Source organism: Pseudophryne corroboree, chromosome 8 (genome assembly GCF_028390025.1).
Source record: "Pseudophryne corroboree isolate aPseCor3 chromosome 8, aPseCor3.hap2, whole genome shotgun sequence".
Lineage (NCBI taxonomy): Eukaryota > Metazoa > Chordata > Amphibia > Anura > Myobatrachidae > Pseudophryne > Pseudophryne corroboree.
The window spans coordinates 160,472,025-160,532,972 of NC_086451.1; the positions used below are offsets into that span (position 1 = coordinate 160,472,025).

At 42.4% G+C, this 60,948-nt stretch overlaps 8 non-coding genes across 8 annotated transcripts; 5 read left to right on the forward strand and 3 right to left on the reverse strand.

The window, feature by feature from the left end:
* The first annotated feature begins 29,722 nt into the window (after positions 1–29,722).
* On the forward strand, positions 29,723–29,886 carry LOC134950472 (U1 spliceosomal RNA). The gene has a single exon (XR_010183386.1). It is a non-coding gene; the product is annotated as a U1 spliceosomal RNA (small nuclear RNA).
* Positions 29,887–30,038: 152 nt separating this feature from the next.
* LOC134952657 (U1 spliceosomal RNA) lies at positions 30,039–30,201 on the forward strand. The gene has a single exon (XR_010185134.1). It is a non-coding gene; the product is annotated as a U1 spliceosomal RNA (small nuclear RNA).
* A 673-nt stretch (positions 30,202–30,874) lies between these two features.
* Positions 30,875–31,038, forward strand: LOC134951850 (U1 spliceosomal RNA). The gene has a single exon (XR_010184513.1). It is a non-coding gene; the product is annotated as a U1 spliceosomal RNA (small nuclear RNA).
* A 152-nt stretch (positions 31,039–31,190) lies between these two features.
* LOC134953391 (U1 spliceosomal RNA) lies at positions 31,191–31,353 on the forward strand. The gene has a single exon (XR_010185555.1). It is a non-coding gene; the product is annotated as a U1 spliceosomal RNA (small nuclear RNA).
* Positions 31,354–44,537: 13,184 nt separating this feature from the next.
* On the reverse strand, positions 44,538–44,611 carry TRNAS-ACU (transfer RNA serine (anticodon ACU)). The gene has a single exon. It is a non-coding gene; the product is annotated as a tRNA-Ser (tRNA).
* Positions 44,612–45,706: 1,095 nt separating this feature from the next.
* Positions 45,707–45,780, reverse strand: TRNAS-ACU (transfer RNA serine (anticodon ACU)). Its single transcript has one exon. It is a non-coding gene; the product is annotated as a tRNA-Ser (tRNA).
* A 2,231-nt stretch (positions 45,781–48,011) lies between these two features.
* TRNAS-ACU (transfer RNA serine (anticodon ACU)) lies at positions 48,012–48,085 on the reverse strand. The gene has a single exon. It is a non-coding gene; the product is annotated as a tRNA-Ser (tRNA).
* An 11,507-nt stretch (positions 48,086–59,592) lies between these two features.
* On the forward strand, positions 59,593–59,759 carry LOC134951167 (U1 spliceosomal RNA). Its single transcript, XR_010183957.1, has one exon. It is a non-coding gene; the product is annotated as a U1 spliceosomal RNA (small nuclear RNA).
* The last annotated feature ends 1,189 nt before the right edge of the window (positions 59,760–60,948 follow it).

A 60,948-nucleotide genomic window follows, 5' to 3' on the forward strand; every position in this document is an offset into this window, starting at 1 on the left:
AGTGTGATCAAGAGGACGAATCGGCAACAATATCGGCGCTCTCTCTAGCAGCCACCATAGCAGAGACAACAGTAGGCACGGCTCCACCCACGAGATTAGTAACAAAAGCCCCTAGCGGAGGGATAGGTGAGGTCGTATCTACAGGTAAGTACGGCACCATACACTATGCTGAAACCATTTCACCACAGGCTGTAGAACCTACACAGAATGATGTTAGTAGACTTAATCCTGTTAGGGTAATAGCAGTGCCAAATGGGAAAACTGACACGACAGGAATCACACCTGTTAGGAACATTGCCATGTACAGCCCATTTTCCCGAATGGAATTAAGAACCATAGTGTCAGAATTCCCTGACCCTAGGAAAGACTTAGTTGCTAGCCAGAAATACATCAGAGACCTAGGAAACACTTTAGAGCCCAATAACAAAGACTGGCAGATATTGCTGAGGGCATGTTTACCCTCCAATGTCGACGCAGCTCAATTTTTAGCTGACTGTGGATTGGATCAGGATGTACCTCTTACAGATGTGTACAACAAAGATAACGTAAAAAGAATAAGTTTACAGTTAAAGGAGTATTTTCCAGCGGTAGTTAAATGGAACAAGATTTTCTCCATTAAACAGAAAGAGTCAGAAACTGCTGCAGAATATTTTCACAGGGCATTACTAGAAATGGCAAAATACACAGGTATAGAGGACATTAAAACAAACATAAACCATCGAGAAGTAGCAGTATCTGTACTAATGGATGGTTTAAAAGAGACATTAAAGACAAGGGTACAGACCACGCAACCATGTTGGCGAGGTCTGTCGGTGGCTACTTTGAGAGAGGCTGCTATTGATCACGACCGGAATATCACCCGACACAGGGAGTCACAAGGTGATAAGTTAATGGCCGTAAGTATACAGGCCCTGACCACAAGGCAGCCTTTGTATAAATCACCAAACCCTGTGGGTAAGTCAAATGTGGTAACTTGTTTTTCTTGTCATAGACAGGGACACATGGCACGAGACTGTAGAGTGAAAAATTCACAAAACTCATATCAACCCCCTAGACAACGACACGACACACGACATTGGGAGCAGGGTCCGCAGAAACGGAGTTATGAGCCACATGCAGGGGAAACAAAAAGATACCCCCCGAACAGAGACTGGCAAGCCTCTGGCAGTTCCCATTTAACCCCTTCACAAGTAGTTGCTGCCAGCGGGATTCAGGGAGGTCACCATACCCAATAGGGGTGTGGCCATACCTGTAATCTGCAGCCAGTAAAATTGATTGCAAGTCTTGGGAGTGAACCCGAAATTGCAATAAATGTAGCTGGTAAATCATTAAACTTTCTTGTAGATACGGGGGCGGCCAAATCAGTGATAAATTCGACAGTGGGCATGAGAACCACTGGTAAGACAATTCCAGCCATGGGAGTAACGGGAGTAGTCCAGCACTACCCTGTTAGCAAACCAGCCGAGATAACAGTAGGGCCTTTACATACCAAGCATTCCTTTTTGCTGGCTGCATCGGCACCGACTAATCTCCTGGGAAGAGACTTATTGTGTAAAATGGGGTGCGTCATTTATTGTACTCCTGAAGGTGTATTCTTGGACATACCTGAGAATCACGCTCAGGAAGTGCAAGACATGTTAGACTCCCCATCAAAATTAATGTCACATACCATTATGACAAATAGGACTCCATCCCAAGCAGAAGAAATGACATCCCAGATACCAGAGTCACTGTGGACTAAAGACGGACAAGACACTGGATTGATGGCAAACGTAGCTCCAGTAGTTGTGCAAGTAAAAGATGGTAGGATAGCTCCAAAAATCCCACAGTACCCTCTGAAGCCAGAGGTGGAGTTAGGAGTTTACCCAGTAATAGAGCGCTTGCTACAACAGGGCATACTGGTAAGAACATCCAGCACTGCCAATAGTCCCATCTTCCCTGTTAAAAAGAGTGGGGGGAGGGGTTACAGGCTAGTGCAGGATCTAAGGGGGATTAACAAAATAGTTGAGAGTCAGTTCCCCGTAGTGCCAAATCCAGCTGTCATCCTTATGCAAATCCCTCCCACTGCAAATTTTTTCACTGTTATTGACCTCTGCTCCGCTTTCTTTTCGGTACCTCTGCACCCTGACAGCCAATATTTGTTTGCATTTACATACAGAGGAGTCCAATACACATGGACTCGATTACCACCAGGTTATATAGACAGTCCAAGTATATTTTCCCAGGCTTTGCATGATTGTTTACAGTCTTTCCAACCAGAGAGTGGATCAGTATTAATACAGTACGTGGATGATCTACTACTGTGTTCTGATTCATTGGAAGCATCCCTGAAGGATACGAAACAGCTCCTGTTTCATCTTTCAGACACTGGACACAAGGTTTCCAAAGACAAGTTGCAATTATGCCAAACTAAGGTAAAATATTTGGGACACTGTCTAACACAAGGACTGAGACACCTGACCGCTGATAGAATTCAAGCAATTAGAGACATGACTCTGCCACAAACCCAGCAACAGATCAGAACGTTTTTAGGAATGTGTGGGTATTGCCGTAACTGGATCCCAGGATTTTCCATTCTAGCATTACCTTTGCAGGAGATGGTTTCCTCAAACAAGCCTGATCGGATTTCGCACACAGACGAGTCCGAGATGGCATTTGAGAGACTTAAACAGTGCCTAACGCAGGCACCAGCATTAGGTATGCCAGACTATGGGAAACCCTTTGAGCTGTACGGAACAGAAAGTGCTGGTTGCGCGGCAGGCGTCCTAACCCAAAAACACGGTGATGCCAGCAGGCCAGTAGCATACTATAGCGCTCAACTAGATACGGTAGCGCGATCCCTCCCCACATGCTTGCGAAGCGTTGCTGCGATAGCATTGCTAGTAACGAAAAGCGAAGATGTAGTGCTAGGTCACAACCTCACAATTCATACACCACATGCAGTGTCAGCCTTGCTAAATTCTGCCCAAACCAGACACGTCTCATCAGCGCGGTTTACAAGATGGGAATTGGCACTAATGGCCCCCGTAAACATCACCATAAGGAGATGCAGTGCATTAAATCCTGCAACATATCTCCCAGGTGTGCCTGGACAGGCACAAAGGGTGGAGGATGAGAGTGGTGGGGAAGGAGGATTTAATACAAAGGATGACACACATGATTGTATGGAATATTTAACCCAAAATTTTACCGCAAGGCCTGACATCAGTGACAACCCACTGGAAGATGTAGATCTAACTTTCTACACGGACGGTAGTTGTCACAGACAGTCAGACTCGGGAGACTTGTGTACTGGATACGCAGTCGTAGATGACCAAGGCACCATAGAAGCGGAACCGCTAGGCCCACCTCACTCAGCCCAGGTTGCTGAACTGGTCGCCCTAACCAGAGCATGTGAATTGGCTAAGGGCAAATCAGCCAATATCTACACCGACTCTAGATACGCATTCGGGGTAGTCCATGATTTCGGAGCCCTATGGCGCCTCAGAAATTTCATGACGGCAGCAGGTACACCGGTAGCGCATGCAGCTCACATCAAAAGGCTTCTAACAGCGATACAGGAACCCGACAGAGTGGCTGTTATCAAGTGTAAAGCACACACATATAGCCAGGACCCAGTATCACTTGGTAACAGCCGAGCAGACGAAGCTGCTAAGTTAGCAGCTGGTACCCCCAGACAGACAGACACCACACAACTGATGGTATTTAATACCATCAACACACAGAAGCTGTGTGAAATGCAAAATTTGTGTTCCACACAGGAAAAGGCAGTCTGGAAGGCAAAGGGATATGGCCAGGAGTCCTCAGGACTCTGGACGGATGGACAAGGTAAACCAGTGGCCCCCAGAGCATATCTCCCATGTTTAGCTGAGGCAGCTCACGGGCTGACTCATCTGGGCAAGGAAGGAATGTGCAAGTTGGTAAGAGCATATTGGTGCGCCCCAGGATTTTCATCTCATGCAAGTAAGAGAGCAATGTCATGCCTTACATGCTTGAGAAAGAATATCGGAAAGGCAATACCAACAGAACCATCTCATATCCCACCTACAGGCGGTCCTTTTCAGGTAATACAGATTGACTTTATTCAATTACCCCCTTGTCGAAATTTGAAATATGTACTTGTTTGTATAGATGTGTTCTCAAATTGGGTCGAAGCATTTCCTGCGGCCACAAATACCGCTATGTTCACTGCTAAGAAAATTGTGCAGGAATTTGTATGTAGATATGGTATCCCTAGAATAATTGAAAGTGATAGGGGTACCCATTTTACAGGTGATGTCTTTCAAGGAATGTGTAAGTTGATGGGAATTGATAGCAAGCTGCACACTCCATACCGTCCACAGGCGAGTGCGAAGGTGGAAAGAGTGAACAGCACTATTAAAAATAAACTGAGCAAAGTCATGGCAGAAACAGGATTGACATGGCCAGAAGCTTTACCCATTGTACTATACAGCATCAGAACCACTCCCAGGTCCCCTCTTAATCTGTCTCCCTTTGAAATCTTGTTTGGCCGACAACCGCATGTTATGATTAACCCTCAGGATGATTTGAAGTGTAACAATGAAGTGACTGTAAAGTACCTGGTTAATATGAGTAAACAGCTAAGGAATCAAAATGACAATCTGAAGCTAGTGATTCCTGATTTACCAGATAGTAATTGTCATGACATTGGACCTGGGGATTATGTAATGATACGGAATTTTCTACGCTCAGGTTGCCTTATTGACAGATGGGAAGGACCATACCAAGTCTTATTGACTAGCACTACAGCATTGAAAGTTGCCGAGAGAGAGACTTGGGTTCATTCGTCCCATTGTAAGAAGGTTGCTGATCCAGAGAGGTCCCGTGATAAGGAACAGACGGTAGAGGAAGTTGTATCACTGGAGTGTCTGTTCCAGGAGGACTGAGGCGGCACCTGAGCATCGAGAATCACAAGATCAAAAGCAGTTGTCGATTCCCTGTTCCCTTTTATTGTTTTCCTCCACTTCCCATCCCCTCTCCCTCAAATTATTTTTCCCCCTTCTCATTCTTCTTCGTTTCCTCCTATAAGATGGACTTGCCCCAAGAGACTGTGATCCGGATTTTCCTGTTAACCATGATGTTGACCAGAGCAGTCTGTTCCGGCGAGAGTACCATGGAGGTCGAGAGAGGTTCTGGAATGGGTTCTGATGGCAGAGATGGAGGCGTAGTTTCCCAAGAACAACATAATCAACAAGCAAAGGCGAGTATCAGAAAACGATCCGATAGCATTGACCATAGAAGGAATTGTGAAGGATTGTTAGCTGAAGAAAACTGTATCTGTAGGCTCTGTGACAACGTAGTTGAGGATGGGTGCATCAAGAAATGCCAATCCAGTTTTAATATCCACATGGACCGGCATCCCTTGAGTGACTATCACTCCTTAGTGGGTAGTGTGTTAAATCAAACAGATTGTTGGGTATGCTCTCAAGTACCTCAAGGTCATAGCAAATCAGGACTAGTACCATTTCCTTTAACGATAGGGGAGGTACTTGAGCTAAGTGGTGGGAGGCCGGTGGACAGGAGGTTTAATATCTCCAGTCCTCCTAGTTTGAAGCTCCACCAATATCATGTGGATAGATCCCTAATATGTTTTAACATTTCCAATCCCCGAAAGCCGGGAAATTGGGAAGTGTCATGGAGTAACCAAACCATGACCTTTTCATATAGAGCAGATAGAATGCCGACAAATACAGAGCTTATACGCCACATAGCCAGTAGAGGAAAATCTTTCCGATATAGGTATACCCTAGGAAATAGGATTACGAGAGTTGGAGAGGTATCACCAGGATACTGTGCACATATCGTACAAGCTGATACGTGTACTAGACAGATGGGAGAATTAGGGTTAGGAGATTTCACATGGAAGATGTGTAATATGGTTATGTCCTACTCCGTCCCATATGTTCTCCCCGATGATGCATATTTCATATGCGGGAGGAAGGCGTATAAGTGGCTTGCCCCAAACTCTGAAGGATTGTGTTATATTGGAAAAGTACTGCCTGAAGTAATGACTGTATCACATGCCAAAATGAAAGATATTCACCGTGTTGCCCAAGCTCCTTATACTCATACTCATTACGAGCACGTAGTTAAACGGCACCTGATAGAAAGAACAGAGCATCCGGCCTCTGACATGATCCATGAATCCACCGGGATTCAGTTTCTAATCGCGTTAGATATCACTCGCACCGCTAGAGGAGTGCTGAACTATAGATACATCTCTGCGCTTGCAAATTTGTTAGACAATATCACAGAAATGTATGATGACACGTTTAGGTATACTGGAAGAGAACTTCAAGCTTATAAAACAGAACTAGTTCAGCATAGAATGGTTCTTAATTATCTCACAGCAGTAACAGGTAGATATTGTGTCACACTGGCAACGCAGTACGGCGTGAAATGCTGCACATATATAACGAATAGTACCGAGGACCCGGTCGAGGTCATAGACCAAAAGATGGACGATATTCTCCAATTGAAGTGGGAATTTCGCAGGAGACACAATCTCACCCTTGCTGCTGTGAGTAATGAGCTGACTAGTTGGGTGTCATGGTTGAACCCGCGAAATTGGTTCTCTGGTTTAGGAGAATGGGCTCAAGGAGTCATAATGGATGTTGGGAAGTTTCTTCTATGTATCTTAGGTGTTGTCATAACGATTGGCTTGATATTTAGATGCGGTCAGGCTTTAATGAAGTGCAAACGTAGTACCAGGGTAATGAGTCTAAGGAGTGAGGAAATTGTAATTCCAATGGATTTGATTTATGACCCAACTGTAGAAACAATGATGTGATGAAAATGCGATTTCTACGGTCCGTTTCTTTCACCTGTTTTTTTCCGGTTTCTCCAAGGTAACAAGACCGACGTTTGACGAGGAATTTGATGATCCTGTATACAGACAACGGATGGATTAAAGAAGAAGTTTTGACAACCTTATACACAGAGATTTGATGAACTATGCCATAGACCCCCAGTTTCCCTAGAAATTTTAAAATTACGCTAGCCCAACACTTTAGTAAGTCTATGGACATTGACAAAGCTTTTTGCCCACACGCCTTTTGGCAAAAGCACAAAGAAGACTGCATTCAACAGACACCGAACAAGACTTCAACCGACAAATGTTCATTAACCTGACATAGAATACCACTGCATTTTACCATAAGTGTTCTTTATCTTCATCTCTACAACCTTCAGGTAATTACACACATAGTCGATAGGGAATACAGGCACAGATATCAGCAATCACATATTCCCCCATTCATGTATCATCAACTAAAATGTGCTCCCCATTTTGTTACAACCACAGCCGAAGAGAGCTCGGTAAAGTTTGACAGCCTATCCACAGACCCGTACCACGGGATAAGAAGGAATTCCAATGTATACTTCGCAATACCTCGAAGCTTGATTTAAAACACGTATGGCACGATGATACATGACCCCCAAACACGGATTCATACACACATGCTTCTGCTATCTCACTAGGTCATACCCTTTTCCTACCTTCTCCTCTCCTCCCCTACCCAACCATGGAAATGTATTTACACTTGACATATATTTTTCTCTTTTTGAAATGTTTTAGGAAGTGGCAGTTATTGTTGACTGCCAAAGGGTGGACTGTCAAAGTCAGAAAAATATCACGATGCACACTGCCATATTTGCACCTCATATGTGTCCCTGCTGCGCATGCGTGCGCTCTCCCGTGCGTGCGCATACTCGCTGTTGCGGGCACCCGCAGGCGCACGGTGTGCGCATTTACGGTAGAGATTGTATGCGTCTAGCGGGCGACTCGTTCATAACATATTTTAACTATATAATGTATTTTGTAGATTATGGTCCCTTTGATAGATTCTGAAAGTTTGGTTAATGTAGCATGTTCATGGACAGAGAAATCCCTCTTTGTTTGATACGAAGGGTCAGACAGGAGTAATACAGTGGTGTTTAGTATCCATCGGAAGAGTATTTAATTAGCAATATTCCGGTGTTGGTTTGAAACAGATTAATCGCTCGTGCGAATAGTTATGGACATAAGAAGTTTATGTCCATTTACTATTATTTGCACTTACTTATCCATGCGGCGGGAAACCTAGTTTCCCACCCACCTGAGCAGTTGGAAATCGTCACAGCCCACCTGTATGAATCAACCTATGACCTTTTGTTATAATGCGAAGAGGAATTCCTGTGTCCAATGAACAATGAGATTGTAGGGACCATTGAATTGTATTGTGTGTGGGGCATAAATAGACAAGCCGATCACATCCAGCTCACTCTTCAACGGTTCTCATTGCTGATAATCGGGAGCTGGATGTCCAGAGGCGCATGCGATCGTTCCCCTTTGTGCGTAAGTTTTCTCCGCAATCATATTGTCTTTCTTGTTATTGTGAGCCATATCTCTCTCTCTCTCTCTTCTCCTCTTTCTCTCGTATTCTCTTAAACGTAATAGTATTGTATTGTATTTCCTGTGTAGTTACCTGGTTAGTTAGTCTGTGTTATATTGTAGTGTATGACTTGTACTGTATTATTCTTTTTGCAAGTATAAACATTCATATAAGGCGTTAGACCCTAAGCCCGGTAGTTGTGTATTTATTATAGTGTTAAGTATTCACAGAGCGTCGGTGACGCTCAAACAGCTTTTAAGTTAATAAGGTTACACTGTGTTGCATCTACACCCTATCTCTACACTAAGGTTTTACTGCATATTACATTGTTTATGGTTTAGAGATAAAGGTTTAACATTGTGAGCGTCTGCGCCGCTGGTGATCTCCTCGTGGTCCCGAGCGTCCGCTACGCTATAGCGAACCATTACGTTAGTCAGCAGCCAATAGCGTGCCTGCCTGTGATCTCTTGGCCGTGAGCGAACGTGACGCTTGAGCGTCTCGACCTCGGCTAAGCGATTGCTACGCAACGTGCGTACCCTTACGGTACTCCATACGTCAATAGCGTACAGTGTTCTTAGGCCTCTTAAAGGGTTTTAAATAAGATAAATATTTAGCTTTATCAAGGTTGAGGGAAAGTGGAAGTAGGAGAGGAGACTGTAAGGCAATCCGAGCAGAAGAATTGCAGAAATGCAGGTGAGAAAAGCAGTGTAGGCTCAAGGGGTGTAGATTTAGTATGAAATGAGTCAAAAGCGTAGATAAAGTGGGGGCAGAAAAGTATTTGGAGTGTAAGAAATGAAAGGATTGTGAGAGGTTTAAGAAGCAATGGTAATTATGTTAGATGTTTTAAGTGTTTGCAGGTAAAATTGCATTGGTGCAGCTGTGCTTAAAAAACAAAATTACAATAATACAGATACAGGCATTTGTAGGTGAAATGGATGGTTTATGAAATGTCCAAGTAAGGTAGTTCTGTGCTATGTAATCAGATGCAACAATCAGGAGGTGAGTGATCTGAGGAGTAAGTGACTCACATTTGTTATTAGTTCTTCAGTTTTCTTTGTTTTGTTAGATTGGTGTGTTTCTGTTTTCCTTCTTTTTCACTTCGATTGAACGCTGATTGAACACTGCTGTTATGTGTCAATTTTATCACGCTTTGATAAAAATGTACGCTTAGATCAATAAATGCACAGCCAAATGGCTTTGCACAGCCTACACCATTGGACTTAAGTAGAAGACTATTACAAGTGAAACCAATAATTGAAATCTGTAACCACACCCCACCCCCTCAAATGCCAGGCAATAAATTACCTTAAAAACAACAACCAGGCATTCCACAAAGATTAAACTGAGTCTATATCATTCAAAACTTTAAAAAAGTACTTCAAAATCACATACTATGCAATAATGTTTCAATTTGCATTACCCAGCAGAATTAGCTTTGCATATATAGATATAGTGCAGCAGAATATATTGGTGGTTGTAGTCAATTGTAATTACCTGTAGGTGACAAGAAGAGAAGAAACGTCAATTCACAATCGATATCAGCTGAAGATAAATTAATGCTGATTGAACACTGCTGTTATGTGTCAATTTTATCACGCTTTGATAAAAATGCAAGCTTAGATCAATAAATGCACAGCCAAACGGCTTTGCACAGCCTACACCATTGGACTTAAGTAGAAGACTATTACAAGTGAAACCAATAATTGAAATCTGTAACCACACCCCACCCCCTCAAATGCCAGGCAATAAATTACCGTAAAAACAACAACCAGGCATTCCACAAAGATTAAACTGGGTCTATAACATTCAAAACTTTAAAAAAGTACTTCAAAATCACATACTATGCAATAATGGCCCTCATTCCGAGTTGATCGGTCGCAAGGCGAATTTAGCAGAGTTACACACGCTAAGCCGCCGCCTACTGGGAGTGTATCTTAGCTTCTTAAAATTGCGACCGATGTATTCGCAATATTGCGATTACTAACTACTTAGCAGTTTCAGAGTAGCTCCAGACTTACTCTGCCTGTGCGATCAGTTCAGTGCTTGTCGTTCCTGGTTGACGTCACAAACACACCCAGCGTTCGCCCAGGCACTCCCACCGTTTCCCCGGCCACTCCTGCGTTTTTTCCGGAAACGGTAGCGTTTTCAGCCACACGCCCCTGAAACGCCGTGTTTCCGCCCAGTAACACCCATTTCCAGTCAATCACATTACGATCGCCGGAGCGAAGAAAAAGCCGTGAGTAAAAATACTATCTTCATAGTAAAGTTACTTGGCGCAGTCGCAGTGCGAACATTGCGCTTGCGTACTAAGCGGATTTTCACTGCGATGCGATGAAAAATACCGAGCGAACAACTCGGAATGAGGGCCAATGTTTCAATTTGCATAACCCAGCAGAATTAGCTTTGCATATATAGATATAGTGCAGCATAATATATTGGTGGTTGTAGTCAATTGTAATTACCTGTAGGTGACAAGAAGAGAAGAAACGTCAATTCACAATCAATATCAGCTGAAGATAAATTAACGCTGATTGAACGCTGCTGTTATGTGTCAATTTTATCACGCTTTGATAAAAATGCACGCTTAGATCAATAAATGCACAGCCAAACGGCTTTGCACAGCCTACACCATTGGACTTAAGTAGAAGACTATTACAAGTGAAACCAATAATTGAAATCTGTAACCACACCCCACCCCCTCAAATGCCAGGCAATAAATTACCTTAAAAACAACAACCAGGCATTCCACAAAGATTAAACTGGGTCTATATCATTCAAAACTTTAAAAAAGTACTTCAAAATCACATACTATGCAATAATGTTTCAATTTGCATTACCCAGCAGAATTAGCTTTGCATATATAGATATAGTGCAGCAGAATATATTGGTGGTTGTAGTCAATTGTAATTACTCAGCAGAATTAGCTTTGCATATATAGATATAGTGCAGCAGAATATATTGGTGGTTGTAGTCAATTGTAATTACCCAGCAGAATTAGCTTTGCAAATATAGATATAGTGCAGCAGAATATATTGGTGGTTGTAGTCAGTTGTAATTACCCAGCAGAATTAGCTTTGCATATATATAGTGCAGCAGAATATATTGGTGGTTGTAGTCAATTGTAATTACCCAGCAGCAGCTCTACTGCACTCAACATCACCAGTGCTCACAATATATATAATGCTATATACTATGCCATAGTGGTGCTTACTATATAACACCTCCTACTGCGTTCCCCCTGGCAATGAGCATGACACCCAGAGAGTGAAACCCCTGGCAATGAGCATGACACCCAGCACGTGAAACTCTTGGCATTGAGCAGTTTTTGTAAAAGTAATTAGAAGCTTTACTGTAGGGCATAGTGTATCACAGATATTGTGGTGAGTGACATAATATGTTCCAAAGGGCATTAATGTGTGGGGCTTAACATGGTGGAAATTACTGTACTTTTTTCCCTGTGGTGGCCGAGGTCTGTTGGTGCAGGGTCAAGAACTGGGGTGTAAGGTAGTCTTTGCCTGCAAGGCTACGCCTATTTTATGGAGACCATACCCATTTTTGCGAGGTCACGCCCCCCCATCCCGTCCGGAGCGCTCACGCAAATATAGTTTTTTTTATATATATATATATATATATATATGGGGGAGGGGCACAATTTTTAATGCCAATGGTGGCGGGGGGCACGCATTTGAAGCCAAATTGTTTAGAAACACCCCTGCAAGAAAATATCTGCAAATCCAATGTTACCATAAGTGTGGCATATACCTGCGCTTGCTCGCGGGGTGAGAACATCTCCCTAATTGAATTCAGCGATATGAATAGAGGATGTGCAGCAGCCACAGAAAGGGTTAATCTCTGCAGCTTGTCACTAAATTACATTGTTGCAATTTTAGCTGGGAGCTGCAATAATTACTCTAATACATAACACAGCCAACACTTCTATATTCACACAATATACTGCATGGTGAATATAGAAGTGGTGCTTACTAAACAGCACCTCCTACTGCATTCCACATCACCGCTGGTCACACTCATATCAGGCCCATAATGCTGTATACTATGCCATAGTGGTGCTTACTATATAACACCAGGTGCTGTGCAGTGGTCAAAACACACTAACTGGTCCCATGCTGTTGTTGAACTAAAGGCCTATACACACGATGAGATTCGGTCTATGCTAATAGGTTTAAAAAGGTTACATAAAAGCTACTTTATGTATTTATTCATTAAAGTTTTTAAGTTGTATTTTACAACCATACAATGATATGATATATAATGTATCGTATAATCATTACATAATGTTGATGGCATTGAATTGTCTCTGCCTTGACTAGTGGCAGCAGCTTCAGCACTAGGTGGAAGTGGATCTTGATCTTTCCCTATTTTACCCTCCACCTTTTTGTTCTCCATTTTTTAATGTGTGGAATTATATGCCAGTAATATATCTGGAATTAGACGGTGGTAATGTCTGGAATTAGATACCACTAGATAGATACCAGATATCACTGCATACCCTCCAACATTTTACACACAAAAATCGGTACAAATTAGAAAAAGGGGCGTGGTCACGGGTAAAGGGGGCGTGGCCACGCCCCTTTTCCTATACTTTCAATGGAAGTTTGGAGAGCCAAAAATAGGTACAGACCATGAAAAAAAGGTACTGTACCTATTAAAAAGGTACAGTTGGAGGGTATGTCACTGTGACTGGAATGATGACATATGCACAGTGACAGGACACTACCACAGCACCCTACAGCAGCCATATGCGGCACAAGACACTGGAGTATTAGTAATGTACTGTAGTATACTGAGCACCACAAGACAATGAGCAGTGATACGGAGCACTGATGAGATTACTAGAACTGACACTGAGCAGCCAGATGCAGCACTGGACTATTAGTAATGTTCTGTAGTATACTGAGCACCACAATGCAGCACAAAACAATGAGCAGTGATACTGAGCACTGATGAGGATACTAGAACTGACACTGAGCAGCAAGATGCAGCACTGGACTATTAGTAATGTACTCTAGTATACTGAGCACCACAATGCAGCACAAGACAATGAGCAGTGATACTGAGCACTGATGAGGATACTACTGAGAACTGACACTGAGCAGGAGAGACACACTACAATTTCATCTTGCGCCTCTTTTTTATTTATCTTTGCATCATGTGCTGTTTGGGGCTATTTTTTTAAGTGCCATCCTGTCTGACACTGCAGTGCCACTCCTAGATGGGCCAGGTGTTTGTGCTGCCCACTTGGGTCGCTTAGCTTAGTCATCCAGGGACCTTGGTGCAAATTTTAGGACTAAAAATAATATTGGGAGGTGTGAGGTGTTCAGAATAGACTGGAAAGGAGTAGAAATTATGGTTATTGAGCTTAATACTATAGGATCAAAATTACCCCCAAATTCTATGATTTTAGCTGTTTGAGGTTTTAAAAAAAAATCACCCGAATCCAAAACCCGAAAGGGTGGTTTTGCCAAAACGCGTCCGTATCCAAAACACAACTGCGGATCCGAAACCAAAACCAAAACATGAAACACGAAAAATGCCCGCTGCACATCTCTAGTTAGAGGTGAAGCATGTAGCCTTGTAGACTATGCACAGCTATATCTAGAAAAATATACGATCTAATCTTTAACCAACCAATGCAAGAAAGTATTTAATGTGAAAATACGAAACACTAGACTAATTGGAGGTGCGCCCTAAAGCAAATTACAATGTTAGGATTAGGGGGTTCGGAAAGACCTCTAGTGTATACACTACTATATACATTTTAAGATAGGAAGGTACAAATTACATATTCACATTGCATCTATGGGCTGGATTCAAATGTCCCTTTCCTCCCTCAATCGTGCCCGTCAGCAGCTATTCTAATGTTGCTGCTAACGGGTGCGACATGTTTATTTCAGCTCGCTACCCCCAGGGGAAACAAGCTGAAATGTGTGCAAAGAGACCCATTTGGGCAACCAAACGGTGTCTTTTCACGATCGCGCCCATTACTTTATTCAGGTTTAGGTGCTTTGTGCACCTAAACCAGAGTGTAATGGGCGCAATAATTGAGGGCATTTGAATTTCCCTTATATGTGTGTGTGTGATATACACACAGACACACATACTGTATTTCTTTATATAATGGAGACCTCAGTTTCTATTCATTCATGTCCTGCCCCCTACTCTGTCAGACCCCTTCCCATCTACTTTTCTGACCCCAAACGCCACTCATTCTTGTTGAGTGCTGGTGGGCCCATTCAGAATTTTGCTATGGGGCCCACAAAGGTCTAGTTACGCCACTGGGCAGGGTTATAGAGGAGGCGGTGCAAGGCATCCTGGGAACAGTCAAAGCTTTAGCCTGTTGGTGCCTTGGATCAACATCCAACTCTACACCCCGATGTTAGTGTAGTGCCTTTTGGGGTTAAAGGTTTTACAGAAAGTTACAGGTTTTTTTAATTTAGTAAAATATGCCCCATTTTAAAGATAGGGCATTTAAATTTGTTGCACCTGTGCAGTACATAGCAGCCTGCAGGGCATGTACAGTGGCTTCATTTGGGTGCACATACATTGCCGGCTCCTGGTCGCAAACTGAAATTATTGTGTGTAAGTGGAATTAGCGGTGTTTATGTCATACAGGGGGGTGGGGGAGGTTTGTGGTTGGCGGGGGGCACGCTGTGCGATTATTATCCTGCATCTATACATACATGCGCTAACACCTGGACATACACTGATGTACCCACACCTAATATCCATACATACACGCCCTGACACCTGGACATACACCAACATTCCCACACCTGCATCTATACATACACATGCTGACACCTGGACATACACCAACATACAAGCACCTGCATCTATATATACACGCGCTGACAAATGGACATACACCGACGTACCCACACTTGCATCTATACATACATGCACTGACATCTGGACATACAAGCACCTGCATCTATACATACACGCGCTGACACCTGAACCTACACTGACGTTCCCACACCTGCATCTATACATACACATTCTGACACCTGGACATACACAGACGTACCCACACCTGCATCTATACATACACGCGTTGACACCTGGACGTACACTGACGTACACACACCTACATCTATATATGCATGGATGCAAATGTGGGTACGTCTGTATACGTCCAGTTGTTAGCATGTGTATGTATAGATGTTAGGTGTGGGTACATCAGTGTATGTCCAGGTGTCAGCACATGTATGTATAGATTCACATGTGGGTATGTTGGTGTACGTTTAGGGGTCAGCGTGTTTATGTATAGATGTTGGTGTGTGTATGTCAGTGTACGTACAGATATAGGTGTGTGTATGTATGCATGTATGTATGTATGTATGTATATGTATAGAGGAAGGTGTGATACATACATATAACACATACATGATAGATACATACATATATCACACACACGATAGATAGATAGATAGATAGATAGATAGATAGATAGAACACATACATACGAGATAGATACATACATACATGATAGATACATATATACACACACATACGATAGATAGATAGATAGATAGATAGATAGATAGATAGATAGATAGATATCACAAACATATATGATTCATACATATATCACACACACATACATGATACATACATGAGAAAGACCTGGGATGGTGATGAGGCCCGGGCCCCCTGCTGATGTTGCGTTGAGGAAGGCAGTGTTCCAGGGCGGATGCCAGTCGGGGAGAGCGCCGCGCAGCCCGGGAAAAATACTGCTGAGGAGCTACATCTGGAAGAGCCCCAGGGAGGGAGAGTGTCACATGCCCCTTCCTGCGCGGCACACTCTGCAGGCCTGCACATGGGAAGGGAGGTCTCTGGCCACACATACTCACCCTGCTGCTGAAGCCCCGCTGCTGTCCTCATCAGCGCTCTCCAGCGGGGAGCGGGGCCAGGATGAACCTCAACCTGTGAGAACTATCTTCATGATCAAGAGATCTCATATGCAAGATAAGTATGTGTTGGGAAAGGGCTGGGGAGGGCGGCTGCTCGGGCACACCCTCGTCAAGTTAAGGAGATTTAACTGAGGAAGCACAAGGGAACTCTCGTCTGAGGACAACAACTGCAGGGAGACCACATCTTTTCAGATGAACATGGGAGGGCGGAAGGCTGCCTAATACTGACGCACCCTCAGACATTAAACCATATGCAACAACTATTGCAAGCATTCCTGGGGGAAGGTCTGCAGCAGACGGATTTGCATTCGGTGATGTCATCCAAGCAGTGGGCCAAAGTTGGCTGGAACCCTCATCTGTATATGAAAAGAGAAAAGGGGCATGCAGGGCATGGCGGTCTTTTGCGGCGCTTGGATAACCCCAAGTTTGCATTAAACACCCCCACCCTCCTTCGGTGTGGGGCTCATGTTGGCCATGCCCAAGCCCCTGAAGCATTCAAGCTGATTTCTTGCAGCAGCTGGGCACTGTAACAGCTTCAGAGCTGCTCTATAAGACAAGTAAAAGGGTGTGGGCCCTGCAGCACCACCGGTAGTTTGCATACACACATATATAGGACAGCATCTCTTATATGCCCCAGGGTCAATAAAATAGTATCCTTGTCTAGGCTATCCATCCCCTCAGATAAGGCATTTGTCCATGCCGCTACAGCACTACACACCCAGGTCGACGCAATTGCCGGTCTGAGTAAGGTACCTAAATGTGTATAAATGGACTTCAGGGTAATCTCCTGTTTGCGGTCAGCACACTCTTTGAGGGTAGCCGTATCCTGGGACGGGAGGGCTACCTTCTTGGATAAGCGTGTTAATGCTTTGTCCACCCTAGGGGAGGATTCCCATCGTAACCTATCCGTTGATGGGAAAGGATACGCCATAAGAATCCTTTTGGAAATCTGCAGTCTTTTATCTGGAGATTTCCAAGCTTTTTCACATAACTCGTTCAGCTCGTGTGAGGGGGGAAAGGTTACCTCAGGCTTCTTTCCCTTGTACATATGTACCCTCTTGTCAGCGACAGGGGGTTACTCTGTGATGTGCAAAACATCTTTTATTGCCATAATCATAAATCGAATGGATTTTGCCAATTTTGGCTGTAACTTTGCATCATCGTAATCGACACTGGAGTCAGAATCCGTGTCGGTATCTGTGTTAACAAACTGGGATAGTGGGCGCTTATGAGACCCTGACAGTCCCTGCAACATAGGATCAGGCATGGGTTGAGACCCTGACTGTCCCAAAGCTTCTGCCTTGTCTAATCTTTTGTGCAATGAGTTTACACTAGCATTTAAAACATTCCACATATCCATCCAATCAGCTGTCGGCGGAGACACCACATTCATTTGCTCCCGCTCCTCTCTAATATAGCCTTCTTCCTCAGACATGTCGACACACGTGTACCGACACACCACACACACAGGGAATGCTTTTTCTGAAGACAGTTTCCCCACAAGGCCCTTTGGAGAGACAGAGAGGGAGTATGCCAGCACACACCCCAGCGCTATATAACCCAGGAATAAAACAGTAACTTAATGTTTGCCCAGTAGTGCTGCTGTATGTAATTTGCGAATTATGTGCCCCCCCCCCCCTCTTTTCAACCCTCTCGTCTAACGTGGTATAAGCAGGGTAGAGTCCGGGGAGCTTCCTCTCAGCGGTGCTGTGGAGAAAAAATGGCGCTGGTGAGTGCTGAGGGAGAAGCCCCGCCCCCTAGGAGGCGGGCTTCTGTCCCGCTTAAACTGTAAAATTGGTGGGGGCTCATACATATATACAGTGCCCAGCTGTATATATGTTATATTTTTGCGAAAGAGGTTTATATTGCTGCCCAGGGCGCCCCCCCTGCGCCCTGCACCCTTACAGTGACCGGAGTATGTGAGGTGTATGGGAGCAAAGGCACACAGCTGCAGTGCTGTGCGTTACCTCAGTGAAGATTATGAAGTCTTCTGCCGCCTCTGAAGTCTTCTTTTCTTCTCATACTCACCCGGCTTCTATCTTCCGGCTCTGCGAGGGGGACGGAGGCGCGGCTCTGGGACGGACGGCGAGGGTGAGATCCTGCGTACCAATCCCTCTGGAGCTAATGGTGTCCAGTAGCCTAAGAAGCAGGACCTTGCAACTCAGAGAGTAGGGCTGCTTCTCTCCCCTCAGTCCCTCGATGAGGGAGTCTGTTGCCAGCAGTGCTCCCTGAAAATTAAAAACCTAACAAAATACTTTCTGTCAGAAAGCTCAGGAGAGCTCCTGAAAAGCACCCAGTCTCCACTGGGCACAGTATCAAACTGAGGTCTGGAGGAGGGGCATAGAGGGAGGAGCCAGTGCACACCCAGAACTAAAGTCTTTCTTAAAGTGCCCATGTCTCCTGCGGAGCCCGTCTATCCCCATGGTCCTTACGGAGTCCCCAGCATCCTCTAGGACTTTAGAGAAAATAGGATTTTAATACCTACTGGTAAATCCTTTTCTCTTAGTCCGTAGAGGATGCTGGGCACCCGTCCCAGTGCGTACTGTGTCTGCAGTTATTAAATGGCCCTTAACTCCAGAACATTTATGTGGAGACAACTTTCCTGACTTGACCATCTTCCTTGGATGTTTTCCCCCTGTGTGACTGCTCCCCAGCCTCGGAGGGTTGCATCCGTGGTCCCTAGGATCCCGTCCTGGATCCCAAACCATCGCCCCTCTAGGTGGTGAGAACTGTGCAGCCACCAATGGAGTGAGATTCTGGTCTTGGAAGACAGGATTATCCTCCGGTGCATGTGTAGGTGGGATCCGGACCACTTGTCCAACAGGTCCCACTGGAACACTCTGGCATGGAGCCTGCCAAACTGAATGGCCTCGTAGGCCGCAACCATCTTCCCCAGCAACCGAATGCATTGATGGATTAACACTCTTGCTGGTTTCAGAATTTGTTTGACCAGACTCTGGATCTCCAGAGCCATTCCACTAGAAGAAAACCTCTTCTGTGTCCAGTATCACTCCCAAAAACAACAACTGCGTCATTAGGATATCGGATTTTTCTGTATTTTGGAATAATTGCATACCATAACGAGATATTATGGTGATGGGACCTAAATCTAAGCACAGAATGCATTTATGTTTCATATATACCATATACACACAGCCTGAAGGTCATTTTAGCCAATATTTTTTATAACTTTGTGCATTAAACAAAGTGTGTGTACATTCACAGAATTCATTTATGTGTCATATACACCTTATACACACAGTCTGAAGTTCATTTAATACAATATTTTTAATAACTTTGAGTATTAAACAAAGTTTGTGTACACTGAGCCATCAAAAAACAAAGGTTTCACTATCTCAGTCTCACTCAAAAAAGTCTGTATTTCGGAATATTCCGTATTTCGGAATATTTGGATATGGGATACTCAACCTGTATTACTTTTTTCTGCTACTGGTTCTTTACCTATGCAAACAAGCATCTGACTTGCCTTTCCTATTGCTTTGTTACATTGCTCACCTGAAATAGTAATACTTAGATAGCTTTCCTCTTGCCATTATAATGCCCTTAATATTATAGTTAGCCTTTGTATTTTTGAGACGTGTATGATTTTGCATTTTTTGGCATTAAATGTTGCCATGTTCTTGACCATTCCTCTAGTCCAGGGGCGGAACTGCCAGAGACAACGGAGTCAGTTGCCGCCGGGCTCCAGCCCTAAAGGGGCTTCCTCCATTGCCCTCCGGCTGTTACGTGCCCTTCCTACTAAATAGACAAAGGCGCTACCAGCAGGGTCTCGCAGTTTGTACATTCCATGCCGTAACACCCTTCTTTCCACCTTTTTAAAGACCCAGCCCAGCAGCCTCGCCGCTGCCACCACCGCTAGCTGCAGCACTGCCAGCGGTGGGGTGCCCCTGCTTCTTCTCACACCACAGATAGCTGGGCAGCACTGCAACTGCCTGCCTGATTGCTCCGCCCCCTTCCGGCTCCCAAGCACCTCTGCTGCCCAGTGATCCAGGAGCCTGCTGCTAGGAAGAAGTGGCCGAGCTTCAGCAAGCGAGTCTGGACACTGGCGGAGGAAGCCATGATAACCAGATAATGGGGAGTGGAGAGCCAGTTCCAAGGTAATACTTTATACAGCTGGTTGAGATCCTGGTCGGTGGATATGGATTCCAAGAAAACCCTGGAGGTGCTTCCTTTCAAGGGAGACACTCTCTTTGGAGAAGACCTCAATAAGATTGTAGCTGATCTGGCTACCGCTAAAACAGCTTGCCTACCTAGTATGACTTCTACCACGCAGAAGGCTAAAAGTACTTTCCCTTGGCCCTTTCATCCTCAAGGTAAAGCGTACCCAAGGTCAGGCATACCCAAAGCAAGCTCATGCTTCCAGACCTGCCAAGCCCAGACTGAAGCAAGCCTGGGCTGCCCATCAGCCTGCTTCCAAAACGGACAAGCCTGCCGCATGACGGTGCAGGCCTCCCTCTGGGGGATCCCAGGGTGGGGGGCCCGACTTCTAGGTTTGGCATAATTCTAAGCTAGAGAATTCTGTTTGGAGCTCACCTTGTACTTTGTGAAGAAATAATCAGCATTGTGGCTGAGCAGATACATGTAGTGTGTGGCTGCAAACTGCATGGATCTGCTGCGTTGTAATGCTGATACTTTTTTTTTCAAAGTACCAATAGCTTCATATAATGTTCACAATTTTTATGCAGGATCAAATAGCTCAATAGGTAGGGTGTTTGATTAGAATTCAACAGGTTATAGGTTTGAATCCTGGGTATGGTAGTTTGAGATGTGTTATTTAATAAAGTATGTTGTTCTGACTGCCGGCATCCTATCACCTGGGATATCATACTAAATAAATGGAGTTGATCAATTTTTTTTTATTTTTTTTTTAAACTAGGGACAATTTCCAGATACTTTTCTTTATAACTGAGATTGCCCCCTGGAACTTCACATCAGTTGACAACTATGCATGAGTGGGCAGTGCTTGCTCTGGATCTGCCCACCCATTTATGTGCCGTCATAAAAGAAAGCACAACTGACAGTTATCCTGGGCGTACACTACACAATTATCTGTCAGGCTATCTATCCAGTCTGGATGGATGGAATGAAAATCTGGTAATGTATAGGAGCAAATGTCAATTAACCATTTGCTCCCAAACACTAGAAAAGTGGTCAAAAATGGTCATTACACAAATTGGTTAAACCCAAAATTTAACCAATTTGTTTAGGGGACCATTTTTGTCCATTTTCTAGTGTTTGAGAGTAAATCGTTGATGGTCATTTGCTCACATAGATAACCGGATTTCTATTCCAACCAGCCAGTGTTGGAGATATGGTCTGCCAGATTACATAATGCATACCAGAGCCATAACTAGACTTTTTGGTGCCCTGTGACAGATAATTATATGCCCCCCCCCTCCCCATTTTTGCAATATAGACAAAAGGCGCATGCCTTGTGGGGAAGGGGCATAACAAGATTGGTCTCAGAGAAAGCACATGAGATATGAAGATATATCTAGTATACTTGACACTCAATGGTTTGTGGTAGTGATGAGCGAGGTTCGGTTTTACTCGGTTTTACTAGTTTGTGGTATTGCCGGGGTGCCCTCCTTAAATGCATATACAGTCACACATGGCGTGTTTGTGCAAATGGCATATTAGCATTAGCAGTCAGCACTAACTGGTGACATGCCATTTGTACAAGTAAGCCATGTGTGACTAGTATATAAACATACTTTATTAAATAACACCTCAAACTATCATACCCAGGATTCAAACCTATAACCTGTTGAATTCTAATCAAATACCCTACCCATTGAGCTACTTGATCCTGCATCTATTCTAACCTCCAAAAACAGATTCAGTTGCATTTTCCAGCGTGTTTTGTTTGCGCCTTTGCAAATGTCTTACATCGACAAACTTATTTAGTACAATTTTGCAAATAGGGTTACATTGTCGCAACATTGTGTTCCCTAATTGCTTGATTTTTTTAAATGCAACAATTGATAAAGACACCTGATAATTGCTCTGTGGAGTCTTATTTTGTGTCTACTTCTTATCTACATTTAATTCCCTACCTCTAATCAAGGCATTTTTAAATGCTGGGGGCTGCCAGGACGTGAGGCCTACCTAGACTTTAGATCTGAATTTGAATGTACTTGTGAACTAACTTAATTTCCTACTTCTAAATTCATTCCTAAATTCACTACTTATATTAATCCTGTAGTTGGGCATTTTGAGCCTTCAATTGTGGGCATTGTTTTGTGTCCAGACCAGCAGCTGGTGGTGTGCATTTTGCTGGAAAGGCATCGAAGACCTCCGATATGCTGCATCTCCTGATGTGTGTCTCCCTCAAGTGGCTGTCAGCAAATGCATGCTAGACACCCCATTCCAAGCTGATTGTGACATCACGGAACATGCATCATAGAACAGGCATGCTAGAATATGGGTCTTCAACCTGCGACCCTCCAGCTGCTGTGGAACTACATATACCAGCATGCCCTGCCTCAGTTTTAGCATACCTTTATAGCAAAACTGTGGCAGGGCATGCTGGGATGTGTAGTTTCACAGCAGCTGGAGGGCCACAGGATGAAGACCCATGTGCTAGAGCCAAGCCGCAGGTACATTGAATGCTAGCAAGCTGAATGTTTAAATCCTTTTTGTTCCGCAGCATTCCAATGCGGAAGATTCCATGGAACCAGAGATTATTCCATTGAGAAGGACATGCTGCCTGGATGACTGCACTGTGCAAATTAAGTCACGGAGCCAGTTGGCTTGTGGGTGGCTCTGGTGACTGGGTGGTTGGGTGGGCGGTGTGTCGGAGGTGGAGCACATGCAAATGAATGTGTATCATCCAGCTAGTGAGAGTGAAAACTCATGCAGGAGTGTGCCTGCTTGTCAGTGGGTTATGCACCTTGCCAGACGTCAAATCTACATGGAGCAGCTGGAGGGGACAAGAGCAGGTTTGCAAAATATAGATAGAAGAGCATATATGCTGGCGCATTCTCCATGATTGTGTCAGCTTATGTTTTGGTGCACTGCACTTTCCTCCATTAAGTTTTAGCTATTTTGGTTAAACGCAAGTGTAGTTGCTTCTCGCCCTTTTGGCTGTGATCTTGTATCGTGGTTAAAGAGTCTGCTGGAGGGATTGTTTTCTTCATTGGCGAGAGACTGAAGATATTCCAGGATGGAAGGCTTGGGAACACTATCCGTTTTTAAGTTGTGGAAGAGTTGAAAGACCGGATTGGACTACATTCTATAGTAAAGGATATCTTTGTATTTATTAATCCTCCCTTTATATGTGTCTGTCTTTCAATAAAGCTTCGGGCTTGTGATTCCCTCACCCTCTTACACTCCACACCCATAGCCTTATTAACTGTTGTATTATTGTATTGTTTAAATGTATAGTGCAGTTCATGATTTATAGTGTAGGCTGGCCTGTGCTGTAGTTCTTGAACTGTACTATACCGACAGCATTTGTATTGTGTTTTATCTGTGCTGCAACACAGTACTTATGTGTGTAATGTTTATGTATGTTTTTTTGCTTCTTTATGTCAATAAAGACTGCTTTTTCAATCCAATATCTGAAAACAATCAATGTTTATCTTTGATGGCAATAGAAGTGGTATGATATTTGCTGCTTTTGAAAGGCAATATCTGATATGTCCCCTATCTGGGAACCATATATTAAATGGCTTTTCAGAAAAGGGAGATGGTAGAAGAGCTTTCAGTACTGGTAGGACCGATGCACATTTCCTATTCTAGCCTCCAAAAACAGATTCAGTTGCATTTTCCAGCGTGTTCTGGATGCGCCTTTGCAAATGTCTTACATCGACAAACTTATTTAGTACTATTTTGCAAATAGGGTTACATTGTTGCAACATTGTGTTCCCTAATTGCTTGATTTTTTAAATGCAACAATTGATAAAGACACCTGATAACTGCTCTGTGGAGTCTTATTTTGTGTCTACTTTTTATCTACATTTAATTCTCTACCTCTAATCAAGGCATTTTTAAGTGCTGGGAACTGCCAGGACGTGAGGCCTACCTAGACTTTAGATCTGAATTTGAATGTACTTGTGAACTAACTTAATTTCCTACTTCTAAATTCATTCCTAAATTCACTACTTACATGAATCCTGTAGTTGGGCATTTTGGGACTTCGATTGTGGGCATTGTTTTGTGTCCAGACCAGCAGCAGGTGGTGTGCATTTGCTGGAAAGGCATCGAAGACCTCCGATATGCTGCATCTCCTGATGTGTGTCTCCCTCAAGTGGCTGTCAGCAAATGCCTGCTAGACACCCCATTCCAAGCTGATTGTGACATCACGGTACATGCATCATAGAACAGGCATGCTAGAACATGGGTCTTCAACCTGCGACCCTCCAGCTGCTGTGGAACTACACATCCCAGCATGCCCTGCCTCAGTTTTAGCATACCTTAATAGCAAAACTGTGGCAGGGCATGCTGGGATGTGTAGTTTCACAGCAGCTGGAGGGCCACAGGATGAAGACCCATGTGCTAGAGCCAAGCCGCAGGTACATTGAATGCTAGCAAGCTGAATATTTAAATCCTTTTTGTTCCGCAGCATTCCAATGTGGAAGATTCCATGGAACCAGAGATCCTTCCATTGAGAAGGACATGCTGCCTGGATGACTACACTGTGCAAATTAAATCACGGAGCTAGTTGGTTTGTGGGTGGCTCTGGTGACTGGGTGGTTGGGTGGGTGGTGTGTCGGAGGTGGAGCACATGCAAATGATTGTGTATCATCCAGCTAGTGAGAGAGAAAACTCATGCAGGAGTGTGCCTGCTTGTCAGTGGGTTATGCACCTTGCCAGACGTCAAATCTACATAGAGCAGCTGGAGGGGACAAGAGCAGGTTTGCAAAATATAGATAGAAGAGCATATATGCTGGCACATTCTCCATGATTGTGTCAGCTTATGTTTTGGTGCACTGCACTTTCCTCCACTAAGTTTTAGCCATTTTTGTTAAGCTCAAGTGTAGTTGCTTCTCGGCCTTTTGGCTGTGATCTTGTATCGTGGTTGAAGGGTCTGCTGGAGGGAGGGATTGTTTTCTTCATTGGCGAAAGACCAAAGATATTCCAGGATGGAAGGCTTGGGAACACTATCCGTTTTTCAGTTGTGGAAGAGCACAGAGGTCGGATTGGACTACATTCTATAGTAAAGGATACCTTTCTATTTATTGCCCCTCCCCTTATATGTGTCTGTGTTACAATAAAGCTTCGGTCTTGTGATTCCCTCACCCTCTTACACTCCACACACATAGCCTTATTAACTGTTGTATTATTGTATAGTTTAAATGTATAGTGCAGTTCATGATTTATAGTGTAGGCTGGCCTGTGCTGTAGTTCTTGAACTGTACTATACCGACAGCATTTGTATTGTGTTTTGGCTGTGCTGCAACACAGTACTTATGTGTGTAATGTTTATGTATGTTTTTTTGCTTCTTTATGTCAATAAAGACTGCTTTTTCAATCCAATATCTGAAAACAATCAATGTTTATCTTTGATGGCAATAGAAGTGGTATGATATTTGCTGCTTTTGAAAGGCAATATCTGATATGTCCCCTATCTGGGAACCATATATTAAATGGCTTTTCAGAAAAGGAAGATGGTAGAAGAGCTTTCAGTACTTGTTTGACCGATGCACATTTCCTATTCTAGCCTCCAAAAACAGATTCAGTTGCATTTTCCAGTGTGTTTTAAATGCGCCTTTGCAAATGTCTTACATCGACAAACTTATTTAGTACTATTTTGCAAATAGGGTTACATTGTTGCAACATTGTGTTCCCTAATTGCTTGATTTTTTAAATGCAACAATTGATAAAGACACCTGATAACTGCTCTGTGGAGTCTTATTTTGCGTCTACTTCTTATCTACATTTAATTCCCTACCTCTAATCAAGGCATTTTTAAATGCTGGGGGCTGCCAGGACGTGAGGCCTACCTAGACTTTAGATCTGAATTTGAATGCACTTGTGAACTAACTTAATTTCCTACTTCTAAATTCATTCCTAAATTCACTACTTACATGAATCCTGTAGTTGGGCATTTTGGGACTTCGATTGTGGGCATTGTTTTGTGTCCAGACCAGCAGCAGGTGGTGTGCATTTGCTGGAAAGGCATCGAAGACCTCCGATATGCTGCATCTCCTGATGTGTGTCTACCTCAAGTGGCTGTCAGCAAATGCCTGCTAGATACCCCATTCCAAGCTGATTGTGACATCATGGAACATGCATCATAGAACAGGCATGCTAGAACATGGGTCTTCAACCTGCGACCCTCCAGCTGCTGTGGAACTACACATCCCAGCATGCCCTGCCTCAGTTTTAGCATACCTTAATAGCAAAACTGTGGCAGGGCATGCTGGGATGTGTAGTTTCACAGCAGCTGGAGGGCCACAGGATGAAGACCCATGTGCTAGAGCCAAGCCGCAGGTACATTGAATGCTAGCAAGCTGAATGTTTAAATCCTTTTTGTTCCGCAGCATTCCAATGCGGAAGATTCCATGGAACCAGAGATTATTCCATTGAGAAGGACATGCTGCCTGGATGACTGCACTGTGCAAATTAAGTCACGGAGCCAGTTGGCTTGTGGGTGGCTCTGGTGACTGGGTGGTTGGGTGGGCGGTGTGTCGGAGGTGGAGCACATGCAAATGAATGTGTATCATCCAGCTAGTGAGAGTGAAAACTCATGCAGGAGTGTGCCTGCTTGTCAGTGGGTTATGCACCTTGCCAGACGTCAAATCTACATGGAGCAGCTGGAGGGTACAAGAGCAGGTTTGCAAAATATAGATTGAAGAGCATATATGCTGGCGCATTCTCCATGATTGTGTCAGCTTATGTTTTGGTGCACTGCACTTTCCTCCACTAAGTTTTAGCTATTTTGGTTAAACGCAAGTGTAGTTGCTTCTCGCCCTTTTGGCTGTGATCTTGTATCGTGGTTAAAGAGTCTGCTGGAGGGATTGTTTTCTTCATTGGCGAGAGACTGAAGATATTCCAGGATGGAAGGCTTGGGAACACTATCCGTTTTTAAGTTGTGGAAGAGTTGAAAGACCGGATTGGACTACATTCTATAGTAAAGGATATCTTTGTATTTATTAATCCTCCCTTTATATGTGTCTGTCTTTCAATAAAGCTTCGGGCTTGTGATTCCCTCACCCTCTTACACTCCACACCCATAGCCTTATTAACTGTTGTATTATTGTATTGTTTAAATGTATAGTGCAGTTCATGATTTATAGTGTAGGCTGGCCTGTGCTGTAGTTCTTGAACTGTACTATACCGACAGCATTTGTATTGTGTTTTATCTGTGCTGCAACACAGTACTTATGTGTGTAATGTTTATGTATGTTTTTTTGCTTCTTTATGTCAATAAAGACTGCTTTTTCAATCCAATATCTGAAAACAATCAATGTTTATCTTTGATGGCAATAGAAGTGGTATGATATTTGCTGCTTTTGAAAGGCAATATCTGATATGTCCCCTATCTGGGAACCATATATTAAATGGCTTTTCAGAAAAGGGAGATGGTAGAAGAGCTTTCAGTACTGGTAGGACCGATGCACATTTCCTATTCTAGCCTCCAAAAACAGATTCAGTTGCATTTTCCAGCGTGTTTTGGATGCGCCTTTGCAAATGTCTTACATCGACAAACTTATTTAGTACTATTTTGCAAATAGGGTTACATTGTTGCAACATTGTGTTCCCTAATTGCTTGATTTTTTAAATGCAACAATTGATAAAGACACCTGATAACTGCTCTGTGGAGTCTTATTTTGTGTCTACTTTTTATCTACATTTAATTCTCTACCTCTAATCAAGGCATTTTTAAGTGCTGGGGGCTGCCAGGACGTGAGGCCTACCTAGACTTTAGATCTGAATTTGAATGTACTTGTGAACTAACTTAATTTCCTACTTCTAAATTCATTCCTAAATTCACTACTTACATGAATCCTGTAGTTGGGCATTTTGGGACTTCGATTGTGGGCATTGTTTTGTGTCCAGACCAGCAGCAGGTGGTGTGCATTTGCTGGAAAGGCATCGAAGACCTCCGATATGCTGCATCTCCTGATGTGTGTCTCCCTCAAGTGGCTGTCAGCAAATGCCTGCTAGACACCCCATTCCAAGCTGATTGTGACATCACGGTACATGCATCATAGAACAGGCATGCTAGAACATGGGTCTTCAACCTGCGACCCTCCAGATGCTGTGGAACTACACATCCCAGCATGCCCTGCCTCAGTTTTAGCATACCTTAATAGCAAAACTGTGGCAGGGCATGCTGGGATGTGTAGTTTCACAGCAGCTGGAGGGCCACAGGATGAAGACCCATGTGCTAAAGCCAAGCCGCAGGTACATTGAATGCTAGCAAGCTGAATATTTAAATCCTTTTTATTCCGCAGCATTCCAATGTGGAAGATTCCATGGAACCAGAGATCCTTCCATTGAGAAGGACATGCTGCCTGGATGACTACACTGTGCAAATTAAATCACGGAGCCAGTTGGCTTGTGGGTGGCTCTGGTCACTGGGTGGTTGGGTGGGTGGTGTGTCGGAGGTGGAGCACATGCAAATGATTGTGTATCATCCAGCTAGTGAGAGAGAAAACTCATGCAGGAGTGTGCCTGCTTGTCAGTGGGTTATGCACCTTTCCAGACGTCAAATCTACATGGAGCAGCTGGAGAGGACAAGAGCAGGTTTGCAAAATATAGACAGAAGAGCTCTCCAGCCTAGTTTGCTGTCTGTTTCCACTTCTCTTTTCTTGAGCCGCTCCCTTCTATGCCCTTGCGCACTATCCTGACTTCTCCCATCTGCTTACTTTGTGCCTTCCAACGCACAATGCGAACTACAGGTAGTGCTGCAGGGCCCACACCCTTTTACTTGCCATACAGAGCAGCTCTGGAGCTGTTACAGTGCCCAGCTTCTGCAAGAAATCAGCTTGAATGCTTCAGGGGCTGGGGCATAGCCAACATGAGCCCCACACCGAAGGAGCGTGGAGGTGTTTAATGCGAACTAGGGGTCATCCAAGCGCTGCAAAAGGCCGACATGCCCTGCACGCCCCTTTTCTCTATTCATATGCAGACGAGGGTTGAAGCCAACTTTGACCCACTGCTTGGATGACATCACCATATGCAAATCCATCTGCTGCAGGCCTTCCTCCAGGAATGCTTGCACTAGTTGTTGCATTTGGTTTGTTGTTTGGGGGTGCTTCAGTATTAGGCAGCCTTCTGCCCTCCCATGTTCATCTGAAAATATGTGTTCTCCCTGCAGTTGTTGTCCCCAGATGAGAGTTCCCTTGTGCTGCCTCAGTTGAATCTTCTTTACTTGACAGAGATGTGCCTGAGCAGCGGCCCTCCCCAGCCCTATCCCAAATCATACTTATTTTGCATAGGAGATACCATGGTCATGAAGATTGTTCTCCCAGGGTGAGGTTCATTCATTGCATTCTGGGTATGCTGACCCCTGTGATTTCCCCAAATGTGGGAAACTTGACTGCATTATTTGTGGTAGTGGGGGACTGTGTTTGTGCTTTCCTCTGGTCAGCTCTGGTAAAAGTCAGATTTCTTTGTCTCAGATCTTCCTCTAGCCTTGTTCTTCTTTCGAGAGTTCCCTTGTGCTGCCTCAGTTGGATCTCCTTTACTTGACAGGGGGGTGCCCAAGCAGCGACCCTCCCCAGCTCTAGCCCAACTCCTACTTACCTGCCAGGTGAGATACTATGATCATGAAGGTGCTTCTCCCAGGACAAGGCTCACCCATTGCACTCTGGGTGTGCTGCCCCTGTGATTTCCCCAAATGTGGGAAACTTGACTGCATAATTTGTGTTTCCACTGGTCGGCTTTCATATAATTCAGATCTCTTTGTCTCAGGTCTCTCTCCAGCCTAGTTTGCAGTCTGTTTCCACTTCTTTTTTTTTGAGCCCCTCCTTTCTATACCCTTGTGCACTATCCTGACTTCTCCTCCTGTCTGCTTACTTTGTGCCTTCCAATGCACAATGCAAACTACAGGTAGTGCTGCAGGGCCCACAAACTTTTACTTGCATTACAGAGCAGCTCTGGAGCTGTTACAGTGCCAAGCTGCTGCAAGAAATCAGCTTGAATGCTTCAGGGGCTGGGGCATTGCAAACATGAGCCCCACACCGAAGGAGGGTGGGGGTGTTTAATGCGAACTAAGGGTCATCCAAGCGCCGCAAAAGGCCGCCATTCCCTGCATACCCCTTTTCTCTTTTCATATGCAGATGAGGGTTCCAGCCAACCGTGCCCACTGCTTGGATGACATCACTGTATGCAAATCCGTCTTCTGCAGACCTTCCCCCAGGAATGCTTGTACTAGTTGTTGCATTTGGTTTGTTGTTTGGGGGTGCTTCAGTATTAGGCAGCCTTCTGCCCTCCCATGTTCATCTGAAAATATGTGTTCTCCCTGCAGTTGTTGTCCCCAGATGAGAGTTCCCTTGTGCTGCGTCAGTTGAATCTCCTTTACTTGACAGAGATGTGCCTGAGCAGCGGCCCTCCCCAGCCCTATCCCAAATCATACTTATTTTGCATAGGAGATATCATGGTAATGAAGACTGTTATCCCAGGGTGAGGTTCATTCATTGCATTCTGGGTATGCTGACCCCTGTGATTTCCCCAAATGTGGGAAACTCGACTTCATTATTTGTGGTAGTGGGGGACTGTGTTTGTGCTTTCCTCTGGTCAGCTCTGGTAAAAGTCAGATTTATTTGTCTCAGATCTTCCTCTAGCCTTGTTCTTCTTTCGAGAGTTCCCTTGTGCTGACTCAGTTGGATCTCCTTCACTTGACAGGGAAGTGCCCGAGCAGCGACCCTACCCAGCTCTAGCCCAACTCCTACTTACCTGCCAGGTGAGATACTATAATCATGTAGGTGCTTCTCCCAGGGCAAGGCTCACCCATTGCACTCTTGGTGTGCTGCCCCTGTGATTTCCCCAAATGTGGGAAACTTGACTGCATAATTTGTGTTTCCCCTGGTCGGCTCTCGTATAATTCAGATCTCTTTGTCTCAGGTCTCTTTCCAGCCTAGTTTGCTGTCTGTTTCCACTTCTCTTTTCTTGAGCCGCTCCCTTCTATGCCCTTGCGCACTATTCTGACCTCTCCTGTCTGCTTACTTTGTGCCTTCCAACGCACAATGCAAACTACAGGTAGTGCTGCAGGGCCCACACCCTTTTACATGCTTTACAGAGCAGCTCTGGAGCTGTTACAGTGCCCAGCTGCTGCAAGAAATCAGCTTGAATGCTTCAGGGGCTGGGGCATAACCAACATGATCCCCACACCGAAGGAGGGTGGAGATGTTTAATGCGAATTAGGGGTCATCCAAGCGCCGCAAAAGGCCGCCATTCCCTGCACATCCCTTTTTTCTTTTCATATGCAGACGAGGGTTGAAGCCAACTTTGACCCACTGCTTGGATGACATCACCATATGCAAATCCATCTGCTGCAGGCCTTCCCCAGGAATGCTTGCACTAGTTGTTGCATTTGGTTTGTTGCTTCATCTACACGTTATAGCCCTGAATTTTCCAATGCCTATCTCTTTGCAAAAGAGAGATATCGGCAAGGAAAAGCTGTATTGTACCTTTGCATTTTTCTCCCAAACGAAGGACACTAGAATGAAAATTTTAAAGCCTCCTGTTAGTGCTTCATCTACACGTTATAGCCCTGAATTTTCCAATGCCTATCTCTTTGCAAAAGAGAGATATCGGCAAGGAAAAGCTGCATTGTACCTTTGCATTTTTTTCCCAAACGAAGGACACTAGAATGAAAATTTTAAAGCCTCCTGTTAGTGCTTCATCTACACGTTATAGCCCTGAATTTTCCAATGCCTATCTCTTTGCAAAAGAGAGATATCGGCAAGGAAAAGCTGCATTGTACCTTTGCATTTTTCTCCCAAACGAAGGACACTAGAATGAAAATTTTAAAGTGCTTCGTCTACACGTTATAGCCCTGAATTTTCCAATGCCTATCTCTTTGCAAAAGAGAGATATCGGCAAGGAAAAGCTGTATTGTACCTTTGCATTTTTCTCCCAAACGAAGGACACTAGAATGAAAATTTTACAGCCTCCTGTTAGTGCTTCATCTACACGTTATAGCCCTGAATTTTCCAATGCCTATCTCTTTGCAAAAGAGAGATATCGGCAAGGAAAAGCTGTATTGTACCTTTGCATTTTTCTCCCAAACGAAGGACACTAGAATGAAAATTTTAAAGCCTCCTGTTAGTGCTTCATCTACACGGTATAGCCCTGAATTTTCCAATGCCTATCTCTTTGCAAAAGAGAGATATTGGCAAGGAAAAGCTGTATTGAACCTTTGCATTTTTCTCCCAAACGAAGGACACTAGAATGAAAATTTTAAAGCCTCCTGGTAGTGCTTCATCTACACGTTATAGCCCTGAATTTTCCAATGCCTATCTCTTTGCAAAAGAGAGATATCGGCAAGGAAAAGCTGTATTGTACCTTTGCATTTTTCTCCCAAACGAAAGACACTAGAATGAAAATTTTAAAGCCTCCTGTTAGTGCTTCATCTACACGTTAATTTTGGTGATCTTTAAGTAGACAAGTCAAAATTTCAAACCCCCTGTTATGGTGTAGGGTACCTGGCCTTCTCTGATGTAATCAGAGTTAGATTTGATTCATTGATTTTATAAAAAAAGCTAGGAAGCACAATTTAGCAGTGGGTTGCAGAGAAAAAGAAATATGCTGGCAAAAAAAAAATCCAATTGAGTGATTAAACAGCTCTTCATTTTCTGGCTTTATTTTTATGCTAACAAATTTGTTCTCTGAAAAGTGTCCACAAAGCCAAGTCTCTGATTAACACCTTTGTAGGGATGGTTTTTCACCTATTACTAAATTAAACTTGCTTCATTGGAAAGGCAGCAAGATGCATCCTCATTTCAATGTCTACTGAAATAATACAGGTTGACACCAGGAAACATTAACGCCACTGCATCCTTGCTGCTTTCTCATGTAGAAGTCTGTTTAATGTGAAAACAAGGTGATATCTAATTAGCACACAGGTAAGGAATTAAGAAAATCTGTATTTAAGGGTGAAGATGTTTCTCACAAAATTGTTGCCCCAATGCATCATTGAAATTCAAGCTGGAAAGATGATTTTAATATATCACTTGTACATTTTGTATTGCTCTTCTGGTGACAATGTAGTTTGTTTTTGTCAATTACCCTTTTAATAATAGGGTAAAGAAAATTAAGTGGATTTTTTAAAGAAAACTATACTGTCAATATACTATTAAAACAAATTAAAATGGTAAAAGTTATTGTACTTTAAGTAAAAATAAAAGAGCAAAAATATCAATCCCAGTTTTGATTACTTAAATTAACAAAAAAAATGCATATAGCAAAGGATAGTTTCAATCTGCCTACCTCTGGGTTATGGGCCCAGCATGCTTCCATTGCAGTACACTGCTGCACATGTAAGTGCAAGAGATCCTGAAGCACTCAGTCATCATGGGAAAGTACCAATGTGTTTCTTCGTTGGTTGATGGAAGAAACATCTTACAAAAACTCTCCAGATTATTGACTTTTTAAAGTTTTTCTAGGAAACGTTCTAGATGTATGCTTATTAGCCTTTGTCAGTATGGTCTTTTTGCAAAGTGTCTCTGTGGCGCAATCGGTTAATGTGTCCTGCTACTAACCAAAAGGTTGGTGGTTCAATCCCACCCAGGGACGTAATTGACCTTGTTATCAGATTTTGGTGATCTTTAAGTAGACAAGTCAAAATTTCAAACCTCCTGTTATGGTGTAGGGTACCTGGCCTTCTCTGATGTAATCAGAGTTAGATTTGATTCATTGATTTTATAAAAACAGCTAGGAAGCACAATTTAGCAGTGGGTTGCAGAGAAAAAGAAATATGCTGGCAAAAAAAAACCCAATTGAGTGATTAAACAGCTCTTCATTTTCTGGCTTTATTTTTATGCTAACAAATTTGTTCTCTGAAAAGTGTCCACAAAGCCAAGTCTCTGATTAACACCTTTGTAGGGATGGTTTTTCACCTATTACTAAATTAAACTTGCTTCATTGGAAAGGCAGCAAGATGCATCCTCATTTCAATGTCTACTGAAATAATACAGGTTGACACCAGGAAACATTAACGCCACTGCATCCTTGCTGCTTTCTCATATAGAAGTCTGTTTAATGTGAAAACAAGGTGATATCTAATTAGCACACAGGTAAGGAATTAAGAAAATCTTTATTTAAGGGTGAAGATGTTTCTCACAAAATCGTTGCCCCAATGCATCATTGAAATTCAAGCTGGAAAGATGATTTTAATATATCACTTGTACATTTTGTATTGCTCTTCTGGTGACAATGTAGTTTGTTTTTGTCAATTACCCTTTTAATAATAGGGTAAAGAAAATTAAGTGGATTTTTTAAAGAAAACTATACTGTCAATATACTATTAAAACAAATTAAAATGGTAAAAGTTATTGTACTTTAAGTAAAAATAAAAGAGCAAAAATATCAATCCCAGTTTTGATTACTTAAATTAACAAAAAAAATGCATATAGCAAAGGATAGTTTCAATCTGCCTACCTCTGGGTTATGGGCCCAGCATGCTTCCATTGCAGTACTCTGCTGCACATGTAAGTGCAAGAGATCCTGAAGCACTCAGTCATCATGGGAAAGTACCAATGTGTTTCTTTGTTGGTTGATGGAAGAAACATCTTACAAAAACTCTCCAGATTATTGACTTTTTAAAGTTTTTCTAGGAAACGTTCTAGATGTATGCTTATTAGCCTTTGTCAGTATGTTCTTTTTGCAAAGTGTCTCTGTGGCGCAATCAGTTAGTGTGTCCGGCTACTAACCAAAAGGTTGGTGGTTCAATCCCAACCAGGGACGTAATTGACCTTGTTATCAGATTTTGGTGATCTTTAAGTAGACAAGTCAAAATTTCAAACCCCTTGTTATGGTGTAGGGCAGTGTTTCCCAACCACGGTCCTCAAGGCACACTAACAGTCCTGGTTTTAGTGATATCCAGGCTTGAACACAGGTGACTTAATTAGTACCTCAGTTATTTGATTTAACCATCTGTGCTGAAGCCTGGATATCACTAAAACCTGCACTGTTGGTGTGCCTTGAGGACCGCGGTTGGGAATGCCTGGTGTAGGGTACCTGGCCTTCTCTGATGTAATCAGAGTTAGATTTGATTCATTGATTTTATAAAAACAGCTAGGAAGCACAATTTAGCAGTGGGTTGCAGAGAAAAAGAAATATGCTGGCAAAAAAAAATCCAATTGAGTGATTAAACAGCTCTTCATTTTCTGGCTTTATTTTTATGCTAACAAATTTGTTCTCTGAAAAGTGTCCACAAAGCCAAGTCTCTGATTAACACCTTTGTAGGGATGGTTTTTCACCTATTACTAAATTAAACTTGCTTCATTGGAAAGGCAGCAAGATGCATCCTCATTTCAATGTCTACTGAAATAATACAGGTTGACACCAGGAAACATTAACGCCACTGCATCCTTGCTGCTTTCTCATGTAGAAGTCTGTTTAATGTGAAAACAAGGTGATATCTAATTAGCACACAGGTAAGGAATTAAGAAAATCTTTATTTAAGGGTGAAGATGTTTCTCACAAAATAGTTGCCCCAATGCATCATTGAAATTCAAGCTGGAAAGATGATTTTAATATATCACTTGTACATTTTGTATTGCTCTTCTGGTGACAATGTAGTTTGTTTTTGTCAATTACCCTTTTAATAATAGGGTAAAGAAAATTAAGTGGATTTTTTAAAGAAAACTATACTGTCAATATACTATTAAAACAAATTAAAATGGTAAAAGTTATTGTACTTTAAGTAAAAATAAAAGAGCAAAAATATCAATCCCAGTTTTGATTACTTAAATTAACAAAAACAAAATGCATATAGCAAAGGATAGTTTCAATCTGCCTACCTCTGGGTTATGGGCCCAGCATGCTTCCATTGCAGTACTCTGCTGCACATGTAAGTGCAAGAGATCCTGAAGCACTCACTCATCATGGGAAAGTACCAATGTGTTTCTTCATTGGTTGATGGAAGAAACATCTTACAAAAACTCTCCAGATTATTGACTTTTTAAAGTTTTTCTAGGAAACGTTCTAGATGTATGCTTATTAGACTTTGTCAGTATGTACTTTTTGCAAAGTGTCTCTGTGGCGCAATCGGTTAGTGTGTCCGGCTACTAACCAAAAGGTTGGTGGTTCAATCCCAACCAGGGACGTAATTGACCTTGTTATCAGATTTTGGTGATCTTTAAGTAGACAAGTCAAAATTTCAAACCCCCTGTTATGGTGTAGGGTACCTGGCCTTCTCTGATGTAATCAGAGTTAGATTTGATTCAGTGATTTTATAAAATTAGCTAGGAAGCACAATTTAGCAGTGGGTTGCAGAGAAAAAGAAATATGCTGGCAAAAAAAATCCAATTGAGTGATTAAACAGCTCTTCATTTTCTGGCTTTATTTTTATGCTAACAAATTTGTTCTCTGAAAAGTGTCCACAAAGCCAAGTCTCTGATTAACACCTTTGTAGGGATGGTTTTTCACCTATTACTAAATTAAACTTGCTTCATTGGAAAGGCAGCAAGATGCATCCTCAATTCAATGTCTACTGAAATAATACAGGTTGACACCAGGAAACATTAACGCCACTGTATCCTTGCTGCTTTCTCATGTGGAAGTCTGTTTAATGTGAAAACAAGGTGATATCTAATTAGCACACAGGTAAGGAATTAAGAAAATCTTTATTTAAGGGTGAAGATGTTTCTCACAAAATCGTTGCCCCAATGCATCATTGAAATTCAAGCTGGAAAGATGATTTTAATATATCACTTGTACATTTTGTATTGCTCTTCTGGTGACAATGTAGTTTGTTTTTGTCAATTACCATTTTAATAATAGGGTAAAGAATATTAAGTGGATTTTTGAAAGAAAACAATACTGTCAATATACTATTAAAACAAATTAAAATGGTAAAAGTTATTGTACTTTAAGTAAAAATAAAAGAGCCAAAATATCAATCCCAGTTTTGGATTACTTTAATTAACAAAAAAAAAAATGCATATAGCAGAGGATAGTTTCAATCTGCCTACCGCTGGGTTATGGGCCCAGCATGCTTCCATTGCTGTACTCTGCTGCACATGTAAGTGCAAGAGATCCTGAAGCACTCACTCATCATGGGAAAGTACCAATGTGTTTCTTCGTTGGTTGATGGAAGAAACATTTTACAAAAACTCTCCAGATTATTGACTTTTTAAAGTTTTTCTAGGAAACGTTTTAGATGAATGCTTATTAGCCTTTGTCAGTATATACTTTTGCAAAGTGTCTTTGTGGCGCAATCAGTTAGTGTGCACGGCTAATAACCAAAAGGTTGGTGGTTCAATCCCACCCAGGGACGTAATTGACCTTGTTATCAGATTTTGGTGATCTTTAAGTAGACAAGTAAAAATTTCAAACCCCCTGTTCTGGTGTAGGGTACCTGGCCTTCTCTGATGTAATCAGAGTTAGATTTGATTCAGTGATTTTATAAAAACAGCTAGGAAGCACAATTTAGCAGTGGGTTGCAGAGAAAAAGAAATATGCTGGCAAAAAAAATCCAATTGAGTGATTAAACAGCTCTTAATTTTCTGGCTTTATTTTTATGCTAACAAATTTGTTCTCTGAAAAGTGTCCACAAAGCCAAGTCTCTGATTAACACCTTTGTAAGGATGGTTTTTAACCTATTACTAAATTAAACTTGCTTCATTGGAAAGGCAGCAAGATGCATCCTCATTTCAATGTCTACTGAAATAATACAGGTTGACACCAGGAAACATTAACGCCACTGCATCCTTGCTGCTTTCTCATGTAGAAGTCTGTTTAATGTGAAAACAAGGTGATATCTAATTAGCACACAGGTAAGGAATTAAGAAAATCTTTATTTAAGGGTGAAAATGTTTCTCACAAAATCGTTGCCCCAATGCATCATTGAAATTCAAGCTGGAAAGATGATTTTAATATATCACTTGTACATTTTGTATTGCTCTTCTGGTGACAATGTAGTTTGTTTTTGTCAATTACCATTTTAATAATAGGGTAAAGAAAATTAAGTGGATTTTTAAAAGAAAACAATACTTTCAATATACTATTAAAACAAATTAAAATGGTAAAAGTTATTGTACTTTAATGAAAAATAAAAGAGCAAAAATATCAATCCCAGTTTTGGATTACTTTAATTAACAAAAAAAATGCATATAGCAGAGGATAGTTTTAATCTGCCTACCTCTGGGTTATGGGCCCAGCATGCTTCCATTGCAGTACTCTGCTGCACATGTAAGTGCAAGAGATCCTGAAGCACTCACTCATCATGGGAAAGTACCAATGTGTTTCTTCGTTGGTGGATGGAAGAAACATCTTACAAAAACTCTCCAGATTATTGACTTTTTAAAGTTTTTCTAGGAAACGTTTTAGATGAATGCTTATTAGCCTTTGTCAGTATGTACTTTTGCAAAGTGTCTCTGTGGCGCAATCAGTTAGTGTGTACGGCTATAAACCAAAAGGTTGGTGGTTCAATCCCACCCAGGGACGTAATTGACCTTGTTATCAGATTTTGGTGATCTTTAAGTAGACAAGTCAAAATTTCAAATCCCCTCTTATGGTGTAGGGTACCTGGCCTTCTCTGATGTAATCAGAGTTAGATTTGATTCAGTGATTTTATAAAAACAGCTAGGAAGCACAATTTAGCAGTGGGTTGCAGAGAAAAAGAAATATGCTGGCAAAAAAATCCAATTGAGTGATTAAACAGCTCTTCATTTTCTGGCTTTATTTTTATGCTAACAAATATGTTCTCTGAAAAGTGTCCACAAAGCCAAGTCTCTGATGAACACCTTTGTAAGGATGGTTTTTCACCTATAACTAAATTAAACTTGCTTCATTGGAAAGGCAGCAAGATGCATCCTCATTTCAATGTCTACTGAAATAATACAGGTTGACACCAGGAAACATTAACGCCAATGCATCCTTGCTGCTTTCTCATGTGGAAGACTGTTTAATGTGAAAACAAGGTGATATCTAATTAGCACACAGGTAAGGAATTAAGAAAATCTTTATTTAAGGGTGAAAATGTTTCTCACAAAATCGTTGCCCCAATGCATCATTGAAATTCAAGCTGGAAAGATGATTTTAATATATCACTTGTACATTTTGTATTGCTCTTCTGGTGACAATGTAGTTTGTTTTTGTCAATTACCATTTTAATATTAGGGTAAAGAAAATTAAGTGGATTTTTGAAAGAAAACAATACTGTTAATATACTATTAAAACAAATTAAAATGGTAAAAGTTATTGTACTGTAAGTAAAAATAAAAGAGCCAACATATCAATCCCAGTTTTGGATTACTTTAATTGACAAAAAAAAATGCATATAGCAGAGGATAGTTTCAATCTGCCTACCTCTGGGTTATGTGCCCAGCATGCTTCCATTGCTGTACTCTGCTGCACATGTAAGTGCAATAGATCCTGAAGCACTCACTCATGATGGGAAAGTACCAATGTGTTTCTTCGTTGGTTGATGGAAGAAACATCTTACAAAAACTCTCCAGATTATTGACTTTTTAAAGTTTTTCTAGGAAACGTTTTAGATGAATGCTTATTAGCCTTTGTCAGTATGTACTTTTGCAAAGTGTCTCTGTGGCGCAATCAGTAAGTGTGTATGGTTATTAACCAAAAGGTTGGTGGTTCAATCCCACCCAGGGACGTAATTGACCTTGTTATCAGATTTTGGTGATCTTTAAGTAGACAAGTCAAAATTTCAGTCCCCCTCTTATGGTGTAGGGTACCTGGCCTTCTCTGATGTAATCAGAGTTAGATTTGATTCAGTGATTTTATAAAAACAGCTAGGAAGCACAATTTAGCAGTGGGTTACAGAGAAAAAGAAATATGCTGGCAAAAAAATCCAATTGAGTGATTAAACAGCTCTTCATTTTCTGGCTTTATTTTTATGCTAACAAATTTGTTCTCTGAAAAGTGTCCACAAAGCCAAGTCTCTGATTAACACCTTTGTAAGGATGGTTTTTCACCTATTACTAAATTAAACTTGCTTCATTGGAAAGGCAGCAAGATGCATCCTCATTTCAATGTATACTGAAATAATACAGGTTGACACCAGGAAACATTAACGCCACGTGGAAGTCTGTTTAATGTGAAAACAAGGTGATATATAATTAGCACACAGGTAAGGAATTAAGAAAATCTTTATTTAAGGGTGAAAATGTTTCTCACAAAATCGTTGCCCCAATGCATCATTGAAATTCAAGCTGGAAAGATGATTTTAATATATCACTTGTACATTTTGTATTGCTCTTCTGGTGACAATGTAGTTTGTTTTTGTCAATTACCATTTTAATAATAGGGTAAAGAAAATTAAGTGGATTTTTAAAAGAAAACAATACTTTCAATATACTATTAAAACAAATTAAAATGGTAAAAGTTATTGTACTTTAATGAAAAATAAAAGAGCAAAAATATCAATCCCAGTTTTGGATTACTTTAATTAACAAAAAAAATGCATATAGCAGAGGATAGTTTTAATCTGCCTACCTCTGGGTAATGGGCCCAGCATGCTTCCATTGCAGTACTCTGCTGCACATGTAAGTGCAAGAGATCCTGAAGCACTCACTCATCATGGGAAAGTACCAATGTGTTTCTTCGTTGGTTGATTTAAGAAAATTCTTACAAAAACTCTCCAGATTATTGACTTTTTAAAGTTTTTCTAGGAAACGTTCTAGATTAATGCTTATTAGCCTTTGTCAGTTTGTAGTTTTTGCAAAGTGTCTCTGTGGCGCAATCGGTTAGTGTGTCCGGCTACTACCCAAAAGGTTGGTGGTTCAATCCCACCCAGGGACGTAATTGACCTTGTTATCAGATTTTGGTGATCTTTAAGTAGACAAGTCAAAATTTCAATCCCCCTCTTATGGTGTAGGGTACCTGGCCTTCTCTGATGTAATCAGAGTTAGATTTGATTCAGTGATTTTATAAAAACAGCTAGGAAGCACAATTTAGCAGTGGGTTACAGAGAAAAAGAAATATGCTGGCAAAAAAATCCAATTGAGTGATTAAACAGCTCTTCATTTTCTGGCTTTATTTTTATGCTAACAAATTTGTTCTCTGAAAAGTGTCCACAAAGCCAAGTCTCTGATTAACACCTTTGTAAGGATGGTTTTTCACCTATTACTAAATTAAACTTGCTTCATTGGAAAGGCAGCAAGATGCATCCTCATTTCAATGTCTACTGAAATAATACAGGTTGACACCAGGAAACATTAACGCCACTGCATCCTTGCTGCTTTCTCATGTGGAAGTCTGTTTAATGTGAAAACAAGGTGATATCTAATTAGCACACAGGTAAGGAATTAAGAAAATCTTTATTTAAGGGTGAAAATGTTTCTCACAAAATCGTTGCCCCAATGCATCTTTGAAATTCAAGCTGGAAAGATGATTTTAATATATCACTTGTACATTTTGTATTGCTCTTCTGGTGACAATGTAGTTTGTTTTTGTCAATTACCATTTTAATAATAGGGTAAAGAAAATTAAGTGGATTTTTAAAAGAAAACAATACTTTCAATATACTATTAAAACAAATTAAAATGGTAAAAGTTATTGTACTTTAATGAAAAATAAAAGAGCAAAAATATCAATCCCAGTTTTGGATTACTTTAATTAACAAAAAAAATGCATATAGCAGAGGATAGTTTTAATCTGCCTACCTCTGGATTATGGGCCCAGCATGCTTCCATTGCAGTACTCTGCTGCACATGTAAGTGCAAGAGATCCTGAAGCACTCACTCATCATGGGAAAGTACAAATGTGTTTCTTCGTTGGTGGATGGAAGAAACATCTTACAAAAACTCTCCAGATTATTGACTTTTTAAAGTTTTTCTAGGAAACGTTTTAGATGAATGCTTATTAGCCTTTGTCAGTACGTACTTTTGCAAAGTGTCTCTGTGGTGCAATCAGTTAGTGTGTACGGCTATAAACCAAAAGGTTGGTGGTTCAATCCCACCCAAGGACGTAGTTGACCTTGTTGTCAGATATTGGTGATCTTTAAGTAGACAAGTCAAAATTTCAAACCCCATCTTATGGTGTAGGGTACCTGGCCTTCTCTGATGTAATCAGAGTTAGATTTGATTCAGTGATTTTATAAAAACAGCTAGGAAGCACAATTTAGCAGTGGGTTGCAGAGAAAAAGAAATATGCTGGCAAAAAAATCCAATTGAGTGATTAAACAGCTCTTAATTTTCTGGCTTTATTTTTATGCCAACAAATTTGTTCTCTGAAAAGTGTCCACAAAGCCAAGTCTCTGATTAACACCTTTGTAGGGATGGTTTTTCACCTATTACTAAATTAAATTTGCTTCATTGGAAAGGCAGCAAGATGCATCCTCATTTCAATGTCTACTGAAATAATACGATTTGACACCAGGAAACATTAACGCCACAGCATCCTTGCTGCTTTCTCATGTGGAAGTCTGTTTAATGTGAAAACAAGGTGATATCTAATTAGCACACAGGTAAGGAATTAAGAAAATCTTTATTAAAGGGTGAAGATGTTTCTCACAAAATCGTTGCCCCAATGCATCATTGAAATTCAAGCTGGAAAGATGATTTTAATATATCACTTGTACATTTTGTATTGCTCTTCTGGTGACAATGTAGTTTGTTTTTGTCAATTACCCTTTTAATAATAGGGTAAAGAAAATTAAGTGGATTTTTAAAAGAAAACAATACTGTCAATATACTATTAAAACAAATTAAAATGGTAAAAGTTATTGTACTTTAAGTAAAAATAAAAGAGCCAAAATATCAATCCCAGTTTTGGATTACTTTAATTAACAAAAAAAAATGCATATAGCAGAGGATAGTTTCAATCTGCCTACCGCTGGGTTATGGGCCCAGCATGCTTCCATTGCTGTACTCTGCTGCACATGTAAGTGCAAGAGATCCTGAAGCACTCACTCATCATTGGAAAGTACCAATGTGTTTCTTCGTTGGTTGATGGAAGAAACATCTTACAAAAACTCTCCAGATTATTGACTTTTTAAAGTTTTTCTAGGAAACGTTTTAGATGAATGCTTATTAGCCTTTGTCAGTATGAACTTTTGCAAAGTGTCTCTGTGGCGCAATCAGTTAGTGTGCATGGCTATTAACCAAAAGGTTGGTGGTTCAATCCCACCCAGGGACGTAATTGACCTTGTTATCAGATTTTGGTGATCTTTAAGTAGACAAGTCAAAATTTCAAACCCCCTGTTCTGGTGTAGGGTACCTGGCCTTCTCTGATGTAATCAGAGTTAGATTTGATTCAGTGATTTTATAAAAACAGCTAGGAAGCACAATTTAGCAGTGGGTTGCAGAGAAAAAGAAATATGCTGGCAAAAAAATCCAATTGAGTGATTAAACAGCTCTTCATTTTCTGGCTTTATTTTTACGCCACTGCATTTAATAATAGGGTAAAGAAAATCCACTTAATTTTCTTTACCCTATTATTAAAAGGGTAATTGACAAAAACAAACTACATTGTCACCAGAAGAGCAATACAAAATGTACAAGTGATATATTAAAATCATCTTTCCAGCTTGAATTTCAATGATGCATTGGGGCAACGATTTTGTGAGAAACATCTTCACCCTTAAATAAAGATTTTCTTAATTCCTTACCTGTGTGCTAATTAGATATCACCTTGTTTTCACATTAAACAGACTTCTACATGAGAAAGCAGCAAGGATGCAGTGGCGTTAATGTTTCCTGGTGTCAACCTGTATTATTTCAGTAGACATTGAAATGAGGATGCATCTTACTGCCTTTCCAATGAAGCAAGTTTAATTTAGTAATAGGTGAAAAACCATCCCTACAAAGGTGTTAATCAGAGACTTGGCTTTGTGGACACTTTTCAGAGAACAAATTTGTTAGCATAAAAATAAAGCCAGAAAATGAAGAGCTGTTTAATCACTCAATTGGATTTTTTTGCCAGCATATTTCTTTTTCTCTGCAACCCACTGCTAAATTGTGCTTCCTAGCTGTTTTTATAAAATCACTGAATCAAATCTAACTCTGATTACATCAGAGAAGGCCAGGTACCCTACACCATAAGAGGGGGTTTGAAATTTTGACTTGTCTACTTAAAGATCACCAAAATCTGATAACAAGTTCAATTACGTCCCTGGGTGGGATTGAACCACCAACCTTTTGGTTAGTAGCCGGACACACTAACCGATTGCGCCACAGAGACACTTTGCAAAAAGTTTCTACTGACAAAGGCTAATAAGCATACATCTAGAACGTTTCCTAGAAAAACTTTAAAAATTCAATCATCTGGAGAGTTTTTGTAAGATGTTTCTTCCATCAACCAACGAAGAAACACATTGGTACTTTCCCATGATGAGTGAGTGCTTCAGGATCTCTTGCACTTACATGTGCAGCAGAGTACTGCAATGGAAGCATGCTGGGCCCATAACCCAGAGGTAGGCAGATTGAAACTATCCTTTGCTATATGCATTTTTTTTTGTTAATTTAAGTAATCAAAACTGGGATTGATATTTTTGCTCTTTTATTTTTACTTAAAGTACAATAACTTTTACCATTTTAATTTGTTTTAATAGTATATTGACAGTATTGTTTTCTTTCAAAAATCCACTTAATTTTCTTTACCCTATTATTAAAATGGTAATTGACAAAAACAAACTACATTGTCACCAGAAGAGCAATACAAAATGTACAAGTGATATATTAAAATCATCTTTCCAGCTTGAATTTCAATGATGCATTGGGGCAACAATTTTGTGAGAAACATCTTCACCCTTAAATAAAGATTTTCTTAATTCCTTACCTGTGTGCTAATTAGATATCACCTTGTTTTCACATTAAACAGACTTCCACATGAGAAAGCAGCAAGGATGCAGTGGCGTTAATGTTTCCTGGTGTCAACCTGTATTATTTCAGTAGACATTGAAATGAGGATGCATCTTGCTGCCTTTCCAATGAAGCAAGTTTAATTTAGTAATAGGTGAAAAACCATCCTTACAAAGGTGTTCATCAGAGACTTGGCTTTGTGGACACTTTTCAGAGAACAAATTTGTTAGCATAAAAATAAAGCCAGAAAATGAAGAGCTGTTTAATCACTCAATTGGATTTTTTTGCCAGCATATTTCTTTTTCTCTGCAACCCACTGCTAAATTGTGCTTCCTAGCTGTTTTTATAAAATCACTGAATCAAATCTAACTCTGATTACATCAGAGAAGGCCAGGTACCCTACACCATAATAGGGGGTTTGAAATTTTGACTTGTCTACTTAAAGATCACCAAAATCTGATAACAAGGTCAATTAAGTCCCTGGGTGGGATTGAACCACCAACCTTTTGGTTAGTAGCCAGACACACTAACCGATTGCGCCACAGAGACACTTTGTAAAAAGTGCGTACTGACAAAGGCTAATAAGCATACATCTAGAACGTTTCCTAGAAAAACTTTAAAAAGTCAATAATCTGGAGAGTTTTTGTAAGATGTTTCTTCCATCAACCAATGAAGAAACACATTGGTACTTTCCCATGATGAGTGAGTGCTTCAGGATCTATTGCACTTACATGTGCAGCAGAGTACTGCAATGGAAGCATACTGGGCCCATAACCCAGAGGTAGGCAGATTGAAACTATCCTTTGCTATATGCATTTTTTTTTGTTAATTTAAGTAATCAAAACTGGGATTGATATTTTTGCTCTTTTATTTTTACTTAAAGTACAATAACTTTTACCATTTTAATTTGTTTTAATAGTATATTGACAGTATAGTTTTCTTTAAAAAATCCACTTAATTTTCTTTACCCTATTATTAAAAGGGTAATTGACAAAAACAAACTACATTGTCACCAGAAGAGCAATACAAAATGTACAAGTGATATATTAAAATCATCTTTCCAGCTTGAATTTCAATGATGCATTGGGGCAACGATTTTGTGAGAAACATCTTCACCCTTAAATAAAGATTTTCTTAAATCCTTACCTGTGTGCTAATTAGATATCACCTTGTTTTCACATTAAACAGACTTCCACATGAGAAAGCAGCAAGGATGCAGTGGCGTTAATGTTTCCTGGTGTCAACCCGTATTATTTCAGTAGACATTGAAATGAGGATGCATCTTGCTGCCTTTCCAATGAAGCAAATTTAATTTAGTAATAGGTGAAAAACCATCCCTACAAAGGTGTTAATCAGAGACTTGGCTTTGTGGACACTTTTCAGAGAACAAATTTGTTAGCATAAAAATAAAGCCAGAAAATGAAGAGCTGTTTAATCACTCAATTGGATTTTTTTTGCCAGCATATTTCTTTTTCTCTGCAACCCACTGCTAAATTGTGCTTCCTAGCTGTTTTTATTAAATCACTGAATCAAATCTAACTCTAATTACATCAGAAAAGGCCAGGTACCCTACACCATAACAGGGGGTTTGAAATTTTGACTTGTCTACTTAAAGATCACCAAAATCTGATAACAACGTAAATTATGTCCCTGGGTGGGATTGAACCACCGACCTTTTGGTTAATAGCCGGACACACTAACCGATTACGCCACAGAGACACTTCACAAAAAGTACCTACTGACAAAGGCTAATAAGCATACATCTAGAACGTTCCCTAGAAAAACTTTAAAAAGTCAATAATCTGGAGAGTTTTTGTAAAATGTTTCTTCCATCAACCAACGAAGAAACACATTGGTACTTTCCCATGATGAGTGAGTGCTTCAGGATCTCTTGCACTTACATGTGCAGCAGAGTACTGCAATGGAAGCATGCTGGGCCCATAACCCAGAGGTAGGCAGATTGAAACTGTCCTTTGCTATATGCATTTTTTTTGTTAATTTAAGTAATCAAAACTGGGATTGATATTTTTGCTCTTTTATTTTTACTTGAAGTACAATAACTTTTACCATTTTAATTTGTTTAAATCCACTTAATTTTCTTTACCCTATTATTAAAAGGGTAATTGACAAAAACAAACTACATTGTCACCAGAAGAGCAATACAAAATGTACAAGTGATATATTAAAATCATCTTTCCAGCTTGAATTTCAATGATGCATTGGGGCAACGATTTTGTGAGAAACATCTTCACCCTTAAATAAAGATTTTCTTAAATCCTTACCTGTGTGCTAATTAGATATCACCTTGTTTTCACATTAAACAGACTTCCACATGAGAAAGCAGCAAGGATGCAGTGGCGTTAATGTTTCCTGGTGTCAACCCGTATTATTTCAGTAGACATTGAAATGAGGATGCATCTTGCTGCCTTTCCAATGAAGCAAATTTAATTTAGTAATAGGTGAAAAACCATCCCTACAAAGGTGTTAATCAGAGACTTGGCTTTGTGGACACTTTTCAGAGAACAAATTTGTTAGCATAAAAATAAAGCCAGAAAATGAAGAGCTGTTTAATCACTCAATTGGATTTTTTTGCCAGCATATTTCTTTTTCTCTGCAACCCACAGCTAAATTGTGCTTCCTAGCTGTTTTTATAAAATCACTGAATCAAATCTAACTCTGATTACATCAGAGAAGGCCAGGTACCCTACACCATAAGAGGGGGTTTGAAATTTTGACTTGTCTACTTAAAGATCACCAAAATCTGATAACAAGGTCAATTACGTCCCTGGGTGGGATTGAACCACCAACCTTTTGGTTAGTAGCCGGACACACTAACCGATTGCGCCACAGAGACACTTCGCGAAAAGTACATACTGACAAAGGCTAATAAGCATACATCTAAAACTTTTCCTAGAAAAACTTTAAAAAGTCAATAATCTGGAGAGTTTTTTTAAGATGTTTCTTCCATCAACCAACGAAGAAACACATTGGTACTTTCCCATGATGAGTGAGTGCTTTAGGATCTCTTGCACTTACATGTGCAGCAGAGTACTGCAATGGAAGCATGCTGGGCCCATTACCCAGAGGTAGGCAGATTGAAACTATCCTCTGCTATATGCATTTTTTTTGTTAATTAAAGTAATCCAAAACTGGGATTGATATGTTAGCTCTTTTATGTTTTCTTAAAGTACAATAACTTTTACCATTTTAATTTGTTTTAATAGTGTATTGACAGTAATGTTTTCTTTCAAAAATCTACTTAATTTTTTTTACCATATTATTAAAATGGTAATTGACAAAAACAAACTACATTTGTTTGGGAGAAAAATGCAAAGGTACAAGACAGCTTTTCCTTGCCAATATCTCTCTTTTGCAAAGAGCTACGCATTGAAAATTCAGGGCTATACCGTGTAGATGAAGCACTAACAGGAGGCTTTAAAATTTATATTCTAGTGTCCTTCGTTTGGGAGAAAAATCCAATGGTACAAGACAGCTTTTCCTTGCCAATATCTCTCTTTTGCAAAGAGCTGCGCATTGGAAAATTCAGGGCTATGCCGTGTAGATGATGGCCTAACAGGAGGCTTTAAAATTTTCTTTCTAGTGTCCTTCGTTTGGGAGAAAAATGCAAAGGTACAAGACAGCTTTTCCTTGCCAATATCTCTCTTTTGCAAAGAGCTGCGCATTGGAAAATTCAGGGCTATGCCGTGTAGATGATGGCCTAACAGGAGGCTTTAAAATTCCAAACGAAGGACACTAGAAAGAAAATTTTAAAGCCTCCTGTTAGGCCATCATCTACACGGCATAGCCCTGAATTTTCCAATGCGCAGCTCTTTGCGATTACAATCCAACCTGAATCAGGCTCTATTACCTATCACAATGCACTGCAGGTAGTACAAAATGGGGTTAATATAGGAGAAAAACCCCCAGAGCTGTGCTCCTTAACTGTCCCTGGTGGCTAGTGGAGCGGCTGCCCAGTAATCAGTGTCCACGCCAGTGCGCACACGGCCCGCCCCCTACAGCCACGCTGGATCTCGGTATAGTGTGGGCACAGAAGCCCCTTACCTCCCTTTCATCAGCGGCCTCGTGATCCCGGAGGGCGGTGTGTGTGTGTGACTGACCTTAGGAAGAAACCGGAGCCTCCGCTGCAGTGACCCAGCAACCAGGGCACGGGAGTATACTGCGCCGCTGGGAGTGATGGAGCTGCAGTAAAGATGTCTATTAGACCTAGCCTGCTGCAGCCCTTATAGATTCTTATAAAAAAAGTTCTTCTTTTCTTGTCAAAATTAATAGCTAAGAATAGGCTGCCTGAGGCAGCCCCCTGTTAAGTGGCCTGCTACTGAAGGCACCAACTACAAACTGAGCTCCCTGTTCATGGAAGCGAGGTTATAGAGCAGGGGGCGCTGAGCATCTTGGGAACAGTCAAAAGCTTTGAGCCTGTTGGTGCCTCAGATCAAGATCCTACTCTACACCCCAATGTGAATCCTTGTGGAGTCCAGTGTACCCCACAGAAGAAATGAATGTGTCACACCCATTGGCAGCAACATTAGAATAGCTGCTGATGGGCACAATTGAGAAAGGAAGGGGGGGAAACATTTGAATCCAGCACATATATGTAATTTGAATATGTAATTTGTACCTTCCTACTTTAAAATGTAATGGATGAACCTCACCCTGTGAGAACTATCTTTATGATCAAGAGATCTCATATGCAAGATAAGTATGTGTTGGCAGAGGCGCTCACTGGGCAGAGATGCTGATCGCATCTCTGGCATGTGCCGGTGCACTGCGGCACCAGCACACACACACACTGCAGACCTGATCTCCTGTTGTGTGAATATGCACAGCAGAGATCAGGTCTGAATTAGGCCCTATATACAGCTGTCAGTAAGGCAGGGATCTGCTGCTGCCAGTGAGGCAGGGATCTGCTGCTGCCAGTGAGGCAGGGATCTGCTGCTCCCAGTGAGGCAGGGATGTGCTGCTGTCAGTGAAGCAGTGATCTGCTGCTGTCAGTGAGGCAGTGATCTGCTGCTGTCAGTAAGGCAGGGATGTGCTGCTATAAGTGAGGCAGGGATGTGCTGCTGTCAGTGAAGCAGGGATGTGCTGCTGTCAGCAAGGCAGTGATCTGCTGCCCACTATCTCCCTATCACCCCTGCCTGAGTCACACACTTTCCCTGTCACCCCTGCCCCAGTTACCCACTATCTCCCAGTCACCGCTGCCTCAGTTAACCACTATACCTGCGACCCCTGCCTCAGTCACCCACTATACCAGTCACCCCTGCTTTAGTCACCCACTATCTCTGTCACCCCGGCCTCAGTCACCCACTATCTCCCACTCATACATGCTTCAGTCACCCACTATCTCCCAGTCATCCCTGCCTCAGTCACCTACTGACACCAGTGCAGACATTTCTGCTGCGGCCTCTCCACTCTCCAGCGTGAACGTCCTGACGACTGAGGAAATCCGCTTCCCAGTTGAGGACTCCGGGAATGAACACTGCCGATATTGCTGGCAGATGACGTTCTACCCAACTGAGGATTTTTGATACTTCCAGCTTTGCTATGCAATTTCGAGTGCCGCCTTGATGATTTGTGTACACTACCGTGGTGGCGTTGTCCAATTGTACTTGAACAGGCCTGTTCTGTACTAGAGGCAGGGCCAGTGTCAATGAATTGAACACTGCCTGCAATTCCAGAATGTTTATCGGGAGGAGAGATTCCTCCCTGGTCCACCGATGGTGAAGGGTCGTCATCACGGCCATGACCTTGGTGAATTTCCGAGGTGCCGTGGCCAAACCAGAAGGCAGGACCTGAAATCCAAAAACTAACCAGGCACAACACTGCTTAGCTTCCAACATCAGATGAGATTGGACATATCCAGTGTGATGCGGCTGTAGATGATTTTTGCTGTTTCTAACTTCTACTTCTAACTACTGGTACATCAATGAATAAGTTTCAAAATAGAATGCATCAAGAGAACGGTGTTGGTAGTATAAAACTACCTACAGCACCTGGTATTCCCAGGTGGTCTCACATCCAAGAACAAACCAGGCCTAAAATCAGGTGATATTGGGCATATACAGTGTGGTGTGGCTGTAGATGAGCTTAGTGGTTTCTGTTAGAGTTCTTCTACTTCTAACTACTCGTACATAAATGAGTAAGCGGACGATTTATTAAACCTGGTGAAATGATAATTTGCATGGTGATAAAGTACCAGCCAATCAGCTCCTAATTGCCATGTCACAGGCTGGGTTTGAAAAATGACAGTTAGGAGCTGACTGGCTGGTACTTTATCACCTTGCACTTTATCAGTTCGCCAGGCTTAATAGATCTGCCCCAATGTTTCAAAATGGAATGCATCAAGAGAACGGTGTTAGTATTGTAAAAATACACACCGCCCCTGGTATTTCCTGGTGGTCTCCCATCCAAGTACTAAAACCAGGACCAACACTGCTCAGCTTCCATGATCAGGAGAGATTGGGCAAATCCAGTGTGCTGTGGCTGTAGATGAGCTGGTGGTTTTTATTACAGCTCTTCTACTTCTAACTTCTGGTACATAAAAGAATACATGTAAAAATTAAATGTACCAAGAAAATGGTGTTGGTAGTTTAAAAACACCTAAAGAATCTGATACTACCAAGCAGTCTCCCATCCATGTATTAACAAAGTCCAATACTGCTTTGCTTCAAAAATCAAATGAGATTGGGCATATCCAGTGTGGTGTGGCTTTAGATAAGCTTTGTGGTTTCTGTTAGAGCTCTTCTACTTCTAACTACTGGTACATTAATGAATATGTATAAGGTTGTAGTTTATCCAATATGCCTTTACTACCTTACCTTTCAACCCCCCCTCCCCTCTTCTCCTTATAGCTTCCTTAGTTCTCTCCTCCTCATGTGTGCGTTATTTGTTTTCTCATACGTCCTAGATGATGCTGGGGTCACATTAAGAACCTTGGGGTATAGACTGGATCCGCAGGAGACATGGGCACTTTAAGACTTTCAAAGGGTGTGAACTGTCTCCTCCCTCTATGCCCCTCCTCCAGACTCCAGTTTTAGTATTGTGCGCAGTGATACTGGATGCACTACAGGGGAGCTCTACTGAGTTTCTCTGAAAAGACTTGTTAGTTTTTTTTATTTTCAGGGAGGCTGCTGGCAACAGTCTCCCTGCTTCGTGGGACTTAGGGGAGAGAAGTATGACCAACTTCTAGTGAGTTCAATAGCTCTGCTTCAGGCTGACAGGACACCATTAGCTCCTGAGGGTGCTGATCGCTGGGTACGCCTAGATGCACACTCCCGCAGCCTGCCGTCACCCCCTTACAGAGCCAGAAGACAGGTGAGTAGCAGAAGAACAGAAGACTTCTTCTCCAGTGATGGCATTCTGAGGTACCGAGCAGCGAGCGGAACGCTGCGCGCCATGCTCCCACACAAACACAGGCACTGCAGGGTGCAGGGCACGGGGGGGGGGGGCACCCTGGGCAGCATAAATTCCTCACAAAAGGCTGGAAAAAGTGGACATTAGTGCCTGGGCACTGTCCTTACCCCGCTAGCGTAATTAATTATTTCTGAGCAGGACAGATACGCGCCATTACAGTAGCGGGGCTTCTTCCTCACCTCACCAGAACATCTTTAGAGCATTACAAGTCTATCACTATAGAGTTTATTATTTCCCAGACTGTGTACTTTTGGCGCTGGATTGTGAGCTGAAAAATCCTCTGTGTCCCTCTGACAGATTTACTGACGGTCTGTCCCCCATAAGCCGATGTGTCTGTGGGTACTTGGTACATGTGTGTCAACATGTCGATGGCTGAATGTTTTTCCCAAGAGGAAACTATATTAGGAATGCAGACATATGATGGTGGCCCTGTTGGCACCACCAATAACTGACTGGGTAAAAGTTTCAGTAATATCAGAGTAAGGTTGGATAAATCTGTGTCCCAGACACAGACGTAGAGAATAGATGTGATGTTCATGGCTATGTTTCTTTTCCCTCAGGCCCCGCGGGGTCGCAAAAATGTTATTTTGCCCAGTTACTACACACTGATACTGACACGGATACTGATTCCTATGTCGACCATAATGTTTCCTGATTAGATCCAATATTGGCAAGGAGCATTCAGTACATGATTGTGGATATTAAGGACATATTAAAATCACTGAAGACCCTGCTGTTCCTGAGAAAGGGGTCTATATGTATGTATATATAGATATATAATGAAAGCTGATGTAACGTTCCTCCATCTCTGTTTGAGAAAGTCTGGGCCAGCTCGACAAGATGGTTTCAAATCCCCAAAAGGATTCTGGTTGTTTATTCATTTCCCGCCGCGGACAGAATAAAGTGGGAGTCACCCCCTGTTCTGCACGGGGCCCTGTCACAAATCCAGCGGATCGTATGCAGGAAGCTACATTATTTCTAGTTATGTAACCAAGGGTACATTACTTAGACCTGCCATTACATGTGCATGGGTGAGTAGTAGTATTCAAGAATTGGTCGAATACCTTGTCATCCGATATAGATACCTTGGAGAGATGGGATACTCCTTACGTTGTATCATATCAAGGACACTGCAGCATACTTACGTGAGACTGCAAGGGATATAGGACTCTTGAGTTCACGGGCCAATTTCATGGCAGTCTCGGATAGGAGGGCATTGTGGATTCACCAAGAGAATGCTGATGCTGACTCCAAGAAGAAAGGGAGTCCCTTCCCTATGAAGGTGAAGCGTTGTTTGGTGACTGCCTAGTTAATTTGATCTCGGCAGCTCCCGCAGGTAAGTCAACCTTCTTGCCCTATGTTCCCTCCCAACGGATGAAGACGCATCATTATCTGATGCAGTCATTTCGGCCCAATAGATATGCAAGAAGTTAAGATTCCCCTTTCTTTGCAGGTAGAGGAAGGAGAAGAGGGAAGAGGTCTGCATCCTCTTCAAGATCGCAGGAGCAGAGATCATCCTCTGCTTCTGCCAAATCCACCGCATGACGCTGGGGCTCTCTTGCAGGAGCCCGCACCAGTGGGGGCACGTCTAAAACTCTTCAGTCAGTTCTGGATTCATTCGGACATGGACTCGTGTGTTTTACAAATAGTGTCCCAAGGGTACAAACTGGGGTTTCAAGACGTTCCCCCTCACCGATTGTTCAAATCGGCTTTAGTCAGCAGGGAGAAGGTTTTTATTCAAGCCTCTTCGTGGTCCCTAAGCCGGACAGCTCAGTCAGACCAATCTGAAATCTGAAATCCCTCAATTTCTACCTAAGGAAATTAAATTTCAAGATGGAATCTCTCAGTGCAGTGATCTCCAGTCCGGAGGAAGGAGATTTCATGGTTTTGGTAGACATAAAGGATGCCTACTTACATGTTCCCATTTAGCCTCTGCATCAAGCTACCTGAGGTTTGCAATTCAGTATTGTCATTACCAATTTCAGACATTGCCGTTTGGTCTGTCCACGGCTCTGAGGATTTTCACCAGGGTGATCGCAAGCAAGGAGTAACAATTATCCCGTACTTGGATGATCTTTTGATAAAGGCGAAATCCAGGGACCAGTTAGTGCAAAACATTGCACTCTCCCTGACAGTTCTTCAACAACATAGTTGGCTCCTAAACTTGCCAAAATCGCAGTTGGTCCCAATGACGCGGTTGTTGTTTTTGGGAGTGATACTGGACACAGAAGAGGTTTTCTTCCAGTGGAAAGGCTCTGGAGATCCAGAGTCTGGTCAAACAAATTCTGAAACCAGCAAGAGTGTTAATCCATCAATGCATTTGGTTGCTGGGTAAGATGGTTGCGGCCTACGAGCCCATTCAGTTTGGCTGGTTCCATGCCAGAGTGTTCCAGTGGGACCTGTTGGACAAGTGGTCCGGATCCCACCTACACACGCACCGGAGGATAATCCTGTCTTCCAAGACCAGAATCTCACTCCATTGGTGGCTGCACAGTTCTCACCTCCTAGAGGGGCGAAGGTTCGGGATCCAGGACTGGATCCTAGGGACCATGGATGCAACCCTCCGAGGCAGGGGAGCAGTCACACAGGGGGAAAACGTCCAAGGAAGATGGTCAAGTCGGGAAAGTTGTCTCCACATAAATGTTCTGGAGTTAAGGGCCATTTAATAACTGCAGACACAGTACGCACTGGGACGGGTGCCCAGCATCCTCTACGGAATAAGAGAAAAGGATTTACCTGTAGGTATTAAAATCCTATTTTCTCTAACGTCCTAGAGGATGCTGGGGACTCCGTAAGGACCATGGGGATAGACGGCTCCGCAGGAGACATGGGCACTTTAAGAAAGACTTTAGTTCTGGGTGTGCACTGGCTCCTCCCTCTATGCCCCTCCTCCATACCTCAGTTTGATACTGTGCCCAGTGGAGACTGGGTGCTTTTCAGGAGCTCTCCTGAGCTTTCTGACAGAAAGTATTTTGTTAGGTTTTTAATTTTCAGGGAGCACTGCTGGCAACAGACTCCCTGCATCGAGGGACTGAGGGGAGAGAAGCAGCCCTACTCTCCGAGTTGCAAGGTCCTGCTTCTTAAGCTACTGGACACCATTAGCTCCAAAGGGATTAGCTCCAAAGGGATTGGTACGCAGGATCTCACCCTCGCCGTCCGTCCCAGAGCCGCGCCGCCGTCCCCCTCGCAGAGCCGGAAGATAGAAGCCGGGTGAGTATGAGAAGAAAAGAAGACTTCAGAGGCGGCAAAGGACTTCATGATCTTCATTGAGGTAACGCACAGCACTGCAGCTGTGCGCCATTGCTCCCATACACCTCACATACTCCGGTCACTGTAAGGGTGCAGGGCGCAGGGGGGGCGCCCTGGGCTGCAATATAAACCTCTTTTTGGCAGAAATATAACATATATACAGCTGGGCACTGTATATATGTATGAGCCCCCGCCAATTGTACAGTTTAAGCAGGACAGAAGCCCGCCGCCGAGGGGGCGGGGCTTCTCCCTCAGCACTCACCAGCACCATTTTTTCTCCACAGCACCGCTGAGAGGAAGCTCCCCGGACTCTCCCCTGCTTATACCACGGTAGACAAGAGGGTTGAAAAGAGAGGGGGGGGCACATAATTTGGCGCAAATTACTTACAGCAGCGCTACTGTGCAAACATTAAGTTACTGTGCTATTCCTGGGTTATATAGCGCTGGGGTATGTGCTGGCATACTCTCTCTCTGTCTCTCCAAAGGGCAGAGCCGGCCATAGGCATAGGCAAACTAGGCAATTGCCTAGGGCATTTGATATGCCTAGGGGCATCAGCAACTTCTGCTGATTAAAATGATATGCGGCATGCCTATATTCTGTGTGTAGCATTTCATATGCAGATACAGCCACAGTCTCACACAGTATATAGGCGTGCTGCATATCATTTTAATCGGCAGAAGCTGCGTGTGCATCCTAACAACATAGCAATGCAAATAAGATGCATTTTAATAAAAAAAAGGTGCCCCAACGTTAGCATTGAGGCAAGATTTATGAGGACACATCTGTATCCAAGCAGAGGCAGAGGTCACAGTGTTAGTGGCAGTGTGAGTGCTGTGTGCATGTGAGTGGGTTGATTGTGCAGTAGTGTTCGGAATATGAGTAAGGAGCATTATGTGTGTCATGTAAAAATGCATTAATAATGTGCAACATATGGGTAAGGGGCACTATGTGTGTCATTATGTGTATAAGGGCATTAATAATGTGCGGCATATGTGTAAGGGACATTGGTGGTCATTTCGAGTTGTTCGCTCTGTAATTTTCTTCGCATCGCAGCGATTTTCCGCTAATTGCGCATGCGCAAGGGTGGTCATTCCGAGTTGTTCGCTCGGTAATTTTCTTCGCATCGCAGCGATTTTCAGCTAATTGCGCATGCGCAATGTTCGCTCTGCGACTGCGCAAAGTAAATTTGCTATGCAGTTAGGTATTTTACTCACGGCATTAGGAGGTTTTTTCTTTGTTCTGCTGATCGTAGTGTGATTGACAGGAAGTGGGTGTTTCTGGGCGGAAACTGGCCGTTTTATGGGTGTGTGTGAAAAAACGCTGCCGTTTCTGGGTAAAACGCGGGAGTGTCTGAAGAAACGGGGGAGTGTCTGGGCGAACGCTGGGTGTGTTTGTGACGTCAAACCAGGAACGAAACTGACTGAACTGATCACAGTTGTCGAGTAAGTCTGGAGCTACTCAGAAACTGCTAAGAAGTGTCTATTCGCAATTCTGCTAATCTTTCGTTCGCAATTTTGATAAGCTAAGATTCACTCCCAGTAGGCGGCGGCTTAACGTGTGCAATGCTGCTAAAAGCAGCTTGCGAGCTAACAACTCGGAATGAGGGCCATTATGTGTAAAAGGGCATTAATAAAGGTTGTCATAATGTGTAAGACGCATTATGTTTATAAGGACATTAGTGATGTGTCTCATATGTGTAAGGGGCATTACTGTGTGGAATTATGTGTATAAATGCATTACTAATGTGTGGCATTATGTGTATAAGGTGCTCTAATATGTAGCGTTGCGTATAGAAAGGGCATTTACTGTGTCGTCTAATGTGAATAAAGAGCAATAGGGTGTGGTGTAATGTAAATAAGGAGCAATTCAGTGTGATGTAATGTGAATAAGGAGCACTACTGTGAGAAGTAACGTTTATAAGGTAAAGTAATACTACTGTGGGATGTAATGTGAATTATGGACACTATCGCGTGATCAAATGTGAATAAAATTGCAGTACTGTGTGGCGGAATTTTAATTGGGGGTACTATTGTGAGGACATGCCCATTGCCAGCAAAAACACACCCCTTTTTGGACTGTGCGCCAAATGTGCGAACTGTTCCTGTTTAAAATATAGGGGGTACAAACACCAAAATAAGTACTGTTATGGGTGAGGGTTGATGGTGCTGGGAAAGAGGTGCAAGGTCAGAGGCGGAACCAGCGGTGGTGCTAGGGGGCACCAGGCAAAATCTTGCCTAGGGCATCATATTGGTTAGGGCCAGCTCTGCCAAAGGGCCTTGTGGGGGAAATGTCTTCAGTAAAAGCATTCCCTGTGTGTGTGGTGTGTCGGTACGCGTGTGTCGACATGTCTGAGGAAGAAGGCTATATTAGAGAGGAGCGGGAGCAAATGAATGTGGTGTCTCCGCCGACACCTGATTGGATGGATATGTGGAATGTTTTAAATGCTAGTGTAAACTCATTGCACAAAAGATTAGACAAGGCTGAAGCTTTGGGACAGTCAGGGTCTCAACCCATGCCTGATCCTATGTCGCAGGGACTGTCAGGGTCTCATAAGTGCCCACTATCCAGATTGTTGACACAGATACCGACACGGATTCTGACTCCAGTGTCGATTACGATGATGCAAAGTTACAGCCAAAATTGGCAAAATACATTTGATATATGATTATGGCAATAAAAGATGTTTTGCACATCACAGAGGAGCCCCCTATCCCTGACAAGAGGGTACATATGTACAAGGGAAAGAAGCCTGAGGTAACCTTTTCCCCTCACACGAGCTGAACGAGTTATGTGAAAAAGCTTGGGAATCTCCTGCAGATTTCCAAAAGGATTCTTATGGCGTATCCTTTCCCATCAACGGATAGGTTACGATGGGAATCCTCCCCTTGGGTGGACAAAGCATTAACACGCTTATCCAAGAAGTTAGCCCTCCCGTCCCAGGATACGGCTACCCTCAAAGAGTCTGCTGACCGCAAACAGGAGATTACCCTGAAGTCCATTTATACACATTCAGGTACCTTACTCAGACCGGCAATTGCGTCGGCCTGGGTGTGTATGTGTAGTGCTGTAGCGGCATGGACGGATACTCTAGATAAGGATACTATTTTATTGCCCCTGGGGCATATAAGAGATGCTGTCCTATATATGTGTGTATGCAAACTACAGGTGGTGCTGCATGGCTCACACCCTTTTACTTGTCTTGTAGAGCAACTCTGGAGCTGTTACTGGGTCCAGCTGCTGCAAGAAATCAGCTTGAATGCTTCAGGGGCTGGGGCATGGCCAACATGAGCCCCACACTGATGGGGGTGTATAAAGCGATCTAGGGGTCATCCAAGCGCAACCCCACAAAGGCCGCCATGCCCTGCGTGACCATTTTCTCTTTTCATATGCAGACGAGGGTTGCAGCCAACTATACCCATTGCTTGGATGACATCACCATATGCGAATCCATCTGCTGCAGGCCTTCCCCCAGGAATGCTTGCACTAGTTGTTGCATTTGGTTTGTTGTTTGGGGGGTGCTTCAGTATTAGGCAGCCTTCTGCCCTCACACATTCGTCTGAAAATGTGTTCTCCCTGCAGTTGTTGTCCCCAGATGAGAGTTCCCTTGTGCTGCCTCAGTTGAATCTCCTTTACTTGACGGAGGTGTGCCTGAGCAGCGGCCCTCCCCAGCCCTATCTCAAATCATACTTATTTTGCTTAGGTGATACCATGGTCATGAAGATTGTTTTCCCAGGGTGAGGTTCATTCATTGCATTCTGGGTATGCTGACCTCTGTGATTTCCCCAAATGTGGGAATCTCGACTGCATAATTTGTGGTAGGGGGGGGGGACTGCATTTGTGCTTTCCCCTGGTTGGCTCTGGTATAATTTAGATCTCATTGTCTCAGGTCTCTCTCCCGCCTAGTTTGCTGTCTGTTTCCACTTCTCTTTTCTTGAGCCCCTCCCTTCTATGCCCTTGCGCACTATCCTGACTTCTCCCGTCTGCTTACTTTGTGCCTTCCAACGCACAATGCGAACTACAGGTGGTGTTGCAGGGCCCACACCCTTTTATTTGCATTACAGAGCAGCTCTGGAGCTGTTACAGTGCCCAGCTGCTGCAAGAAATCAGCTTGAATGCTTCAGGGGCTGGGGCATGGCCAACATGAGCCCCACACCAAAGGAGGGTGGGGGGTGTTCAATGCGAACTAGGGGTCATCCAAGCGCCCCTTTTCTCTTTTCATATGCAGATGAGGGTTCCAGCCAACTTTGGCCCACTGCTTGGATGACATCACCGTATGCAAATCCGTCTGCTGCAGACCTTTCCCCAGGAATGCTTGTACTAGTTGTTGCATATGGTTTGATGTTTGAGGGTGCTTCAGTATTAGGCAGCCTTCCGCCCTCTCATTTTCATCTGAAAAGATGTGGTCTCCCTGCAGTTGTTGTCCCCAGACAAGAGTTCCCTTGTGCTTCCTCAGTTGAATCTCCTTAACTTGACGGTGGTGTGCTCGAGCAGCCGCCCTCCACAGCCCTATCCCAACACATGCTTTTCTTGCGTATGAGATCTCTTGATCATGAAGATAGTTCTCACAGGGTGAGGTTCATCCATTACATTTTAAAGTAGGAAGGTACAAATTACATATTCAAATTACATATATGTGCTGGATTCAAATGTTTTCCCCCCTTCCTTTCTCAATTGTGCCCATCAGCAGCTATTCTAATGTTGCTGCCAATGGGTGTGACACATTCATTTCTTCTGTGGGGTACACTGGACTCCACAAGGATTCACATTGGGGTGTAGAGTAGGATCTTGATCTGAGGCACCAACAGGCTCAAAGCTTTTGACTGTTCCCAAGATGCTCAGCGCCCCCTGCTCTATAACCTCGCTTCCATGAACAGGGAGCTCAGTTTGTAGTTGGTGCCTTCAGTAGCAGGCCACTTAACAGGGGGCTGCCTCAGGCAGCCTATTCTTAGCTATTAATTTTGACAAGAAAAGAAGAACTTTTTTTTATAAGAATCTACAAGGGCTGCAGCAGGTTAGGTCTAATAGACATCTTTACTGCA